Raw genomic sequence first — 72,089 nt, 5'->3', positions numbered from 1 at the left:
TTTGCCCTCCAGAATATTATATTCCGTGCCCTGTGGTCCCTTAATGTAGAAGCGGCTAAATTTTGTGTTACCCTGATTGTGTTTCCACAAGACTAGAATTGTTCCTTTCTGGCTTCTTGTAATATTTTCTTCTTGACCTGGGAACTCTGGAATTTAGCTACAATATTCCTAGTAGTTTTCCTTTGGGGATCTCTTTCAGGTGGTGATTGGTGGATTCTTTCAATTTCTATTTTGCCCTCTGGTTCTAAAATATCAGGGCAGTTTTCCTTGATCATTTCTTGAAAGATGAGGTCTAGGCTCTTTTTTTGATCATGGCTTTCAGATAGTCCAATAATTTTTAAATTCTATCTCCTGGATCTATTTTCCAGGTCAGTTGTTTTTCCAATGAGATATTTCACATTGTTTTCTATTTTTTCATTCTTTTGAATTTGTTTTACAGTGTCTTCATTTCTCATAAAGTCACTAGCTTCCAATTGCTCTACTCTAATTTTTAAGGAAGTATTTTCTTCAGTAGTCTTTTGGACTTCCTTTTCCATTTTGGGAAATTTGCTTTTTACGGCATTCTTCTCCTCATTGGCTTTTTGGACCTCTTTTGCCATTTGGGTTAGGCTATTTTTTAAGGTGTTATTTTCTTCAGCATTTTTTTGAGTCTCCTTTAGCAGGCTGTTGACTTGTTTTTCATGATTTTCTTGCATCACTCTCATTTCTCTTCCCAGTTTTTCCTCTACTTCTCTTACTTGCTTCTCAAAATCCCTTTTGAGCTTTTCCAAGGCCTGCGACTGATTCATATTCTTCTTGGAGGCTTTGGATTTAGGAGCTTTGGCTTCATTGTCTTCTTCTGGTTGTATATTTTGATCTTCTTTATCACCAAAGTAAGATAATATAGTCTGACTCTTTTTGGCTGCTTATTCATGATCCCTGACAATTACTTGAGTTTTAAACTCTTTGTTAAGGTAAAAGTCTGTTTCCAATGTGGAGAATGTACTGTCCCAAGCTTCGGGGGTCTGTACAGCTGTTTTCAGAGATACTTCTAGGGACCTGAAAGTTTTCAGTTCTTCCAAGGTGCTATGATAAGGGGCGAGGTGTTTCCTTACCACCACCACAACAAGCTCCACCACACCAGCGTTCCTCCTTGTCCCAGGACCGCCCCTCAGAACTGTGACCCAGATCCAAGCACTGGTAAAACAAGACATTCCTGCCTCAGCACTGGCAAAGAGATCGTTACAATCCCCCTCTGATCAGCCACTCGATTCCCCCTCAGTCTGTGGGCTGGAAGCTCAGGAAATAGCCGCGGCCCCAAGGGCGGCTGACACCTAGCTCCTTCTCTCACCACAGTCACAGACTTTTCCCACTGACCTTCTAAGTTGCCTTTGGCATTCATGGGTTGAGAAGACTGGAAACCACTGCAGCTGCCTGCGATTCAGTCCTCTGAGGCCTGCTCCAGGTTTGCTGCAGCCTGCGTGCCCACGCTGAACTGCGCTTCTCTCCCCACCCGGTGCAATATACCTTTCTGATCAACCATCCAGGCTGTCTTTAACTGGAAATTTGTTTCACTCTGTCTTTTTGTGGGTTCTGCTGCTTTAGAATTTGTTTAGAGTCATTTTTTATAGGTATTTGGAAGGGTTTGGGGGGAGAGCTCTAACAAGTCACTGCTTTCCCTCCGCCATCTTGGCTCCGCCCCCCGATCTTCAAACTTTCTAAAGGCACACTATAACTTCACCAAAGTCACTAATAAAAATGTTAAACAGTCCCCTGGGCATTCCACTGGGGAACCATCCCACAAAATGACATCAGCCCATTTGTCTGCTCATCCATCTAGTTTAGTGTCACCTGACTTTACCATGTGTTTCTGTCCCATCCATAAGAACAGCAAAAGAGAATTTGTCAAATGTTTTGCTGAAATTTAAGTAAATTTTAGCCACGGTGTTCCCTTAGTTTACTGGTTTAATAGCCCTATCAAAAAAGGAAATTGAGGTTATTCTAGCATCACATGCTGATTCCTGGTTCTGCCAATAACTAGTTGTGTGACCTTGGACAAATAATGTATCACCTTCAGCCTCCATTTCCTCATTTCTGAAGTAGAAAACAATGATATTTGCACTCTCTACCTCTTTGGATTTGGGGAGAAAAGTGTTTTGTAAACCATTCATGTAGAACACACCCATATATAGAGTTTCCAACAGCATCTACTTCTCTCAAAATCACCCAACTGACAATGTATCAACAGAGACCACACTTGTTGAGGTTAAGGGGTGCTGGGACCCTGAAACAGTGACACATGGGTCCTACCCAAATGAATTTGACCCAAGCAATCTTTCAGCCAAAGACAAGATTTATTAAAGATCCACCATACTGTCCAGGCTCTTTAAGGAATCTGAAGCAGGCTAGAATGAATCTCAGCCATTGGCTAGATTTTAAGAATCTGAGCACCTTAGTGGAGACAAGATGAATCTTGTATACAGAAAGACTGTGGGAGGGATCTAGGAGTGGTCAAGTAGTTTGGAGTGACTGGAGGAGGGGTCTGGGAGAAGGAGTCTAGGGAGGATCTTTATGGCAGTGACAGGGAGGTAGAATGGGGTCTAGATAGGATAAATGGTGAAAAATAGCCAGGGGCAAAATCAATTAATTAATTAATTAATTTTTAAATAAAAAGTTTTTTAAAAAATTTAAAAAAAAGAAAATAATCAGGGATGATAGGGAGGTAACAGACAATGAAGGTTAGGCTGAATCAGAGGTGACAGAATTGGGAGATTGGGCATAGCCATAATCAAAGTAGCCAGAATGAAAGGCCAGTTGAGAGCATTACTGGGATAATGCCTCAGAGAACACCAAAGACTTGGCCATGTGGGAAAAGGAGAAAACTCAAGCAGAGTTGGAGGTTGGCGGGTGAGGTTTCCCAGAGACCATACCCTCTCACACTCATTTGCCTATCTATGGCTTTTCCCTTCTTTCTTGGTTCACTTGAATCAATCTTACTTCCATTTCAAGAATGAGAGTGGATTTTTCTGTTTTGTTTTTGTTATATTTTGTTTTTACCATCAGCAATAAAGGTGATAGCATGTATAAAAGGAATAAAAGAGGATTTAACCAGGAGAGGAATAGCCCATGGAAGGAAGATTATAGAGGTGATAAAATAAATAATCATGCTCTGACTTCAACACTCCTCTCAGTTCTTCCTCATTTCTTTGAGATATCAGTTAGGAAACACTAAATAAAAGCCATCTTTAAGCAAGAAAAAAAAAAGTGTTGTGGCTATTGTTTTTTTTTTTTTTCAGTGAGTGAAAATGCCATTGGAAGAAAATTTTCTTAGACCTTTAAAATTTTGAGAATACTTTATCTTTTTTTAATATATATCACAAGTGATCTGAGATATATTTAGCCATAAGTCAATCTCCAAAAGCCAGGACATAGCGTTTAGAGCTGAAAATGTCCTTAGAGCTCATTGGGCCTTCTCCTTTTATTTTACAGATGAGAAAACTGAGGTCTGGAGAAGCAAATGTACTTGACTGAGGTTACAGAGATTATAAGTGGCAGATTTGTCATTACAACTCTGGTTGTTAGACTCCTGATCTAATATATTGTATTTTTTATGCTCTGAGGGTGATTGGTCAGCATATCATATGAACAGCATGAATTATTATTATGTCATACATACAATAAATGATGAAAATCAAAATATTATTTCTAACATATAATATTCTAATATTTCTAATAGATGTGTACACATGACATATCTAATACATGAGAATAATTCTAATATGTGTATATATGTATATGTGTATATATATGTAATATATGTTATTTGTTGTTGTTCAGTCATTTTTCACAATGTCTGACTCTTTGTGACCTCATTTGGGGTTTTCTTGGCAAAGATACTGGAATGGTTTTCTATTTCCTTCTCCAGCTTATTTTATAGCTGAGGAAATGGAGGTCAATGGGGTTAAGTGACTTACCTAGGGTCACACGAATAGGAAGTGTCTGAAGGTGGATTTGAACTCAGAAAGATGAGCCTTCTTGACTCTAGACCTAACACTTTATCCACTGTGTCACCTAGCTGCCTTAATATATATTTTATATAATTCTATATGTAATATTAATTGTAACTGCTACCCTAGACCTGCTTTTTGGAGTATACAGTGAATCTGTGTTCTGTGAATATAATAAAACAGTTGTTTTCTGTGTGTTAGTTATGATTGGCAATAGCACTTATCAACAAAGCCTTAGACATTTTCTGTCCCAATAGTATTACATTTATAGTAAGCCTCAGAGGTTAAAGGTTTTGATATTCGTGCAGAGTAGAGAAGAAACAAGTCTTTATTAAACACCTACTATGTGCCAGGCTCTGTGCTAAGTGTTTTAGAGACCACTGGCAATGTAAAAAATATAGTGCTGGGCCTAGAATAAAAAGGCCCTGTGTTCAGATACTTACTACAGATGTGACCCCTGAAAAGTTTCTTAACTTCTGTTTACCTCAGTTTCCTCAAATGTAAAATAGGGATAGTAATAGTACCTACCTGGAAGGGTTGTTATGAGGATCAAATGAAAAAGGACTTATTATAGTATAAAACCTTATTCCCTTTATAAATATTATCATGTATGTAAGTATGTGTGTGTATATATATATATATGTATATACATCGAAGAAGGAAAGGTGTGTATTATTTATGTGCATATGTGTATAGAAGAAGGGAATATACATAGGTGTGTATGTTATATGTGTGTACACACACATTTTTGAGTTTACAAAGTACTTTGCTCATAATAACTTTTTGAGGTGGGGAATGTAAATATGATTATTCCCATTTTACTGATGAGGCAACCATGTCACAACATAGTTTTGTTTAGTCCAAAGTCCCACTGCTAGTGTCAAAGCTAATATTCAATCCAACCTTGAACAAACTCTTGAGGGGAACCTACAATTGACTAGAGTAAAGCAATTGGACAGAATTTCATAATCTTGTTAGGGAACCAACTGGAGGATCCAGCAGTCTGGGTCCTTTTGTAGGGCAGTGTGATGACTATTGAAAGCTGAAATATAAGAGGAAACTCTCACATGTTGTCCAACTGCTATTTTAGTTCAAGGAAATGTTCCTTATCATGAAATTTTTAGTGCTAAAAAATTGAATCATAGAAACTAAATTCTACCATGCTATTGTCCAGATCTCTGTTTGTTCTGCCAACTTGGCACACAATATATATTTAAAATATAAAAAATAAAATAAATAAAAACCAGATTCTCAACAACTTGTCATAGTTTAGGGAAATGCTGTACCAACAAAAGCATATCGATTTAACGGAAGTGCTTATCATACTATGTCATGAAAAGCCTCATTAGTTTTTCTTTGATAATTAGCAATAAGTGCGTTAAAAATTATTAGCCATAATGAAGCAAAGGGACTTTTGAAGAAGGATCACCACGAATACTTATTGTGAGTAAATTAAATTGAAAAAGCCTTGATTAAGCAATATACACCTAATTTCACATAAAAATGCTGATTTCTCCCTGAAGATTAACTGTGGACTCCATTAATGTGAGGAAAGTTTGATATGAATATCAATTAGTCCAAAAATATATCCCTGCAGTTTCAGGGACTGGAATAAAAAGTATATGAACAGTGACACTCATACAAAAACAACTATACTTTTCTAAGGACACTATGTATTTAACACAACAATTAATCTCAAATATATATGTGAAAGATTTGGGACATAAAATATCCCTTTCTGAAGAACTGTGAATATTTGTATTTACTTAGAAATGGTTATATGTTAAGGCAGGAATTTCATCACAGATACCAAATTCCATGACTTTCCATGAATTCTATTTGCATGCATAGATATACATGTATATTGTACATGTAAAAGAAACTGCATATTTACCAAGTTGCTCTAACATATTGTGTGTGTACACACACACACACACACACACACACACACACACACACATTATAGACACAAATTGGGGACAGCTAGATTTCACAGTGGACAGAACACTGGGCCTGGAGTTGGGAAAACCTAAGTTCAAATCTAGCCCTAGACAATTATTGGCTGTGGGATCCTGGGCAAGTCACTTAACCCAGTTTCTCTCAATTTCCTCATCTGTAAAATTAGTAGGAGAAGGAAATGTCACACCACTCCTGTATCATTGTCAAGAAAACCCCATATGATGTCATAAAGTGTCAGATACGATGGAAAAATGACTGAACAATAACAAAAATTATATATTTACATCAGTCTATAATGTATACATATATGAGTAATACAGTGTATATACTGCATTACTATGTAGAGAGATGTATATATGAGATATATGAATATCATAGACATGTATGTATCATATGCATACACACATACATATATCATAGATATGGATATATCATATAACTGTCACATATATTAAAGAGTCATAGCAGCTTGGCAAATTGGTCCAGCCTCAGAATTAGAAAGACCTGGTTTCAAGGCGAAGCTCTGATCCATACTGTATGAGTCTGGCCAAGTCACTTAACTCCTTAATGACTTAGACTGCCATTTCTTCATTGATAGAAGGCAAGTTTCCTCCCTTGGTAGTATTCTACATCCAGGAAATCACAGATTTTAAAAAAAAGTCAGAGGAGCACATTTTGTGGTAGCAAAAAACCTTGAAACAAAGAGGGTGGTAGTGAATTGAAAAATGGCTGAACAAATTGTGGTTTGTATGAATGTAAATATGGAATAATTTGTGTCATTAAAACAACAAATATAAGGAATTGTGAGTATGAGAAAACTTGTATACCTGATATAGAATGAACAAAATATAACCTTGGGTGTAATATACACAATAGTTATAATAATGTAAATTACAAGACCCAAAATGGCAGGAACAATCTGATTAATTACAATGCTCAGTCTTGATTCAAGGTGACAGATAATGAAGCATACTTCCCTCCTCTCAAGAGAGAGGTGGAGGGATAGAGGTGTGGAATGTTGCATGAGTTGTTAAGGTGCTGTAGGTTTTTCCTTAATGGTTTTTTTTTGCTAGAAGGGAAATTTCAATGAGAGGGGAGGTGTTTAGAGAAATGAATCACATAAAAAACTGGAGGCATCAATAAATCTTTTTTTTAAAAGAATTATAGAGAAAAAGTAACTTTAACTTGAATATATGCTACCTACCATTTCTGCTCAACAGTCTAGTAAAATATACCCTTAATAAGAATTCCTAGCATACTTGCGTACATGCTATGATTCTGTATTAGCAACTGAATTCTTTGAGGACTGCATACCAGAGGAAGTATCTAATAGATGGAATCTTAGATCTAGGGGTGGAAGAGACCTAAAATGTCACTGAGTCCAAAACCAGAGGAGTTGAGGGCTGGATCCACTGTGGCTTACCTATGGTCACACAGGAGTAAATGGAGTAATCTGATTTGAAATCAGATCCCCTGATTTCAATTTCTAAATATCATACCTAGGCAGTCTCAATGTCTCCAGCCAACCACCACCCCACAGTGATAAGTTACACAAGAGTACAATGTGAGTGTAACAAGTACTGTATACCATAATCCTGTAAATAAATTTCCTTCCAAGGTCCCAAATCCAATGGCTGGAGTGATGATAACTCACTCGGCAAGCCTCCACTGCTAAGACAGTCTCCATGTCACTTCCCCTCAACAGTATTTTCTCTTCATTTTACATGACATTTTGATCTCCTGCCTCAATGCTTTTACAACGATCGTCCCCCATACTTGAAATGCTGTTGCTCATCACTGTCTTTTAGAATCAGTAGCTTGTTTGAAAACTTACCTCAAATACCACCTTCTAAAAAAAAAAAGCTTTCCTGAGCTTTCTTGTTGCTAGTGTCAACCCACCCTAATTACTTTATATTTACTTCTTAGATTTCAATTATGGCAGAACTTTACAGATCACCTAATCCAACTCTTTCATTTACATATAAGGACCTAGGAAGTTAAGTGACTCACCTGTTGTAACACATATAGTAAATTGTAGGATCATGATTTGAAACCAGGTCATCTGATTTAAAATGCAGTGCTGTTTCCATTGAACTGCATTGCTATCTTATTCTAATCTCTCCCTTCTCTAAATAACTTTGCATTAAATATATATATATTTTTTATTTAGTTATCTATTCATATATTTCCCCTCCAAATAGAATTTAAGCTCCTTGAAGGCAAAGACTCTTTTGTTCCCGTGCCTTTGTTACCAGTGACTGATACATAGTAGAAGAGTAAATATTTGATAAATTATTGTTGAATGAATAAATACTTCCAAATTGCTGGGATAAATTGATAACTCGCATTGGTTAAATTTTGTTGATTTAAAATATTTCTTAAGGAAGATTGTGTTTATACTATAGGTACCTAGCACAGTGCCTGGCATGTAGTAGGTGATTGATAAATGTTTATTGATGGTTGACTGACTTATTGATTTCACAATAAAGAGTGCAGTGGATTTGTCCCTTCCATTTGGATATGTTGAAAAGAAGTGGCAAAGAAAAGAAAACAACCTTTGTCCTATCAATTTGATTTCTTCTGGTCATGGGTCCAAATCTAACTGAAGCATTCTGTATCCCTTTGGTGCTTGGTCTGAGGGTTGATGATTAGTGTTCTTCTGATGAGGAATCACTTATCCAATTACCCAAACCTATAGTTTTAGTAGTAATGCTTCTTAAACAATACCTCATAAAAGTCACAACTAAAGTATACCCTTCTAAGGATACAATTCACTTTCTTTATTTTAATTATAATGCTTATTTTTAGTAACTAGAAATCTTTTCATAATGGCTTACATTTTGTGAATTGAATGGACAATCATTCCATGTAGCAGTTACTAAACACGGACATAATAATGCACAGTTATAGATGTGATAGAAATGATATGGTTTTGGTGACATATATTTCTTGACTTTACATTCCAAAAAATTAATCCTTCTCTGAATCCCTTTATTTTTGTGATCTGAAACACTCAAATTCACTCTTAATCAAAGAGTGATTCATATTATTTCACTGTTTCATGTGTGTAGATCTTATCTCCTCAACTAGACCAGAAGCTCCTTGAGATCACAATCCATGTCTTACTTTGCACAGTAAAACATTTATTGAACTTACCCTTCAGTGTTTTTGTGGATCCATAATCTCTCTGAGGCTCTTACTTGAATTGTGCAAGAGCATTTACATGTTCTCATCCTGTGCAATTCTTATATATGTCTTCCCATTAATCCTGATCAAGGTGACCACTCCAAATGATCGAGGTCTTCCTCTAATTTTCTTGAGATTGCATTGACAGTAAATGATACCAATCATACCTTGCTCTCATTACATGACTGGACTATCTCTTTTTTCTGATTATACATCCCTCTGATGATATTCTTTATGATGCTTCTGTAAAATTATTCACTGATTATATATTGCTGTCTACTCATTCTTACATTGTGTCTTTCCCTATTCAATTTTTATTGACTTGCTTCTTAAATTCACCAACAAGTATCATATTCCATGACTTATGTTCACATAGCATCAGGTATATCATAGTTTGGATAGCACACATTCTTTATCCATGATTTTTGCGTAGTGTGAAAAGTTATGGAACATTCTAAGTGATTGTAGATTTAATTTATAAATCTTTATAATCTTTTGGAGTTTGATACAATCAGCAAACAGGCTGATAGGCTTATAGTTCTAGGACTGAAACAGACCTCAGAGACCCTCTACACCAACCCCGCTGTTTTGCAGATGAGGAAACTGCGGCTCATGAAAGTTAAATCATTTATCCAGGATCATACAGGTAATAAAAGGCAAAGGAAGGATGTGAACCCAAATTCTTTGACTTTAGAGAAAATGGTCTTCCTGTTTTACCAAGAAGCATCCAGAGGACCTCATCATCTTTGAATAAACTGAATTGATGAAAACAATAACTGAACCTCTTAACAGCTACCGTCTTTTTTTTTTTTTGGCTAGGCAATGGGGTTAACTGACTTGCCCAGGGTCACACAGCTAGTAAGTGTAAAGTGTTTGGTCTGAAACCAGATTTGAACTCAGGTCCTCCTGACTTCAGGGCCGGTGCTTTATCCACTGCGCCATCTAGCTGCCCCTTAGCTACCATCTTTTAAGAGAGGATTTTAGGGGCATACCATGGGTGGATGGGCATCAGTTTCTTTTTGGGTTGCATTGAAATGATAGTAGTCAGTTATTATTGTCAATCAAACTTGGATCTCATACAGCAGACTTCTTCTATTTAGATATATGAGAAATAATCTCTGTTTTAAACCATTTTTCCCTATAAGCTGATTCATGTAAATGGAAAGTTTGATTTATAAATTGAACTACCCTTGTATTCAGGATTGACAGCAACATGGGAGAGGGTGTAAATAGGGAGTAAATTACCTTGCATAATGTCTCAATCATCTTCCTTTCAAATTTCCAGTCAAACTCCCTTTCCTTTAACTAACACTATAACCAGAAACATCCTGGCCTGAGCTCTTTAAATTATTTTATGTCCATTTGTCCCAAACCAACATCCTGGTTCCATTTAAGGAGGGTTCCTTGTAAAGGAAAGTTAACTCTATTTTCAAGTGTAAGAATTTCATTGGCATTCCCTACTCTAGAAGTTGTCACTTTTTTTCAGTTGTGTACAGTTTTCTGTGACCTCTTTTGGGTTTTTTTTTTGTTTGTTTGTTTTGTTTGTTTTTTGTAAAGATACTGGAATGGTTTGCCATTTCCTTCTCCAGCTCATTTTACAGTTGAGGAAACTGAGGCAAACAGGGTTAAGTGACTTGCCCAGAGTCACACAGCTAGTGTCTGAGGCCAGATTTGAAATCACAAAGATGAATCTTCCTGACTCTAGGCCTAGCACTCTATTCACAGAGCCACATCACTGACTATCCTGCACTTGAAACCTTACTTCAAAGTGACTGAGGTCTTTCTCAAGATTTTTAATTCATTATCATATCAGTTTCATAAGTTGGTACTGTAAAGAGGGCTGAGAAGATACTCCTTTCTGTCTTTGTTGGGAAGTCAAGGAGAGATTAATACATTTGGGGAAAAAAGACAAAACAAATTGAAATAAATACCTTTCATCAAAATTTCTCCACAAGGAAATGGGAATTTCTTTTCCTGCTATATAATGCAGTTCCATAGTGTCACCTACCTAAGCTATGTAGTCTGTAAAAACAAACAAACAAACAAATGAAAAAACAAACAAGTAAACACAAAGGAGAAATGGTAGACAGTTCTCTTCTCTTATAAGCCTCAAAAAGATTTCATTTTATACACAGATTGGGAATGCAATTGGGTATCTGGTGCAAGCTGACCAGTTATAGGAAGGACCCTCTACCTTCAAATATCTCCTGCAATAAATCAGATAATTAATTATTTATTGAGTACTTGCTATTTGTCAGGTTCAGTATTAGGAGCTGGGATACATAGTCAAAAATGAGTCAATCCCAGGCCTCCAGGAGTTTATATTGTATAGCTGAGGATAATGGGTACGTGTATAAGTAGATACAAAATGAATACAAGGTAATTGGGGAGGACAGTAATGGCTTTTGGCATCAAAAGAGGCTTCATTTAGGTGATATTTGAGCAGGATGTTGAAGGAAATTAAGGTTTGTGCCAGTTGCACCATGCACTCTCCTCCTATAAGGAGCAGGCTGCCAGGGTCATACTACTTACCAGTCTTCGGTGCCCACCAGGATAAACACAGAGATGAGCTGATCAGGAGGTGCAAACACTCGAGCTTTATTCAGAGGCCATCACAGCAAGGCCAAGCAGGAAAGCCAGAGCAAGAGAGCAGGAGCAAAAGAGAGCGAGCTCCGACCTCTACTGCCCCTATATACCTTCCTCGTCCCTCCTCCTCAGCCCACCCACTAGTGACTCGTTGTAGGATCAAATACCAGAAGGGGATGTCTGGGGTTAGTGCCTAGACAAAGGGAGAGTACGTGACACAGGAGGCTAGGCCTGGATACAGGAAGGAGACGTCTAGGGTTAACGCTGCACCTAGGGAGAGGACTAGACAAAGGGAACTCGTTCTCTGCCATCCCACTCCCACGTGGCACAGCCCCCTGCCTCAGGAGCACATGCTCCGGTTACTTCCCCGTATCCAGTTCCTATCCCACTTCACCACAACTCCACATGGCACAGCCCCCTGCCTCGGGAGCGTGAGCTCCAGTTACTTCCTAATATCTTGTTCCTACCCCATCTTGCCACAACTTTCACGTGGCAGTATCCAACATCAGACAATCCCTCACAAAGGTTTCTTAAATGCAGAGGAAGGGAGTACATTCCAGGCATTGAGGACAACCTAGAAGACACAAAACTAAGAGATGAAATCTATGAGAGCCAGAAGGTCAGTTTGACTGAACCAAAGAGTGCATAAAGGGGAGTAAAATATAATAAATCTGAAAACATAGGTTTAAGCCAGGTCATGCACTACAGTGTAAATATAGGACAATGGAGCTTGTCTTTAATTGTGGAAATAATAGGGAGCCACTGAATCTTATTGAGGTGGGGAGCAACATCATCAGGTCTGTGCTTTAGGAAAATAACTTTGGCAGCTGGATGGAGGATGTCAGAATGCCTGAAAATTACACCATTAGAGAATCATTCAATTTAGTTAAGCATTACTGTCTTAATATACTTTGTTGTAGTTTTTTTTTTCCCCTATGAAACTACTTCTGGAAGGTGTTGCACACTAGGTTATAAAGGATTCTGAACACCAAACAGGATTTTTATTTGATTTGATATTGGAGGTAATAGACAGCTATTGAAGTTTATTGAGTAGGAAGATAACATTGTTGGACCTGAACTTTAACAAAAAAAAAATTACTTTGGTAGCTAAATGGAGGATAGATTGGAGTGGGGAGAGACTGATGAGCAGGCTATTGTAATATTCCAAGCCTGCAGTGTGGAGGACCTCCACCATGGTGTTGTTGTTTGTTCTTCATTCTTGAAGAGGACCAATGACTCCAGAAGGATGATGTCTTGACTTGCAAGTGAATTGTATTTAAGTGAGGCAGAGCTGTGCAAAGTCATCAGCCTCACTCTCTTTTTCAGTCATCAGAGTCCAGTGGCAAGATATATGTCAAGAGGAGTGGTGATGGACCAGGATACAATGGGAGACTTGGCCTTGCACCAGGATGGTAGCAGTATTGAAGGAAAGGGAAGTGTTCAAGAGAATCCTTTGTGGCTATTCAAAGAATCCAACAGTTAGAATTTAACTTGTGGGAACAGTGTTCTCTTTTGCATATTACTAATTTTGGTGGCAGAAAAATAACTGAATCATCTTTATTCAGGAACACTAGAGGATATAGACATCAAGGTAATCTACAAAGAGACATGAAAACAAAGGTATCTGCCCCCACATTTATAATCTCAAACATGTATAAGCAATCCTTTCATTTTGGCTATTAAAAAATAGCCAAAGGGATCAGCTAGAATTATGAACTAACAAATTGTAAAATGGCATGATAAAAAATTACTTAAAGAAGCACCCCCCAAAAGAAAAAGAAAAAGATTAGGAGTTGGTTACATACTATTACTTTTTTCACTTTGGTAACATAAAAACACCAACATGGAATTTTTTAAATGCCTTAACAATGTTCCCTCTCAGGCTAAGACCTTGATTTCCAATTGGGAGCCTGGAGCAAATTTTTACAGTTGAATTATAAACCCCTGAAAATAGAGATTTATAATGGAAACACTGGAAAACCTTAGCTAATGGCCCTCCACTACCCAATGTTGCCTTAATGAAAGGAGGTTCTCTGAGACTTTATGTCAGGTAAAGTCACTAATAAGATGAAAGAAAAAAAGGGAAGGTTGAAGGTGGGAATTTAGATGAAACATGAGAAGGATCACTGTTTACCCCTTCCCACAGAATACTTCAGATCCTACATTTTGAGAGAAGTAAACAACTCCCTCCAAATGCATTTAAGCAGTGTATAAAAACGTAAGATAGGAACCATCCTTTGGGGAAATGATGGGTTATTAAGGTATGGACTTTAATATCATTGTCAATCTATAAAACTTTTACAACCTAGTCTTATTTGCACAGAGATTACATCCCCAAAGCTCAGTGCCAAAGACACATGTTAATAAGCTCACAACTTTTAATTAAGCAATATGTATAAGTAGATTCCCATTAAGCTGTGATTTGTGGGCTGGTTCATTATAGTGGGTTCCAGCCACCAGACACATATTCAATACAAATCAAGCAGTCTGCATATTATCCTGCTTAATGTGAGCCTACTTGGGATTTTTTATCGCCAGTTCAGATTAGTGGTTTGTAGAAACTATTTTTTTTCAAAGATTGGGGGCAGACACCAAAACCTAATGACCCCATGTTGCTTATTTAATGAAATGACTCATCTGCTTTGTTTATTTGCATTGCATCATGATTACTCATACAGCTAACTATCGTTCATTCTGCTTCTCTGGCCAAAGGGGCTGGAGCCAGGGAGGGCATAAGCCTAAAAAGGGCAGTCTTCTATGGGTTTGTACTTTGGGTAGGGGGAGGATGGAATTTCACCTCTCCATATAATTGTTCTGCCCACCTTTACTGAGGGATCTGTTATGGCTTTCTGCACCTTGTAACCAGAGCCAAGCCAGGACTCAAATGTCCCGAGGTAATGTTTGAAATTTGTATATCTCTCTTTTCCTACTGCCATGAAAGCATAAACATAACTTTGTCTCATGAATAAGCTGTTTATTTCAACTTACATCTATAACAACTTCAAAACAACAAAATAATAGTAAAATTAAATGTAAAAAAAATGTAAAATTAAAAAAATTAATTGTGATTGTAATATACTTCATTAATCATAAAATAAGTACCTATTTGTACTAGAAATCAGGATTTTAAAGCATTGAAATATGTACATTTATTAAAAAGTGCCCCTTGTTGTGCTCCTTGGCATGCTGTTCCTGAGGCAAATGCTTATGTTTTCTGTATCAACCCCTGTGATTCTTAGAGAATAAAGGAAGGTTCTTAGCTAACTCTCTCTCAGGTCAGACATTCCAGTCTGGAGCTAAGTATAAACTCAGCTCCAGGGCAGAATCTGGGCGGAGGTGTAAAGAAAAGTTCTTCTATGCTACATATGTAAAGAATGTGAGTCCTTCTTCTTCTCCTCCTCCTCCTTTTCCTTCTCCTTCTCCTTCTCCTTCTCCTCCTCCTCCTCCTCCTCCTCCTCCTCCTCCTCCTTCTTCTTCTTCTTCTTCTTCTTCTTCTTTCTTCTTCTTCTTCTTCTTCTTCTTCTTCTTCTTCTTCTTCTTCTTTGATATGTCTTGAGGAATGAGAATGTATAGCCCGATTATTTGGAGTATATTTCTTTCATCTAAATAAACCATGACAGTCAGCATGGAGTAGTGAAGAGGGATTTGTCCTCAGATTGGGAAGACCTGGTTCACATACTGCTTCTGCCACATACTAGCTGTATGACTCTTAGCAAAGTATTTAACCTCTTAATGACCCAAGGCAATGCTCTAAAACTATAAATTATGGAGATAGGGCTAATCTGTTATGGGTTGGGTTAATATGGAGATAGGGTTAATCCCTACCAAGAGCTTAATCAGTGATCTAATCATACGAATGAAGAGTGGGTGGGGGAATAAACAATATGAAATATGGAGGTAAGTATACACGTACCTAAACAAAATAGGTTAGAAAAACATATATTAATAAGAAAGCATAAGCTATATAATATTATATTTAATAAAATACCATGTTTCAGTCATTTAAAAAAGTTGATATTTATCTCACAGTGAACATTTTTAAAAAGTTGTATATAACAGGATTCTAAAGGTGAATGATTAACATGATTCAATGAAAATGCAAGACATATTTTAAAATTTAATCTGCATTATTAACGTTGTCCACTTTTTCCCTTAAATCTAGACAATCAAAAATAATAAAGCACATCTGGATATGTGGTGTTTGATGTTTTGGGAACCTGTAATGAGCTGGCTCCAGTTCACCCTGGGGGAAGTGGAGTGGCCTTAGTGATCATGATTTAGTTCTAAGCAAAAATAATCATAATACACCAAAGGCCTTTTCTTAGTCATTATTCCCTTTGTCTTTTTCTGGACTGTTTCCTACAGCCAATAATCCTTTACTTCTCAAAATTTTCTCAATTATTAGCTTTCATGACACATCATTATCCTGATTCCTGAGTCATTCACCCCAGTATCCTTACTGGCTTGATTTGGTGCTGTGAATGTGCACATACTCACATGAATCCATCCTCAGTGCTCTAATCTCCTCAATATTAATCTAATTTGGAGATGGTTGTTTCTGTCATGGCTTCAACCAGTCCTATTATGTTGAGGTGTCACAAGTTACATCTCTCTAAACTTTAGTTCCTCATTGTCAACTGCCTGGTGGACATATAATCTGAATATCCTGCTATCATTCAAACTCATAATGCCCCAAATTGAACTCATCTTTTCCTTCAAACAAGCTCCCTGTCCAGATTTCCGGACTTCTATAATTATTGATACTATAAGGGATGACTCAAAGAAAGACATTCCAAGATACTGAAAGAAATTGAAGATGTGAACACAGTCACTCTTCATGTTCTTTGAAATACTAGCAAGAATGGAGGAAATAGTAGAAAATTGAAATTGGAAAATGTCATAGTTTTCCCAAAGAGAAAATGGATTATAAAATACATATACTTGGCATTAATCTCTGGCAAAATTCTAGATTATTTTATTAAACAGACAGTTTGTGAGCAATCAGAGAAGTAGTGATTACTAGGAGCATGAATTGATTCACTAAGAAGTTGTGTCAGAGAAAACTCATTTGTTTGCTTGTTTTCTCAATACACTTACTAGGCTGATAGGTCAGTGAAATATTCCAGAAATAATATTTCAGTGAGAGTCAGCCTCAGAATCAGAAAGATCAAAATTCAAGTCCTACCTCTAATATATACCAGCTGTGTGATCCTGCACAATTCACTTAAACTCTCAGTACTCTTGGCAACTCTCTGAGACTACAAGTAGGAGAAGACGTGTTGACTCATTTTAGTAGAATAACTTCCTCACTGGGATCCCTAATGAAATCATGTTTCTGTTCCCCCAAAAAATATAAATTGATTTGTTCCTATAAGTAAATGCACACATAAATACACAATTGCATATCCAAACATATGCAGGAGGCAGTTGGTCTCTGACTAATTGATTTTCTGATGCATTTATATATAGGCAAATTGTCAAGCTGTAAAAATACAGCTACTTTATGATCCATTTATGAAGTGTGAACAAGTTCACTCCTTAGAAATGAAGCCTAAATGCTAAAGATATACTTGACTAAAATAGAAACCTAACTCTCAGAACTTCCAATTTGAGTGGACTAAACAATCCAATAAAAGGAAAAAGTAATAGATTAAACAAAAAAAAAACAGACCCCTTAATTATCTGTTGTTCACAAGAAACATATCTAAAGGACAAAGGGATATCTAGAATCAGAATGAGAAACTAGAAAAAAATTAACTATGCATATGATGAATCTAAGAAAAACAATCATACTGTCAGATAAAAATAACATAAAATTCACAATATTAACAGAGATAAATTTTAAAAATTGCCTTATCTTTAAAAGAGCCACATACTAGGAACCAATATCAATGTTAAGTATGGATGTACCAACTAGTATAGTACATATATTTACAACGGAATTTTTAAATTACAAAGAGGCATAGAGTAATAAAATAATGGCAGGAGAAAATCTTTTTTTCTCAGAACTAGACAAATCTAACAGAAACAAAAACAAAATACAGAGCTGAGCAAACTTTTAGAAGATTTAAATCTAAAAGATTTATGTCATATTCTGAATGGCAACCTTAAAGAGTATGTATATTTCTCAGTAACATCTCACCCTTAAAAAAGTTGAAACTATATTAGGACACAGAGAACTTGAAAATAAATGTAGCAAAGCAAACATTAAAATATCCTCACCAACTATAACACAATAAAAACAGTCATCAGTATAAAGAGTACAAAATGGAGAGTTAATAAATACATCCTTAAAAACACTAACAAAAAATAAAACAAAAACAATAATCATGAAAAATAATAATGAAAAGACAACATACACAAATGTCTAATATTCAGCTAAAGCAATCCTCAGAGGAAGAATAGTTTCATAAAATATACATTCAACAAAATATAAAAGAGAATTAATAAACTGAATATACAACTTAAAAATAGAAAAGCAATGAATAATGTAACCCAAAATAAACACAAAAAACCTTTATTATACAAATTATTCTCAAAAAATGATAAAGAAAAACCTGATCCAAAATTTCTTTGATGACAATTTTAGACCTCGTACCTAAATCATGGAAAGACAAAGTGAATAAAGGGAATTATAATCCAAATATCATTATGGAATACCAATTCAAAATCTTGAAATGAAAACCTAACATAAACTATATCAACTTATTGAACAAATTAATATGATCCAGTTCTATTCATACTGTTTGCATGAATGCTTCAACTTTACAAAATATAATCTTATTAAAAACAAAACATCTCAAGCCACATGATTATATCAAAAGATGCAGAAAAGACTTTTGACCAAATAAAGCACTCATTTATGCTAAAAATCCTATACAGTATAGACAGAAAAGGCTATTGAATACAATAAAATGTTTCTATCCAAATCCAAAGGTTAACATTATAAGCAATGAAGAAACCCCAGAAGTTCCCCCAATAGATACAAGAGTAAAGAAAGGATGCCCATAGGTCTTGGGATGCTGGTAATAACATAAAGACAAGGGGGATGGGGTGAGGAGGGGGGAGACCAAGCTAAGCAAAGAGGTGACAAAACTATGCAAAGGTGCTGCTAACCAGGATCATTTTTCTTAGAAATCCTGGAGAATTTGAAAAGTAACTGAATATAGAACTTAATAGCTTCAGTAAAGTTACAAGCAGTAATATAAATCCACAAAAATCAAAAGCATTTCTGTGAATACAGTGGGATATTACTTTATGGAATTTGAACTGATGCCAAGTGAACTAAACAAAACCAAGAAAACAATATTTACAATGGTTACAGGAATATAAGTAGAAAGTACAATAATAAAACAATCAGAATTTAATGCTTGGCTCCCAGGAAGAGATATAAGAAGGCATTGATGGGGTTGGAATCTGAGCTCCAGAAAGGAAAAACTTTGGCCCTGATGGTGTTGGAATCTGAGCCCCAGAAAGGAAAAACTCTGGCCCCAGAACATTTCCCACCCTTGGTGATTCTATTACCTCATGGACTCTGTACTTTCCCACATGGCCAAATCTCTGGTGGCTATGGTCTCATCAACTGGTCTTTCATTGTGGCTAGACCCAATCTCCCCTGTATTGTCTTGCCTCCCTATGGCCCCAGGCCATTTCCCACCCTTGGTCCCACCTAGGCTCCATTTCCCACCCTTGGCCATTCTCCCAGGGTCTTTCTGTATATAAGGTCCATCTTGTCTCCATTAAGATGCTCAGATTCTTAAAATCTAGCCAAGACTTAGATTCTTACAATCTAGTCACTGCTTACCCATTTCCAGACTCCTTAAGATTCTGCCCAAAATGATGGATGTTCTAATAAACCTTGTCTTTGACTGAAAGAAGACTTGGGTCGAATTCTTTCAGGCAGGACCCGCGTGTTGTGATTTTGGGGTCCCAACACCCCTGAACCCCTAAACCGCATCATTTTGTTGGCCCATATGGGGTAACTGCCTAACCCCAAGTTCTTCTCCAGCCAAGACTGGAAGGTATGTAAGCCTCTTCCCTCCCCTCCCTTTCTTGCTCTGCAGTTGGGGTTGCTCTCCAAGCACCAAGGTTTGGAGGTGCTTTTCTGGCAGACTGTTATGAGGCTGTCTTGCACTCGGCCTGATGCTCTCAGGCTCTCGGTCCACTGGGTTGTATCAAGACCATGGACCTGGATACACCTTCAACAGCATAGAGGACAAGGACAGACGCCCTATCTAGAAGTGTATCTGTTAATTCCCTCGGCCTAGGGAAGTGGGAAAAACTGCAGTTGCTTTTTGGTTCCCTGAGGCTTACTTACTCCCTTCCCTCTGCACCTCTGAATCCTCCTTCAAGGAGGTTACAGGGAAAGTTAGAACAGCTAAAAATATCTTGGCATATTCTGGAGTTTTTGTGATTGATCATTAAGGAGTTTAGAACTCCTCCTTACAACCCTGGTCACTCTTTTCTCCCACTCCCTTCCCTTGCGTACTTTTGATTTCTCCCTCCCCTACCTGGGGAAGGAAGGAGGGGGAAGGGGCAGCAGTTACAGCATGGGCCCCACTGACAATGGTCTTGGGCCCTATGGCAACCTTTGCCTGGAAGCATCACCCAGGTTCAGCACATCCTGCTCAAGGTAATGAAGCTAGCCTCCAAACTTGGGTAAGCATGCTCTTTTAAATTTTTAGTTTTAACTGTTAAGGATGAGATGTTGATTCTCTGTGTAAAGTAATTTGGAAGTGCATTTAACAAAACTGAAGTCACCTGATTGGTAATGGGTTTGTTTCATGTTTCAAATTGGTGAACTTTCTGTATCATAATTTGATTACCACTAAAATAATTTAGCTATTGTTGGTTATTTTAATGTGTAAATTAGCCAAAAAGTTTGTTTGGGTTATGTATGGCTTGCTGAGAATTTGCAAGTGTATGGAAATCTCTAATGATTGGCTTTTTACACCATGACAAATTTAAGTTTGAGATGTAAATCTTGGAAAAGTTTTTCCTAAGCTGTGATTAAGTAAAACTTGTTGTTTGAGGTAAAAACTCATAGGATTTTATTTTGATTTGTCTGATGGGTCATAATCCATTGATAATCAATAATCCACCATCTGAGAGAAATGCTCCAAGCTACTCAGAGAAGGTGATACTGGTGGGAAGTCAGCATTGGGAAAAGCTGAGAGGACAATTTTAGCCTCAGTCTAAGATGGGATCCTCCTGGCTCAGTTTCCCCATTGTGTTCCTTTAAAAGGGAATGTTACCCACCTGGCTATTTCTGAGTCTGGCTATGAGGTGGGTTTGATACTGCATGGTCGGAAAATTGAATTATCTGAATCCAAACAGAGCTAAGGATGTTTTATCCTCTCAAATTGGGCCTTAAATCTAGTATCTGGGCCCTGCAGTCTTTTTTGTTAGATTTGTGTCTTCCATTCTTACAGGCCATTCACCTACAGTTGGTAGCAAACAGCAAGTACCAGCCAATGTCCCCACATCGTTCCCTGGATGCAGCCTGTGCTCATTTCCAGTCAACCTCCTCTTTGGGACCCCCTTGAGGCAGGGACAGCTCTACACCCCTTGCCAGCAGGAAGCAGTTTCAGAAGCCGAGATCTTCGCCCCTTACCCCAAAAGAATTTGGGTTCCTATTTGTTTGAGGGGGGAATGATGGGGTTGGAATCTGAGCCCCAGAAAGGAAAAACTCTGGCCCCGGAACATTTCCCACCCTTGGTAATTCTATTACCTCATGGACTCTGTACTTTCCCACAAGGCCATATGGTCCCATCAACTGGTCTTTCATTGTGGCTACACCCAATCTCCCCTCTATTGTCTTGCCTCCCTATGTCCCCAGACCATTTCCCACCCTTGGTCCCACCTAGGCTCCATTTCCCACCCTTGGAAATTCTATTATCTCATGGACTATTTGGCCACTCTCCCAGGGTCTTTCTGTATATAAGGTCCATCTTGTCTCCATTAAGATGCTCAGATTCTTAAAATCTAGCCAAGGCTTAGATTCTCATAATCTAGTCACTGCTTATCCATTTTCAAACTCCTTAAGAGTCTGCCCAAAATAATGGATGTTCTAATAAACCTTGTCTTTGGCTGAAAGAAGGCTTGGGTCAAATTCTTTTGGACAGGACCTGCGTGTTGTGATTTTGGGGTCCCAACACCCCTGAACCCCTAAACCACATCAGCATCACCCCTCATACTTCAATTCACACACATATACACACCAACACACACACACACACACACACACACACACACACACACACACCTCTTTGCAGAAGTGGGGAGCTATAAATGTGAGATATTGCACAGATTTTTCAGATTTTTTTTACATGTTTTTGAAGGTTGGTTCATTTTACAGAATATTTCTCTCTTTTTTTTCTTTATTATAAGGATGCTTCTCTGACAGAGGAATGAAGATGGGATATATTGGGAAATACAGATAATTGATATCAATAAAAAGTATTAGGAAATATTCTCATATTCCAAGGATAATATGTGTGTCATCTTGTTCCCACATGGCTTTAATTTCTTCAGCCAGGTCTTTAGTAAGGTTGGAGCTTTAGTTGTGCAAAATGTTCTAGCCAGGATATTTTTGTCAAGTGAGAAAACCTCTGCTCAATCAAGAGAGAACGATTAATTTAATCAAGTTGGGAAAGAGCAGAATCCTCGTAGCTCTGGAAAGAACTGAAATGATGCTAGGTTAAAAAATGTATTGCAATTGGCTGAAGATAGTCATGACTGGTGATGTTTTTATAAACAGAAAACCAATTAAGACCCTAGCATTCACATTTACAACCAGCTCAGCAAGGGAAGCAGTCAAGCATTTAAAACGGGATTGTTTTGAGGAGGTGGAGAAGAGAAGACTAAGTTGGCACAATTGAGGGAGCAGAAATGCGGACTGTCCAGGTAGACACATATACGATGAGGCAGTAACTCAAGGCTGGAAACTGCTTTGAGGATTTGATTTGATTGAGGGGCTCAATAACACAAAATACCTCAGAATGAAAAGTTACCTCAGGGAACCCAGCACAGCAACCCTCCCAGAAGAGCCCAGGGTGAAGGAGTGGGGAGATGTTTCTGAGGATTTCACTGAGAGAAAAAGACACTCCCAAATATGTGGGAAATGAGTATATTTATTTGTAGGAGAGTGTATTTCAGATTTATGTGGGGAAGGGATGCTTTGTAGAGGCAGCTAGGTAGTATGGTGGAAAGAGGATTGTAGTTTGAGTCAAGAAGACCTGAATTCCAATTCTACCACAAGTGCAACTAGCTGTATGACCCTGCGCAAGTCATTTAATTATCAATCAATAAACATTTATTAAGCTCCTACTAAGTGCAGGTCATTGTGTTAAACACTCTAAATTCCCCTTAACCTCAAATTCCTCAGAGGTCAAATGAAATAATAATAACATCTACCTCACAGAATTATTGTCAGGATCAAATGTGATAACATATGTTAAGCAATTTTCAAATTTTAAAGTAGTATATAATGCTTGCTATTAGCTATTATTAGCTAATGTTCTTTCTGTATCATTTTAGTGAATGTCTTTACTTTGAGTTAATTGTGACTGCTGACTGACTGACTAGAAAGTGTGGTGAGGACTCCTGAGTTGTAGTAGCAGTACTAGACCCAAGGTTATTCCTAGAACCTGGGAGAAGCAGCTTCAGACCACTGAGGGCAAGAAGTCCACAGGCAGGCCACATATCTAGTTAGCTAGCTAGCTCTACTTGTATTTCAGCAAAGCTTTCTTATATTTTTCTCTTAAACTAATAATCTAATTAGTATTACCATTCCTTCAGGAAAAGGCATGAAACTGCTGCCCTAAGGCCATATTCACATTTCTTATGACGGCCTAGACCAAAAATCCTTTCCCCAGCCATCATTCCCTGTATTGTTTTATCTGCTGAGATGGCATGTGTAGTGGGCTGACAAACCAAGCACTCTCTGCACACCAACTTTGTTAGAATGTAAGCTCTTTGAAAACAGTGACAGACTTTCTTTTTTAATTGTAACCTCCATCCCTGGTACAGAGCATATAACACAATAGGTATAAAATAAATATTTATAAATTGATGGTATCTCTGTGGACAAAGGAAGTGAAAAATGGGCTGGTTGGTGGATTTCTATTAGGTGAATAACCGTACTCAGAGGGATGATTAATGGATAAATATAATTTTTGGAGAATGGTCTCTAGGGGTGTGCTGGAAGAATGGAGTAGAGCAGATGATTTCAACTATCCTGCTACTGTTTGTCCTTTATTCTAGAAGAGGACCATGACGTCAGGGAGGTGAAGATACGACATACAAGTGAATTGGATTTGAGTGAGGGAGTGCTGTGCAGTCACCAGCCTCACTTTCTCCTCCAGAGCCATCTGGATCCAGTGGCCAGATATGGATCAAGATGACTGGAAATGGCCCTGGATACTGTGGGGAGACTTTGGCCTTTTCAAGCTAGAGGTAGAGCCCGTTCAGTGATTAATGCCTAATAAGAAGTGAGGCAAAGAATGGCCTCTTAAAAGAAAAAAAAAGATCTGGGACGGGAAGACCCTCAGAGTTTCTGGTCAAAACAGAAACAATTGTTATTTCAATCTCCAACTGCTTATATTACTGTGAATCACTTCTCTGGATTTCCCCTCCCAGCTAACGCATTCTACTCATTTTTTCCACTAATATGACATGTGTGCTACTATGTATATGTCTTTTTTCAGTTAATTCCCGCTGCCTGAAATGCCCTTTCCATTGTTGTCTATAAGTTAAGGGAATAGTCATAGATTCTGTGTATACAAAAAGTCGTGATACCTACTGAATCCAATACTACCTTCACATGAATTCCAACTCCTAATTCTTCAGTGGAGTCTTTTCAGGTCACCTCAGGTTTCACTGATCACTCCTAAATATCTATACAACTAACTGCCTCTGTGGCTCATTTAACAATTAACATATGTTTCCTTGTATTATAGTTTAACGGTTTTATGTGCACATCTTGTTTCCCCAACTAGACTGGGTGTGGCTTGAAGGCAGGGACCATGATTTACATTTCATTGAATTCTCAGAGCCAAGTACAATGTTTTTACTTAATTGGCACTTAGTACTGATGGCTGCTAATGGTGATTAGTATCCTACTGATGTTTAATAAAGATCCTACCTAGGCTGCATATGCTCATAATTGCTACCAAGCAGCTGAATATTATGTCATTTGTTTCTATTTTTACCTAAATAGCAATCTTTAAAAATAAGAATGAAATATAATATCACCTTAAAACTGAAGACTTAGGTTCAGAAAACTTAATAGCTCTAAGCTGGGGATGGATAGAGGAGGTAGAAAAAGGTAAACATCCTTTTTTTTTTCCTTCTTATGGACAGACAAGAGATGTTTTTTGCTTTTTTTTTTTTAACCCATATATTGAGCCAGACTGGAAGACTCAATCTAGTTATCAAGATGGTTGCAGGGGCAACAAGGTGGCGCAGTGGATAGAGCACCAGCCCTGGAGTCAGGTTCAAATCTGGTCTCAAACACGTAACACTCACTAGCTGTGTGACCCTGGGTAAGTCACTTAACCCCATTGCCTAGCCAACAAAAACAAAAAACAAAACAAAAACAAAAAAAAGATGGTTGCAAAGAATGCCAACTAGTTGATTTTTGTATTTTCCCCAAAAGCTTTGAAGAGTTTTTAAACATAGTAGATCTATAATAAATGTTTATCAACTAAGCAAATTCATGAATGATGTACTTATATAAAGTGATAAACTTGAGAAATATGTATGCATACAAAAATGCCTTTCACTGATGAAAGATGAGAAATTACTCTTCCTTTATATTCTTGGGTGAAAGTATTCACTCACTCCCAAAATATTCCTAGTACACTGTCTAGAGCTTCTTTTGTTGATATTACTACCTACTTTGTGTTATATACATTTGTTTATATGCCAAAATTTCCACCCACTAAACTGTAAATTTTATAAGGACAGAAAATATGTCATTTAAATGTGTGTTTGTGTGTATATACATGTATGTATGTATGTGTGCATACATGTATTCTCAGGTCCCAGAATTGTCTTTTAAATATGTAATTAAATTCATGTAATTTAATATATATTTGTTAAATTAAACTGAATTAAATCTAAAATGGAGGCAGATAAAAGTCTAATAATGTCAAATAAAATAAGCTCTCAAATCAAATAATGTTACAGGACCTCAGATACACCAATTAATTTTTAAGCTTGGTACCTTTTTTTTTTTACATTTGTGGAGAAAAAATAGGATATGCGCCTTAAAATACAGAGAAATCCTAGATCATGTCTACCTAAGAATTTAAATTCTGAAAATATCCATTGTTTTATAGAATAGAGGAAACAAACAATATAAAAAAAGACTATCTGAGACTAAAAGTCTCACACAGTTCTAATATCTAACAGGTAATCCTTCTGTGTAATTTCTTTTCTTTGTAAATATCTAAGTCTTTCAACATTAACCTCTCCACCTATAACTCACCTTGGGCATCTCTCTCAGGCCTCTTCTTCACCAGCTGATAGTCAAGGTCAAGGTCAATACCCAAACCTCAAATTGTATTGTAGCCCTGGAAATACTCAAAGCAGCAATGGTCTTCACCCTTACTCTAAGCTTCACCTTTGTATAAGGAGATGCTAAAGTAGTTAGATGTGTTTATCTTATAAGATGAATATTGTGATAACTTCCCAGTGGAAGGATAGCAAAAGGATTATAAAACAAATGAAAGCAATTCAAACTTAATGGGAATGGGGAGCGGCTTCACAGGTAATCTGGGGAAGGGAATAGAAGGTGGACTCTTTCTTCGTTCTGAAGGACTTCCTCCAGGGAAGACTGGTCCTTGACAAAACTGTGAAGTCAGAAACACGTGTTTAGCATGTCTCCTTTGTCTTACCCTTCCCTTTCCCCAAATCCCAGGCTGTTTCTCTCATATTTGGTCATTAAAAGTAATTATTTTTAGTATTAATTTTTAGTATTGGAAGGATGGCAGGAGGATATGAAAAATGTACCTTTCATTAGCGGAGAGTCAGGAATGTGGCAACTTGTTTGCCAGGATGGACACTTTGAACATATGGAAATGTAGGGGGCCTTTAAACTTCTTTAATACGTACCTAGCAAAGAAATCGCCAGCTAGGGTCTTTGCGCTATTTCTCTGAGTATTATGGGTTGATTTATTTAATAAAACTGAGGCCTGAGAATCACTGGAAACTCAGCTTCCAATGGAACACTCCCATGCTGTGATTGGTGATGTGATAAGTAATTTGCTTTTAATGCCAGCACATCCCACTTAGCACCATATTTAACTGAATGATGAAAATCACTCATTTTTCATCCACTTGCTTAACTGGCTCCCACTGTAATCGATCTAGTGTAGCCAGAGCGTAATGCTAGATACATTTTAATAGACCTCACTTTTAAATTTACAACAAGCATTTAAATGTTTAATTCTTTCATATTTATATCTTTATTCTTTAATAACATTGGACTATAGATGAATAGGCTGTTAAGATAACAAGAGCACAGTGGGTACCTAGAGAAAGTGAACAACTGAAAGGAGTCTTTTATTTACAATTTGCAGTAATGAGCATATTACATGGATATATATATATATTATATATATATAATCCACAAAATAAAATAAATCAACATACAATCAATGGAAATGAAAATTGACAGCCAACTAAAGCTTCATTGTGTTAATTGATATGAAGTTGCCAATAGGATCATAGCAGAAAACTATCAATACAGATCAAGTATACAGATAGATAAACAAAGCTTATTTTCAATAAAATTGACATTTTTAGCACAACTTCTTTTATATCAGGTAGAAGGCATCTCTTCTATTTTTAATGAATTTTTTTAAATGAGCAATGTCATTTAAATATAATCACTTCCACTTTGCATTTTGAAATAATACTTCCCTTCCTGAGATTGTAACCCCAAAATGGCTGTGCTTATTCCTGTCTCTGCTTGATGGGGCACTCTTCTGGCAAGAACCAGCTCTAGGCTCCTGATATATACATTATTCTGCTCTCCAAAGGGTAAAGGGAGTGAAAGGAGGAGATAGAATAGAAACTTCTAGGGAGTAAGGAATATTTCATTCTTGTTTTGGGTGTCCTTGGTGCCTTACACAGTGTCTAGCACAGAGTTGACCTTTAACAAATGCTTGTTGAATAGAATTCATCTGTTAAAAAACAATCAATTTCTTATCCTTCCTTATTGGATATAAATATAGCTACCCATTTCTGGATAGAAAAATGTCTCCACAGGTTTTAGATTATTAGCTCAAGTTATCATGCATGTAGCAAACAAAATTAGTGATGAGAGGTCAGCATCTTAAGCAGGTGATTGTTATATGCAAGCAGGATCTCAAATAAATTGTACTGCTATTCTGAGTCATGGGAGGAGCCCAATAGATGTCAAAAAAATAGAGGAGGAAAAAAAAACTTTTTTTAATTTAATTTTGCTCTTTTTCAATTACCTTGCATTTTTTTTCTCTTCCTTGCTCTTCCCCTTCTTCTGCACCGGTTTGGGGAGGACAAGGGTGAGGGGACAAAGAAAAACAAAACCTTTGTAACAAATACACACAACCAAGCAAAACAAACCCCTACATTGGTCATATCTAAGCAAATGTGTCTTATTCTCCATCTTGAGTCCACCACTCCTCTCGCAGGAGGTGGTTTGGATTCTTCGTTTTCAGTTTTCTGGAATTTTGGCTTCTCATTGCATTGATAAGTGTTCTTAAATCTTTAAAAACTGTTTTCTGTATGATGTTATTGTATAAAGTATTCTTCTGATTCTGCTTATTTTCTTCTGCATCAATTCATGCAAATCTGCCAATGGAAGAGAAAACTTGCAAAATATGTCATAAGATCTCTACTCTATATATGTACATAAAAACAAAATGCTTCACCAATGCCAATGTGCACCTAGTAGGAACAATTTTAATAACTTAGAGAAAACAAAGATGAAAGAAACAATATTTCAGTATATGTTTCAAAATTATAAAATAACACAGATGCTTTACAATAGCACCTTTAGTAGACTGGTTAAATTAGGAAATAATTTGTGGCTGAACATCTTTTGATATTCAAGCGATAATGTAAATCTATGGTTCTCTTTATGCACTATTCCTGGAAGAAGCAAACTTATTTTTTCTAAAGGTAATAAGAAATCAGAAAGTAATTATTTGATCAATTAATCTGCTTCCTATTTCTCTATAAATAACCAACATATTAAATACAAGATGGAGAGGAATGTGGCCCACAAATAGTCTTTTATGTAAGAAAGTTTGGGAAATGCTACTCAGAACACTACAAACAAATATTTTTTTATATGAAAGTAGAAGCAAAGATACAAAAAAGGTGAAATTAATTAAGACAAATGGCAAGTCACTGAAAAGATTGGCCAAACTGGTTGTTTGACTTCATCTTTCACAAACATTATTTAAATTCCTACTATATGCACAACAATGTCCTCAATTAAATGAGACACTGCCATTGCTCTCTCTAGCTTATGCTGTACTGTAGTAGATGAATTTCATTTCTCAATTCAGTCAAGACAGGAGATTAATCTACCTAATGTAAATTCAAGTTAAGAGATAGAAGCTCACATTCCAATGAAAGAGTTGTTTTTTTTTCCCCCATCCTATCAAAATGTCAGTTTCGTCTCATAGACACAGGCATAAAATTGTTAGTATATCTCACAGGTTTTGATCATTTCTCCTTCAACATTTTAAATTCACTGTGTGATAATTTAAACAGAATAAGGAATAGAATCTCAGAGCACAATTAGAGGGCAATAAGACTTAAGTTACTTAACCCCAGTGCCATAACAGATGAAATATCTTTAAATTTATTTTATAGAAGCTATTAGAACTCTTCTTTATTACTATCTGTAATAAACTTTGAGACCTTAGGAAATATCCAGTAGAATGTAAGTTTTGTGAGGCCAGGGGCTTTTTTTGCGGGGGTGGTCTTTCTTTTCTCAATTCTGCCAATAGAATCATATACATAGTAATCATTTAATAAATGCTTGTTTAATTGAATTGTTGAATAGACGTACTAAAAGGCACAGAGGAATTAACCCATTTTGGGCAACTTTCAGTTGCAACATGGATGTATAAAAATACAGATATCATTCTCTACCATGGAAAGCTCATCAGCTAAGACTGTCTCACTTTCAATACTTGTATCCTCACTACTTAGCAGAGTGTCCATCATATAGTAAATGCCTAATAAATATTTAAATTTATCCATCTATTCATGCATGTCTACATATATTCTTCTTTTAATACACTTCAGAGATTTTGACAGACAGTACTTAAAGTGGGATTAAAAGAATGTCCCAGGACAGTTTGGGCTCTCCATTTCCTCAATAGAAACACCATCTACATTGTTCTTTCCTCTAACTAGAAATAGGCTTTTATCTTGGCAGATGTAACCATCAATCACTGACAAGCATTTATTAGGTGCTTACTATATATCCAGTCAAGTCCTCTTGACCAGAAAAGAGAGCAGGCCATGTTGACATGTTTTGTTTCTTCCCAACTCATTTCTGCTCAGTTCTTGATTCCTGCCCTTAATGTTTAGTTTTGTAAGCTTACATTTTCTGAGACTACTATAAGAATGACAATTCAAGATGGTAATTAAAATGGTCTAATTGATAGAAATGATAGGTAGATAGACATATTCACGTATATAGATAAAAATTTATTGATCTAGATCAAAACTCATGTGTAAAACTCAAATGTAAGTATATATATATGTATATATACACATTCACACACACAAATATAGATGTAGATATAGAGGTGGAAAATGAGACAGAGACAGAGCTAAAGATAGAGCTAGAGCTAGAGATACATGGTATTTTTAAGGTCTTAGTGAAATTTTAAGCTATTAAAGGTTAAACAGGGAGAGGATTCTGGGAAGATGTCAGAGTAGTTCAGAAAAATCTCAAACTCTCCAGATTTCCCCCATAAATAAAATAAAACAGCACCTCAGTAGAAACATAGAGCTGTTAAAAATAAACAAGAACCCAGGCAGAATAGTGGTCCTTTTGGGACAATCAGAGAAGAGATGAAGAAAAATCTCAGGATGATGTTTGGTCCCCATGAGGAATAAATACCTCCAGATTAGTTATGCTTAAACAACAAGCAGTGAGCCCTGGGGTTAGCTGGGTGGGAGGCAGCCTCGGCCCCAGCCACAGGACCTTTTACCCCAGGGACAGTGAGTGGAGTTGGGCAGCTAAGCTGAGGAAGATCAGGGAAGATCAAGGGAACCTCTGCTGACAAGGAACACCAGCCTCAAGTGTGCTGTGGAGACTTGGCCCTGTACGAGAAGGAACTGGCACATTCCCAGTGAGTGCAGAAGCAGTGAGGTGGGGATGCCACTGGCTTGGACACTTACAGGAAGATGGAGGTCTTGTTTTCATAGAAGAACAAGAGAAAGATTGAAGGAAAACTAAAAAAAATAATAAGAACAATCTAAGCTAAACCAGACAATTATGAAAAGAAAGTCAACAATTTAGAAAAGGAGATCCAGAATCTTAAGGAAGAAAACAACTCCTTGAAAATCAAAATGGGGCAAAAGAAAGCCAGCAAAGTTATCAGAGATCAAGAAATAATAAAGCAAAATATAAAGAATGAAAAAAGAAGATACTGTGAAACATCTCATAAGAAAAGCAGCTGATTTAAAAAACAGACCAAGAAGATAAAACGTAAGAATAAATGGACTACCTGAAAGCTATGATCAAAAAAAGAATCTTGATACAATAATAAAATAAATAATTAAAGAAAATTATCTTGAAGCATTAGAACAAGAGGGAAAAGTAGAAATAGAAAAAAAAATCCATCAATCACCACCTGAAAGAGATACTATGAAGAAAACTCACAGAAGTATCAGTCAAATTCTGAAACCCCCAACTCAAGGATAAAATATTACTAGCAACAAGAAAAAAAATAAGTATGGCGGTGCCACAATTAGAATCACATGAGACCTAGCTTCAGTGACACCAAAAGACTGTAGGTCTTGGAACAGAATATTTCATAGAGGAAAAGAACTGAGGTTCTGACCAAAAATAGTATACCCATAAAAGATTATCATTCATAATCCTGAATGAAAAAAATGGACATTTAATGAATAGTCAGATTTTCAGGATTTTATTTTAAAAACCTGAACTTAATAGAAAATTTTACATACAGTAGCCAAGAAAAATATAAAGTGTATATCAAAGGATAATTACAGGGGAATCAACAAGGACAAACTATTTATCTTTTATAGGAAGAATTGTAAAGTGTCTAAGATTGTTATTAGTAATTGGGTAGTTCATAAGAAAGATTGGGGTAGTCCTGAGTATGATATAATTCTAAAAAGTAAAACCATTTAGGAACAGCTAAAACCAGTAATTATTTATACAAATGAGGTGCAAGAGAAAGAACTGACACAGAGGAATTAGATGAGGGAGGAGGGTTGTTAGTTTTTATGAGGAATGGGTTCAAGAATGAACAATACATAGATCTCTAGAAGAGTATAAAAGTCTTCTAAATTCAGAAAGAAAACACTAAGTGGATGGGGGGGATAGTATGAGGGAGGGATCTTTAGATGGGAGGGTGAGGGAATAAATTAAAGGGAGATGTAGAAACATGTTTAGATTAATGGGAATTGGAGGATAAGGGAGGAATTCTTGGAAGGGGATAGTTTAAGTAGTATAAGGGCAAGGTAGCAGGTGGAAGTAAAATAGAGGAGTTGAGATGGATAGGAAATAATAGATATACACAAATAAAAAATAAAAAATAGGAGCAAAATTTGTCAGGTAAAAAGGAGCAGAGGTGATAATCATGATCTTGGACAAAGTCAAGGTTAAAATAGATGCAATTAAAAGAGAAAAATAGGGAAATAGTACTATGTGTCAGCCATATCCATTAACATTGTTTTGAACTATTTAAAATAACTAGACAATATAAGGTCAGAATATTGTTTTGGTGTAGGAAACAATGAGTTGGTGAACTTGAAAAAATATGGAAAGTGTGTGTAAGGGCAAGTGCATGTATACATGTATATGTATGTATATGTCTATATATTCATTTATATGTGTGTATGTGCTTAATTGTAGCCTTCTGTCGGGGGAGAGAGAAAAAGAACAAAGTAAAAAGTGTACATCAGACAACAAAAGAAAACTTATAAGGAAGCAAAGAAAAGATGGACAGCTCTCAACACAATGCGTAGTATTTATTATATAGGCTTTCTTGAAATGGAAATTTATTGTTGTATATTTTGAGTTACCTCTTACATTCTGCTGTGCACATAACAATGCTTTTTTTTTTCTTTTCTTATTTTGTATTTAAGTAAAAAAAATGTTAAATGGTCCTAAGACTTTTTTTATCTCACTTTAAGATATTATAATATCTTAAAACTATTAAACTTTAAAACTGCACTGAGATTTTGAGAATACTTGGTATAACCATAAAGGTATATAAAAAAACACACATATATCTCTATATATCTCTGTATCTATCCCTGTATCTATCTCTGTCTCTGTCTCTCTCTCTCTCTCCATCTATCTATAGCTAAGATTCTATCTTGTCTTACTACATAGATTGTATTATGCTGAATTTTTTAAAAAATCTTTTCACTTGGGATGATTAACTTTATACTTCATAATCTATATCCCCTTTACCTTCCCATCCTCCTACCAAAATTGTTTCCTGTTGCTGTTGTTTTTGTTATGGTTCAGGGGTGAGGAACCTGCAGCCATAAGACCATGTGACTCCCCACCCTTGTAGAATAGCAGAGGCCATTTCAACATGACTGAAATAGCAATCGGATTCACCAGGATCCACATACATGGAGGGGCTTATGTGGGAATAAGAGTTTATCTAAGTTTGGTTGCTCATGGAATACCAGGATTACTTGGGACCAACCACATTTTAGGTGCCCATAACTATCTGGATGACCTAAGTCAATTTTAATCAGAAACAAATACATACTTTCTTACTTTGATGCAATCTTTTCTCCTTTTTTGATCTCAAGTTCAGAGGACTCTCTCAGTACACTGTCCATTTCACATATATGGTTCTGAATAGCTGCAGTCACTTCACTGTGTAGAAAACTTATTCCAGTAATGTCACCAAATACCTGGGGGGGGGGGAATAATAATATAATCCAAAAATGTTAAAGGCAGTGGAAAGAATAGAGGATTTGCAATAAGAAGACTTTGGTTCTTGTCCTGTCTCTGCCCTTTAATGTGAGTGTTACCTGGGGTGCATCACCTAAAATCTGTAGATTTCAATTTCCTCTTCTGTAAAAAGGGAGGGGGAGTGAATTGAAGTAGATGGCCTCTAAGTCTCATTCTAGCTCTAAATCTATTTTCCTGAGCATGAACATTACTTTTCTTTTCAGCTTTTTTTTGGTTGTAAATATCATTACTTGAAAGTTTCCTCTTCTATGACATTTTGTGCTGTCATATAAGAATGTAATCCACATTCTGCAGCTCCACAGCAGCTTACAATTCGGGTTTCATGGTTCAGTTCCATTCCCAGACTTTGCGACATTTTTATAACAGCTCTGCCAGAATATTATCAAGACAGAGTTGTGTAAATATGGCCACTAACACAAAACACCATGTCATGATTAGCTATTTAAACATACGTGAAATGTAAGTTCCTCTAATTCTGCTTAAACCATAAAATGTTAGCATTCGCCTATGTGACTGGCAGTTCTTTGTTGTCTTTCATGATTCAGGATATGATCTGTCTGAGGTGCATGGAAAACAAAAAACTGGGGAGAAAACAACAGCAGCAGCAAAACATTCCTTTGAGTAAGATATCATTGTCTCCAGGGATACGCTCTGTATACGCAGGACTGATTACCTTAGAATATAACTAGCTTTCACGCCAACATCATGTTTTATTTGTCACACAAATTTGGGTTTATGCCTTAGTTGTTTGTAGTAAGCACCAATTTCACTCACTTTCCGTGTCTTTTCTACATCTTGAAGGCATCTAATCTTTAAGAGTAGCTCTACAGAATTTCTCCCTCAACATTCATACACTGGAAATAACAGCTGTTGGGGAGGTGATTTTTTATCAATTTATTTATTTTTTCTTATTTTTTCCCTTTACTTTTACACATCTATTAAGATGGTGCTTTATACTTAGTTCAAAATGAATAGATCAACAACTTATCTGTAGCTACACACACACACACACACACACACACACACACACACACACACTTTTAGTTCATAAGACTCAGGCCAAGAGTAACCAGAAACAACCTTAAAAACAAGTCTCCTAAACACACATTCCTCTGGACGTATTATCCATAAGGTCCATTTGGGGTTCTGTTTAAAGAGAAACTCGAGCCAAAACAATAAAACTTGACAAAAACATGGCCAAAATTCTGTGAGAAACTTTAATTTCACTCAAATTATTTTATTTCCTTATACATCCAGTCTTACTTTATTGTCAGACCCCAGAGCTTTGTTCACAACAATTCTCTTTTTAAGGCTTTTCATAGAACAACATCCTACAATTTTGGAGGCTAGAAAGAACTTAGTGCCCTTGTGTATCCAAGCATATCTCCATGAGTATGGTGTGAGAGTGGACTCCTCACTCCTCTTTCTGTTGCTTCTGTAACTCGATCTCCTTTTCAATAACTGGCATGATCCCTATTTGAAGTGATCTCTCTCTTCTCTAAATTCATATTGTCTGTACTCTCATGTGAAAACTATTATCACTTCCCTTTATGAATTCTACAGGACCACCACTACCAATTATTTCTCAGACATTATGATATTCCATCTCCCACCTTGTTCCTTTTCATGGGATTCTCTTGATTCTAGAAATATCCTCCTTTCTGATATTTCTGACCCTTGGGGTCATGTTCCAATCAAGGCTCAGCTCACATCTCCTTCCATATAAGACCTTTCCTGTTGCTTCTGCAGATCTTAATTCTTTCTCCACCAATCTCAATAACTTTGTATTAATTTTGTGTATGTAATATATTTATTTATTTGTATACGTTGTGTTCTCCCAATGACATGTAAATACTTTGAGGGGAGGGTTATTTTTTCTTTTTATTATTTCCAATACCTAGTCCAGTAATCCAGGGATTTAATTAAGTCTTATTAATGATTAAATTGAATTAATAATGCTTTGCATTATATTTAGATATACACATATGGCCCAGTAGAAAGAACACTGACTTTGGAATCAGAAGACCTGACCTCAAATCCTACCTCTCTCACCTGTTGACACTGAGTAAATTCCCTAACTTCTCTGAGCTTCGGTTTGTTTGCATATGAAATAAATGCATATGTTAGACTAGATGGCTTCTAAGGTCCCTTCCAGCTTTAGTTTAATGATCCTATGATATTCTCCTGTCTGTCTATCCAACAGAATATTAGAAAAAGTAGACGTGATAGATAAAACTATATTTGTGATTCTGTAGATGATGGTGATTCTATTTTATATTTTATTATATTTTATTATTGTATTATATTATATTATAGTATTGTATTGTATATAATTGTATTATATTATAAAATATTATATTTTATATTGTATTATATGTTTTTATTCATAAGTATGTAGATTATCATAATAAATTACTGATAATTAGATGGGAATTTTAAAAGGAATACTTATTTTTCCACATCAAGGACAGTTTTACCAAAACTGGTTGTGTGCTAGCATATAAAAATCATAAATATTAACTATATTATTTATATATAATTCAGATTAAAATTTTAGTCAATAAAGGAAATGGAAAATGGAATAATATATGGGTCAAAATACATAGTAGAAACAATAATAACACTTATGTAAATAAAATAGCACACCAAAATTTGTGTGATAGAACTGAAAATGGCTTATAAAAATGTGTATATCTAAACAGTAGTTTTAACAAAAGAGAGAAATGTGAGTGAAGTAAAATAAAAACCTAGAAAAATAAAAAACCTGTTATCCCAAAATAAGCAGAAAAATATAAATCTTAAAAATCAGAGAAAAAGTAACATTGAAAAAATGAGACTATTTAATTACTTTATAAAACTAAGTTTGCTTTTGTGAAAAGATCAATAAATAGATAAACTACAAGCTAACTAGACCCTCCAAAAGAAATAGGAAAATGAAATTACCAAATCAAATGAAGATGAAATCAATTTATTGGAATTAATTATATATCAGTATAAAAGGAGTTGGATGTAGCTCTTTAATTGCTTTTCCTACTGCATTTCCTCCTCTATCTTTCTGAAATGAAATTTGTTGAACTTAAATATATGACTAAATATTCACAAATGCATCCATCAAAAAATTACTGGAAAATAAACTAATGCAAATTTCACTTAAATTTCACAGCTATGCTCCAAATCCTAGATGTTTTTCCCCCTCAATGTGCTAAATAGTAGCATGTACATACTTGAGTTAAAATAACATTTTGTTCAGTTTATCTTCAATTCAAGATTCATGCAGATATTGAGGTATCATACAGATACAAGGTTCTGGTAACAACTTCCCCCATTGTCTCTATAGAGTTTAGGGCATCTGTGCACAGGCATTCATTTTCCAATCACTATAATTTAATTATAAAGTTGTCCAAAAATAGAAATCATTTGTTTTATCAGCTGGTATAGCTGCAAGGTATTTTTTCAAAGGTTATTTTTTATTCAGGTGAAATAAGTTAATACAGTTGTTACAGCACTTATCATTTGACTTTGTGGATTTTGCTGCTGATTACAGGAGGAAAAAAGTTTGTTTGCCAATAAAAGATTACCTTCACTTAAGGTCACACAACACATTTTTACATCAATGAGATTGTTTCAAGAGCAGCAAGGTAGGAGCACATTTTGGTGTTCTATTGCCCAGATGAGGAAGTTAAGTAACAGCAGGTGGAAAAAAAATAGATATTGCTCCCAGATAGGATTACACTTTTAAACATAGGCCTACACAGGAACTGAAAGGTGAAAAGCTATTCTGTCTTTAAAGACTGTCCTCAAGTGTTTATGAAAACCATCTGGTTGGGAACAGGCTATTACAATTCGTGGGAGTGAGCAGACACAAGAATGAATGAAGTGATCAGCACCTCCTGTGTCCAGAATTGTATGCAGGGGGAAAAAGTTGTGATTCCTTTAACAGAGAAATAAAACAATACACACAAAGAGTCACATGTCCTTGTTTTTACATGTATCAAGTGAAGCAGCTTGGTACACAGGAGCCAGTCTTGTCTAGGATGAAACGTAGTTGCTTCTAATTGTCCTATTTGCATTTATCTCCTCTTTCCCCAGAGACATGATTCTCCAATGCAAGCAGTACATGAGGACCCAGTCTTTGAAACTTCATGCTAAAGCATGAAGTTCTCCTAAGGGGAACTCTGCTTCTGGGGTATTATTTTTTAACCAATGCTTCTCAGTTTCTATGTTGGAATTTCCTATCTTTTATCTAATGAGGAAGCAAAGTGCTGTCTCTTGTTTAGACTTCTAATCAATATCTTGGGATTTCTGGGTGCTATGATTGGTTTAGGGAATAATATTAGAATGTGGGCTGTGCAGTATGAAATTACCATTATAAATTTATCATGTAAAGAATACGTATTAGGTTGATCTTATAGATGTCTGTTATTTCATAACTGTATGTGGTAGAAAATTTGATAAAATTATTCAGTCTAAGAAGTGCAATGATTAAACAATGATTTTCTGTTCAAGTCAAACTTTCTGTCTTAATTTTAATTCCCCTCTAAGTGGGCAATGTTTGTACAGAAACATTACATATCGGAACTTATAATTGATTTAAGTCTTTCACTTAGGCTGTGGTCTCTGCTCCCTCGCTATCTCTCACTTCATACAACATTCCAGTGCAAAAACAAGACATTTCTAGAACATTCTTTGCATTTGTCTGAATTCATTGTTGAATCTTATTTCTTTTGATAAGCCCTTATCCTTTTCCTCCTCAATATCAGTAAACTTCAATAAATTTCCTTTTAGTTCTTATTTTTAAATCTCTTGATCCTATGTTGTATTCTTCTCTTTTTGATCTTTGTGGAGAACTAAAATCAAAAATAGAATTAACTTGATTTGAATTGCCTTCACATACACTGTCTTCTGAATCTATGAATTAAAATAGAAGTGGTGATAAGTGGTAACGTTTGGGATCGTTCAAGTCAATGTGCATGTGCGCATGCATGGACACACAGAGATACACACATATATACCTTAACACATCTTCACTTCAATCATTTTGATATTTCATGTACCCATTACAAGTACTCAAGATAAGGCCTATGATTTTTATTGGTACAGAAAATGCCTTCCATCAGTTCTGGTCAGTAACTCATCTACAACTCGTCATCCTAGAGAATTGACCTGGGGGCACTGAGAGGTGTCCAGACCTGACCAGGGTCACATAGCAAACATAGGTAAGAGGTTAAATGTCAATGCAAATCTTCTTAACCATGAATCAGCCTTCCTATCCACTATGCCATCTTGATTCTCATTCATATTCATACAAATATACTTAGATAGTTGTATCTATAGGTGTGCCCTACAATTTTTAAAATGGCCAACTAAAACAGCCAGATTTGTGACCAACATTTGGGTCAGTGTAGTAATGGAATTAACCTAAGGGACTGAAATATCTACTATGTTGCAGATACAAATGAAGCTGAAGATTACATTTGAATCCCTTGGAGCATTTTTGTATGTACTGGTAATGTCCAACTGGTAAGCTAACAATTTCTAACTTTCTTAGAAGGTCTCCTGCAGAGTGCATTATATACGTTACTGGCAATTGATATTTTCTCCATAGAAAAAGGGCGAACAAAAATGTAATTTATAAACTTTAATATCATTGGGAAGTGAAAACACTTCTCGTCAGTTGTGTAGACTTTTGTTTCAAGTTTCATCAAAATCTTTGGATGGTATGGAAATGAAATGATCTCTGACTCTCCCTTCTCCTTCAATCACCACAACCAAAAATCTCAAATCCTACTAATGTCAATATCACCTATCATGGCAATATTGCCCCTATCATTCCAGCACTTGCTTCTCTCCTCCCATACCAAGTACTCTGGTTCAGTATCTCATTACTTATAACCTGCATTTTCTAATTGCTTTCTCTTTGCTCATCCAGCCACTTATCTCTGTCGCTCCAATCCACACTCTATGTATCTGACAGAACAACCTTCCTAATATCCACAGATGCTCATGCCATCACCCTACCCTTACTGCATTTTTTTGAGAAAAAATGCCAATTCCTCAGATAGGCATTTAAGGTCTTTTTCAATCTGTTTCATTTTATATTTCTAGCCTCACTTCATATTTCCTATAGACTATCTCCCATGCCTGTGACACACACTCTGCTTTTTCCTGAAATCATCTCTCTTCAGTGCCTAAGTAAAGCACCAAAATGAAGAAGAAAAGAAGCTAACATTTAATGAGCTTTAAGAATTGCAATACACTTATTTAGGAGTCTACCTCCTGAAACAAACCCAGGAACTATAAGAACACAATTACAAAACACTTTTCACACAAATAAAGTCAGATCTAAATAATTGGAAAAACAAGAGTTGCTCATGGGTAGGCTGAGCTAATATAATAAAAATGACAGTTCTACCTAAGCTAATTTACATATTCAGTGCCATAACAATCGAACTACCAAAAATTATTTTATAGAGTTAGAAAAAATAATAACGATTCATTTGGAACAACAAAAGGTCCAGAATATCAAGGGAACTAATGAAAAGAAATGCAGGGGAAGGTGGCCTAGCAATTCCATATCTTAAATTGTATTATAAAGCAGCAATCATCAAAACTGCTTGGTACTGGCTAAGAAATAGAGTGGTGGATCAGTTGGAATATGTTAAGTATGCAAGACACAGTAGTCAAGTACTATAGTAATCTATTATTTGATAAACACAAAGACCCCAACTTCTGGGATAAGAACCTGCTCTTTGACAAAAACTGCTGGGAAAACTGGAAAAGAATATAGCAGTAACTAGGCATTGATCAAAATCTCACACCACATACCAAAATAAAGTCAAAATGGGTTCATGATCTAGATATAAAGGCTGATACTATAAGCAAACAGGGAGAGCAAGGAATAGTTTACCTATCAGATTTATGAAGTACAGAAGAACTCATGACCAAAAAGGAGATAGAGAACATTATAAAAAGCAAAGTGGATAACTTTGATTATATTGAATTGGAAAGTTTTTGCACAAACAAAGCCAATGCAATCAAGTTCAGAAGGAAAGTAGAAAATTCAGAAATAAGTTTTACAACTACTCTCTCTGATAAGGGCCTCATTTCTAAAACATATAGAGAATTAAATCAAATTTATAAGGATACAAGTCATTCTTCAATTGAGGAATGGACAAAGGATATGAACAGGAAGTTCTCAGATGAAAAAATTAAAGCTATCTATAGTCATATGAAAAAATGCTCTAAATCACTATTGATTAGAGAAATGCAAATCAAAACAACTCAGAGGTACCACATCACACCTATCAGATTGGCCAACATGACAAAACAGGAAAATGATAAATGTTGGAGAAGATGAGGGAAAATTGGAACACTAATGCGTTGTTGGTGGAGTTGTGAAATGATCCAACCATTTTGGAGAGCAATTTGGAAAAATTCCCAAAGGGCTATAAAAATGTACATGCCCCTTGACCCAGCAATAGCACTTCTAGGGCTATATCCTAAAGAGATCATACAAATGGGAAAAGGACCCACATGTACAAAAATATTCATAGCAACTCTTTTTGTGGTGGCAAAGAATTGGAAACTGAGAGGATGCCCATCAATTGGGGAATGGCTGAAGAAGTTGTGGTATATGAATGTAATGGTATGCTATTGTGCTATAAAAAATAATGAACAGAGGCGGAGCCAAGATGGCAGAGTAAAAACAGTGACTTGCTTGAACTCTCTCCCAAACCCCTCCAAATACTTATTAAAAATGGCTCTAAACAAATTCTAAAGCAGCAGAACCCACAAAAAGACAGAGTAAAACAAATTTCCAGCCCAAGATAACCTGGATGGTTGGCAGAAAGGTATATTGCACCAAGCTGGGGGAAGAGCACAGTTCAGCATAGGCACACAGGCCACAGTGAACCTGGAGCAGACCTCAGAGGACTGAATCACTGGCAGCTATGGCAGTTTCCAGACTTCTCAACCCACGAATGCCAAAGACAACTTAGCAGGTCAGTGCGATAAGTCTGTTTCTGCGGTGGTGAGAGAGAAGCACAATGGGGTTCCAGCTCCATTCCCTGAGCTTGGCCCTGGGATGGTGGCTGCCTCCTGAGCTTCTGATCCACAGACTGAGGGAGAATCAAGAGGCTGATCAGAGGGGGATTGCAAGGATCTCTCTGCTGGTGCAGGATTGTCTTGTGTTGCCCATGCTTGGATCTGGGTCACAGTTCTGGGTGGCGGTCCTGGGGCGAGAAGGAGCACTGGCATGGTGGAACTTGTAGTGGATATGGAGAAGAAATCCTCTTCACAGTTCCAAGACAGAAAAGAGTGCTCATAGACCAGAGCACAGGCCAGGAAATGAGTAAACACCTCACCCTTGATCATAAAACCTTGGAAAAACTGAAAATTTACAGATACCTAGAAGTATCTCTGAAAACAACTGCACAAAACCCCTGAAGTTTCAGACAGTACATTTTCCACACTGGAAACACAGCCCTACCTTAACAAAGAGATTATAACTCAAGTAATTGGCCAGGATCATGAGCAAGCAGCACAAAAAGAGTCAGACTATATTATCTTATTTTGGTGACAAAGAAGATCAAAATACACAAACAGAAGAAGACAACAAAGCCAAAGCTCCTACATCCAAAGCCTCCAAGAAAAATATGAATCAGTCCCAGGCCTTGGAAGAGCTCAACAAGGATTTTGAGAAACAAGTAAAAGAAGCAGAGGAAAAACTGAGATTGATGCTAAAAGAGACCCAAAAAATACTGAAGAAAATAACATCTTAAAAAATAGCCTAACCCAAATAGCAAAAGAGGTACAAAAAGCCATGAGGAGAAGAATGCCCTAAAAAGAAAAATTGGCCAAATGGAAAAGGAAATCCAAAAGCTTATTGAAGAAAATACTTCCTTAAAAATTAGAATGGAGCAATTGGAAGCTAGTAATAATTTGAGAAATCAAGGCACTGTAATACTAATCCAAAAGAATGAAAAAATAGAAGAGAATGTGAAATATCTCATTGGAAAAACAACTGACCTGGAAAATAGATCCAGGAGAGAGAGCTTAAAAATTATTGGACTATCTGAAAGCCATGATCAAAAAACGAGTCTAGACATTATCTTTCAAGAAATTGTCAAGGAAAACCATCCTGATATTTTAGAACCAGAGGGCAAAATAGAAATTGAAAGAATCCACCAATCACTTCCTGAAAGAGATCCCCAAAGGAAAACTCCTAGGAATATTGTAGCCAAATTCCAGAATTCCCAGATCAAGGAGAAAATATTGTAAGCAGCAGAAAGTAACAATTCAAGTATTGTGGAAACACAATCAGGATAACACAAGATTTAGCAACTTCTACATTAAGGGACCAGAAGGCATGGAGTATGATATTCCGGAGGGCAGAGGAGATAGGACTACAACCAAGAATCACCTACCCAGCAAAACTGAGTATAATCCTTCAGGGCAAAAAATGGTCATTCAATGAAGTAGGGGACTTTCAAGCATTCCTGAGGAAAAGACTAGAGCAGAATAGAAAATTTGACTTTCAAATATAAGACTCAAGTGAAACATGGAAGATGTAAATGGGAAAGAGAAATCACACAAGACTTATTAAGGTTGAACTGTTTACATTCCTACAGGGAAATATGATATTTGTAATTCATGAGTCCTTTGTCAGTACTAGGGTAATGGGAGGGAAAAAAATTATATGTATGTACAGATAGATAGATAGATAGATAGATAGACAGATTGAGGGCACAGGTTGAGTTGAAGATGAAGGGGTGATATCTGAAAAATAAAATTAAAGAGTGAGAGAGGATTATACTGGGAGAAGGAGAAAGGGAGAAGTAGAATGGGGTAAATTATCTCACATGAAACAGGCAAGAAAAGGCTTTTACAGTGGAGGGGAAATGGGGGAAGGTAGGAGGGAATGAATGAATCTTATTCTTATAGGATTTGTCTTAAGGAGGGAATAATATACACAATGGGGTATGGAAATCTATCTCACCCTACAGGAAAATCTATCTTGTCCCTACAGGGGACAAGAGAACAGGGGGTTGATAGAGGGAAGGGCAGATTGGGGGAGGGGATAATCAAAAGCAAACACTTCTGAAGAGGGACAGGGTCAAAAGAGAGAATAGAATAAATGGGGGGTAGGATAGGATGAAGGGAAATATACTTAGTTTTTCACAATATGACTACTATGGAAGTGTTTTGCACGACTACACATATATAACCTGTATCAAGATGTTTGCCTTTTCAATGAGGGTGGGTGGGGAGGGAGGAAGGGAGAAAATTTGTAGCCCAAAGTTTTAAAAACACATGTTAAAAATAAAAATTAAAAAATAAATAAAATGCATTAAGTAAAAATAAAAAAATAAAGAAATGAACAGGCTGACTTCAGAAAAACCTGGAAAGACTTGTATGGTCTGATGCTGAGTGAAGTGTGCTGAACCAGGAGAATGCTGCACACAATAACAGCCATGTTGTGAGATGACTAATACTGATAAACTTCACCCTTCTCAGCAATACAAAGATCTAAGACATCTCCAAACTCCTCGTGATAGAAAATACTATCCACAAAGAAGAAAGAACTATGGAGTTTAAATGCGGATCAAAGGATACTATTTGCTATTCTTTTGTCTTCCAATGTGTTTTGTTTCCTCTTTCTGGTGGTTCCTCTTATTGGTTCTAATTCTTCCTTACAACATGACTAATGTGAAAATATGTTTAATAGGAATGTATATGTATAGCCTATATCAGATTGCACACTATCTTGGGAAGGGAGGTGGGGAGGGAGGGGGAGAAAAATTTAAAACTCAAAAGCTTTTGGAAGTGATTGCTAATAATTCAAAATAAATTAATAAAAAATTAATAAAAAATAAGAATTACATTACACTTTATATACATTTGAGCCTCATATTGACCCTGTGAAGTAGATGTCTCTTCTATCCTAATTTTACAGATGAAGAAACTGAGGCTGAGAGGGTTACCTGACTTGTCCAGGGTCAGCCAGCTAGTACATATCTGGGGTAAGATTAAAATGCATCTCTTCTTAATTCCAAGTCCAGCAAGCACTCTATCCACTATACAACTGTTTTCTCCTTTGTATACGCTCAGCCTAAAAAAATCTCCCCCCTTCTCAAATTTCTTACAGGAGTTTGGATAGATCTCTCTGTTGCACTAAATAAAAAACTATACTGTGCCAGAAGTACTTCTGTGAATTTCTTCTATCTCAATAATATCATGAGCTCCTTCTCAGCAATGCAAGGATCTGAGACAACACCAAAAGACTCATGATGGAAAATGCTGTCCACATCCGGAAAAAGAACTATGAAGTCTGAAAGCAGATTGAAGCATATTATTTGCTCTTTCTCTCTCTCTCTTTTTTTTTGTTTTTCTTTGTTCTTTCTCGTGGTTCCTCCCATTGGTTCGCAAGTTCTTTTTTTTTTTAATAAGCAATTGGGGTTAAGTGACTTGCCCAGGGTCATACAGCTAGTAAGTGTTAAGTGTTTGGTCTGAGGACAGATTTGAACTCAGGTCCTCCTGACTTCAGGGCCAGTGCTCTATCCACTGTGCCATCTAGCTGCCCCCCATTGGTTCTAATTCTTCTTTACAACATGACTAATGTGAAAATATGTTTAATATGAATGTTTATGTACAGCTTATATCAGACTTCACGCACTGTTGAGGAGGAGGAAGGGAGGGAAGGGGAGAAAATTTAGAACTCAATATCTTATGAAAGTGAACATTGAAAACTAAAAATAAATTAATTCATTAATAAAAAATAGTATCATGAGCTCTTTGAAGCTTGAGATTGTGTCACTGACATATTTTGTTGTTAATCTTGAAGAATTATAAAAATAGCCCAAATATATTAAGATAATTAAAATAGGGATAAATGTAGGGCCCTAAAAGTGGGTAACAAAAATCTGCTTCACAGATACAAGATTGGAGAGGCATTGCTACACAGTATTTTGTGTGCAAAACATATCTAGTAGATTTAGTGAATTTCAAAGTCAATGATTCACCTGTGTGACATGACAGCATTCCCCCCCCAAAAAAATCTAGATCTTTTGCTGCATTAACAGGCATAATGTTCAAGATGAAATAACATGCATTTTTCATTATACTCTGATCTGGTTAAATCACAAATGGAATAGTGGGGTTCAGTTCTAGGCAGCACATAGGAGACAAAAGATATCAAAAAGCTGCAGCACATTGAAAGGAAGACAAATAGAATGGTTAGGGATTGAAACCTTGAGATATAAGAATATCTTGAAGATATAGGGACATGTTCAATATAGCATCATACTGAAGAAGGTGATGTCATATAAAAGTGTTAGATACTACTTGAGTTTTTCCACTAAAACTGTGAAAAATCAACATTCTCTTTTACTAAGTGTCTTTAACGATAACAGAGAAAAGGAAATTTAGTTGGCTGAATCCTAAATGGACAACTTTGTTAGGGAGAGGAAGAAATAAATTTAACAAAGGTTAGTGACCAGGTGAACTTTAAAAGGATATTCTTACTCAGCATAACATGAAAAGCTAATAACATTACTTTTCACTACTTTTAAATAATGTAGAAGCCAATGTAGGATGAGGGATGGCTATCTCAGGGAATGACTGAGTCAGTACTCAAAATGTTGGAGCTAGTTGAACCAGTGAGACAAGACAAATAAGATAAAATGCAAAACAAATAGATGTAACATCTTGTTCAAGTTAAAAAAATCTTAGGTTGACTAATATAAGATAGGAAAATTTGTCTAGTTTTCAATTTTAAAAAAGGTGAGGGGGCAGTCTTATTTTACTGTAGGATCAGTATGAGTCAAGAGTGTGAAGTAGCAACAAGAAAGCTCATGAAATTTTTGGCAATTTTCAGGTCTTAGTATACAAGATTAGAGTCTTGGTGGTGATGGTTCAGCTATACTCTTCTGTAGACATGGAATTAACTGTACTATGTTCAGGTCTGGGCACAACAATTTAAGAAAAAAACATAAATTGAGGGAACGCTATGTGAGACTCACTTGAAGGAACTAATGCCATTTATTCGGAAGACAGCAAGATGATTCTTTCAGTTCAATTTTTCAACCAGTTCCAAATTCACTTACATTTATTACCATTGGCCCCATATCTTTACATCTTGTCTGTAAGGCTAGTATAGAAGATTTTAGGAAAGTATTTACTGAATTCTAGGTTTGCTGTATCAGCACTTCTCTCACCTACTAGTCAAGTAGTTAAAAGTTCCATAATTTAACTTATATGGGGCTTCTTCCACCCATGCTGATCATCACCCCTCTATAATGTCAAAGATTGTCTTGAAGGATAGCAGTGGCCAAAAAAGTAATTATCCTACCGATGAGTCTTTTAAAACATTGCTATGCAAGTCTCAGCACAATAAAAACAGTTCATCATGAGATCTGTATTGAATGAATGAATAAAGCATTTATTAAGTGCTTATTATGTTAAAAAACACTGTGCTAAGTGTTAATGACACAAACAGAAAAGTAATGCAATCCCTCCTCCTAAGAAACTCATATTATAATGTGAACATGTAGAGGTATTGTTATTCCCAAGGCTCTTGGGCTTAGGGTCCTGAGCTATCCCCATCAGAGTCTAAGGGGAGATGGTGTTCAAGATCATAGTGGTGGTTTGGCCTGGTTGACACAGGCTGACTCCTGTCTCTTCCTCAAGTGCCATGCATCTTCAGATGGGTTGGTGTTTATCTATGTATTTGAATGCTGTCTCACCATGAATTCAAAACCTATCTAGTTCTGATACTGCCAGACCTTGCCCTGTGATCATATACTGACTAGGCAAGCCTACTAATCCTACCAAAAAGTGAAATTTGGTTAGTCTGGCATGATTTGTTGCTGGCTTTTTATGATCAATATCCCATTGAAAATATTCACAAACCCTATGTTTAAAATGACTTGTAGAATTTTGCAGAGATTTATGTCAAATTCACTGCACTACAGTTTGAAAACTCTAATTCTTTACTAGGTTTTGGAAAATTCAAACAAAATTTACCTTACTAATAAACTGCAACACCTATCCCATTCTCCACAGTCTTTCAAATACATTGACAATGATTCAGCAATAAAATCAACCAGTTTTTTTCAGTACTCTGGGATCTAGTTCATTTAAGTCTGCTAAGGAATTAATTTATTACAATGACAAGGTAGCACTCATCATTTATTTTGAGTTTCAACTTCTCATTAGTGATTATTGTTCTATCCTGCCCAGTTTGAAGATAATCCTCCTTGGCAGAAAACAAATGAACAACCAAACAAACAAACAATAGAATTTTTTAAAAAATAGTTTAGTAGTTTGGTCTTCTATCACTCATTATCAGCTTTCCATTTACTTTGAGCCCTAGATCTTAGCCCATCTCTGGTCCTCCTCTGGCTACAAACATAGTTAAGAAATTTCTATGTGGCACAGTGGCTAAGGCATTGTCGCTGGAGTCAGGAAGACCTCAGTTCAAATCTAGGCAAATATATTCTTTCTTTTATTAGATACACTATACAATTAGTCAAGGATGTCCCTTTCCTGTATTTCAGACATATTATCTTTGCAAGCTTGATTTCTACTAGTGAATGAGGATCCTCACTCATCTTAGTCCTTTGGATTGCCGTAGTCCAGAGAATTTAAGGTTTCTTGCCTGGCCTCACCTTTGGTCTATAGTTGCTTGGATGCTTGGACTCCACTCCAAATTCCCAAGATTTGCCTACCTCCTAACCACAGTGATCTATTTACTCTCATATGTGGATCATCTGTGAGAGTGGTCACTTTTTTTTCTGTTCATGCCTTAAATCATACATTCAATAAGCTACACTAACATTTTTCTGGAGTTTAACACGAAATTCTGCAGATTATATTATTTAGAATCCATCTTTTCCCTACTTCACCAAAAATGGAACAATGTTTTTATATATTAAATTTCTGATAATTCTGCTATTCTTCATGATACCTCAAATATTAGAAACACTAGGTCAGTGATTTCCTCTACAATTTATTTCAGTATTTTAGGGGAAATTAGGGATAATCCTGAGAAGATGGTAGCATATGAAGGGCACTAGGGCATAGCTCTTTCCTCATCATCTCAAATAAACGAAGTGCCCCCCATACATAAAGTCACCTATGACAAAATTAAAAGAACCTACCACAAGGTCATTTTCATTTTATGGGGGAAAAAAACCTGAATATCAATTCATCAAGCCATCATTCCTGGGATTCCCAACCCCCACTGGCCCCGCAACAGAGCAGCTGTCCCTGCCTAGAGCAGCCCTGAATCCCTCATATTTGTTGCAGTTTTAGGTGAGAATGTCTGGGGAGCTTAACTCCCAAAAAAAGGGGGGAGTGCTGGTGTTTAAAATTTATAAATTATAATAGGTACAAAGTATTAGAAGAAAGAAAGAGTTCTGTGGAGGAGTGTGGAACTCAATGCCACTATGGGAAAAAAAATTGTCAGATATGAATAAAAAATTTAAAAATGTACCGAGCATTCCATTTTAATGGCTGTAATATAAATAAACTAACAATTAAAAAATATAGAATAAATCTTTTAAAATAGAGAAATCAAGAAACTTAAAAGAAAAAAAGAACTACACTGGGGCAGCTAGGTGGCACAGTGGACAGAGCACTGACCCTGGAGTCAGGGGAACCTGAATTCAAATTCAGCCTCAGACACTTGACACTTACTAACAGTGTGACTCTGGGCAAGTCACTTAACCCCAGTTGCCCTGCAAAATAAACAATTTGCCTTGCAAGACAAACAAAAACTGATAAATTAAAAACTTTTTTTTTTACAACCAGGAAAAAATTTACAAACCACTGACTAATCTGCTAAAGAAAAAAAGGGAAAAAATAAAGTAATTTATCTGGTTTTATAGGTTTGAAATGATTTAAAGCATGTAAATGTTTCTTTATTTTCTCTTCCTCTACATGACCATTGGATCATCTCTAATTTTTCCTGAATTCTTTGATATTATTTTTTTCTAGAGCCCTACACTCAGAACTCCATAATTACTTGATCACTTTCTTTTATGATTCCCATTTTCCTCAGTGCTACAACAGTTTGTGCTTTTTAGTGAAATTATCTACAAGTAGTGGTTCCTATTATTTCCTTTGCCTTTTTAAAAGATGAAATTGCAGGATGTCAAGAATTTATCATATGCACTGCTTCTAGGGCAATAGTGGTTAAGAAATAAATGACTAGGTATTGGTTAATATTGTTGATATTGTCATTTTAGGAAGAATAAGCTCAGAATCATACTTAGAGGACATTGGGCTAAAGTATAGCCTGCCCTGACAAGTGTATTAGGAATATTACCCTGAGAACTCTCTCATGTATATTTGGACTAGTTAGCCACTGAGGCCTTTTCTGGTTCTCAAAATCTGTGTTTCTGTGAATTTCCAATCACTCTTCAAGAAATGGTATCATGGAGTCACTGAGGACTGCCCACGTTCTGCTGTAGCTAAAAAATTGAGCAATGTTGAGACTCCTCAATATTTAATTCAACACTGTATCTTCTAGAAAAAATAGGAAAATTAAAAATATTCATAAATATATTTTTGCTGCTATTTTTAACAGAAGTTTTCAATCTGAAAAAATAAAGATTGAGAAGGAAAATGATAGTTATATATAACCATGCAGAGTGTAAATGAATAAATATTTGAGTCAAATCAACAAACATGTAATTGCTATGTGCAAGGCATTGTGCTAAACACTGAAGATACAAAGAAAGGGGAAAAAAAACAGGCCTTCCTTCCTTCCAAAAGTTCACATTTTAATTGGGGGGACAATATACAAACAACTACATATATACAAGATACATGCAGGATAAATTGGAGATAATCTTAGAGGAAAAACACTAACGTTTGTGGAGGGCAGTAAAGGACTTTTGAAGAAGGTAGGATTTAAAGTTTGTCTTGAACATCAAATTCTTGGTTGAATAACTTGGATGAAGACTAAAGCCAACAGGTAGGGTAGGAAAAGTGTCTGTTTTCTGAAAATCTGAAATAACTCAGAAAACAGTAAAGAATAGTGGAAAAAGCATGGGACTTGAAGTCATGGGATTTGAATACAAGGTTCAAATCTTAGTTATGCCAGTTACTGTCTACAACTAGGTGGCACAGTGGATAGAACTTTGGGCCTTGAGTTAGGAAGCCCTGAGTTCAAATCCATCTTCAAACACTTATTAGCATTGGCCCTGAAGTCAGGAGGACCTGAATTCAAATCCCTCAGACCAAACACTTGACACTTACTAGCTGTGTGACCCTGGGCAAGTCACTTAACCCCAAATGCCTAAAAAAACAAACCAAAAAAAACCCACTTACTGGCTGTGTGGCTTTGAGCAACTCCATTTCCTCAAGGGTCAAATGGGGAGAATAATAGCCTTTATCTCCCAGTATTATTGTGAGGATTATATGAGGTAATATTTGTAAAGTAATTAGCACATAGTAGGTGCTATATAAATGCTAGCTATTTTGTTGTTGTTGTCATTTAATCTGAGCTACAGTTTGCTCAGCTGTAAACTGAAGTTGTTGGAATAAATAACATGTAAGTTCTCTTCCATGCCCCATTGTCTCATTATCATCCAAATGAAAACAGCTCAAAACATTTTAGAGAAGAAAGAGTAACAAAATTATTGCTATGTGAATAAGGACTTCCGTGGGTAATCCTAAAATAAATTTGGAAACTCGCTTCCATATTTTTAACTCGTAATAATTTGGTGAAGTCCTTTCATGCCCTAAAATATATGATTCCAAGAGGTAAATGTATTTTAAGAGGAATGCTTGCACACACACAAAAACACACACACATGCAAAATGAATAGAATTGGAATAATGGTTTTCTTTATTTGTGATGATTCAAAGGAACTTTTACTGTACAATTAACTAAAAACATTCATACTCTGACATATATTTTTCTCTGTATGTATACATATGTTATATACTTATACACCTAGTAAATAAATCTCACTAGATGCTCTTTAAAAAAACAAAAACCAAATGCTCTTTACTCCCTGAAAAATGTAATAGTGAGCTCCTGTTTATATATCTAGTCACCATGAATATGTAAGATTATTAAACTTTCTATAAGAAAATACTATAAATATACATATAAAATCTACATATATTTTATATGTATAAACATGAAAAATAAACAAGTAAACAAACAAACAAATAAATAAATAAATGCTATTAAAATGATGGAAGAAGAACAGACATTTCTGGGAGCCAGTGTGCTTTAAGCTGCTTATGTAAAATATGTGGGAATCATACACATAGCACTCATACATTGAATTCAGTAAAGAAGACAATACCTGGATAAATTTAGGATCATAGGTGGAGAATTGGCAGAGACTTTATAGATAATAAGCATCAGAGGTATACTTTGAATTTAGGTTCTTGAATCCATATTTAGTGCTTTTTTTTCACCCCACCGTGCTAATATATTGTCATGCCAATTATGTTACAGAAACCAAATGAAAAAAATAATAATAATGAACCCCTACCTGAATCAGATTCCTCAATGAGTATAGATATCTAAATTTCAAAATCTATGAGGACTGAACATCTACCTAAATAAACAAGAATTCAAATAGGTTGGCCAGTTAATTACAGTGACAAAGTTTACGTGAATGAGTTCATCCAAACTAGAAATAAAAATAGCCTATGTAATATATGTAGTATATGAAAAAAATTAATAGGAAAAATATCTCTTCGTTTAAAAATGTTAACAACTTTTTGGTTAAAGGCAAGGAAAAAACAAAGTAGTGTGTGTGTGTGTGTGTGTGTGTGTTTGTGTCTGTGTCTGTGTCTCTGTGTGTGTGTGTGCACATGTACATGCATGTGCACATGTATATGGGGGGAGGGATGTATACAGGTTGAGAAGGAGGGTTTATGATCTCCAACTGACAAAAGCACACACCAAGACACATAGACCTTTCATTTTTACAAAACTATAGTTTGCTCAGTCATAAAATATTCAATGTTCTTAAGATTAAATATCTGAATATTGCTTCTGAAAGAACAGCTGTCAACTTAAATCTAAAATCTAGTTTGTTTACCAGCTGTATTTTATATCCTTTAGAAAATGACACCAAATGGCAATAAAATCATTGTAAGTATTCTACTGGGGAATATAAATGCCCTTTGGTTATACTGTACATATATTTATACATAATTCCAGTTTATTTTCCCTGGAATTATGTTAAATATGTAAAAAAGCCTTTTCTTATAAAGGTAAAAATGTTAGATGTTTCCAAGTTGTAATTTACCATTAGTGTCAAAATTGCTTCAGAAAATAAGATCCTCTCACTGTTTCATTCTTTTTAAGTGTCACTCAGAATACATTCTCGGATACTGCATTCAAAATAAACTTGTATGATTTTATTAACTTTTCCATAAAAATAAATAAAAGTATAACATATGGGTATATACACACATATCTGTTTATATACATTCATACATACTTATATACATACATACAAAAAGTAAGTGAAGTGGGACAAATTCACCCAACAAGTAAAAATTAGACAGAATTGTTGCCTTTTTTGACTTCTGGGAGAAAGATACAAAGCATGTGCATGCATATGTGAGTCTATATGTATACATGCACATATGAGTCTGTATGCATATATATATTGCTTATAATATTATGGTTTCTGAGGATCATGATAGGAATTTTTTTTGCTTATTTCTTTCAGGAGTTAGTGACTTATCTTTGCCCTTTTAACAAGAAATCAATGCTAGTCAGCCCTGTCAGCAGAACTCATGATAAAAATCACTGACTAGTGTTATCACACCATGTTCTGAAAATACTTATCTTCAGCATTAACCACTGGATGCATGGATTTCAAATACATTTATAATGTTAAAATCCAGTAATTTCCCATATATGACAATAATGTAAGATTAATGAATAAAGGCATGAAAAATGATTTAGCATTTTGAAGGTCATTCTGGGGAAAACGAGCTTCCAAAATTCAGTGCAATAAAAATATATATGAGAGGTAAAAATGAAAATGTGTTTTTATTGAAGGTGAACTCTCCAATCTTTACGGGCTTAGTGATAAAGATTTCTCTAGTAAGCTTCACCTCTATTTTTTATGCTAGACACTTAAAAATTCTTTTTCGTTAACATTTCAAGGCAATTTATTTATGTCACACTATACTTAATGTACCTTTTAAAACATTTCTTGTATCCTACAGTTCTGGAAAATGTTTACCAAATTTTAAGAGTTTATGTTTTTAGTAATAACATTGTCTTATTTTAGGAAAATCACCGAAATAATTTCTCTCAACCTTTCAAAAAATTAAGAGATGATGGGCAACAAAGAACATCTAAAATCTTTCAAAAAACATTGAAAAATGTTATTTAAATGCTAAATGTTCATTTTAGTATAAGATCTTTTTAATATAATTGTTCTTTCCTGCTTATTGAACTTAAGCTTTTGCTAATATTTTAAAAAATCAAGTAAAGACTACTAAAAAAGTTTCTCAAATGTCAAAGTCGGGGGTTCAGTAACCTATTTGGATGTCCTGGATGCATTTGGTGGTTGGTGAAGTCTGTGGAACCTTTCTCAGAATAATGTTCTTAAATACATAAAATAAAGCATAGGATTAAAAAGAAAGCTGTTTTATGGAAATATAGTTATCAAACTATTTAAAAAATAAAAACAAGTCCACAGATCTCATGTAAAGAACTCCTACTCTACATAATTTGCAATTGTGAATGTATAGTATATTCAAAATACAATATTTTATAATAATGGAACCTAATACTTCTTATGTAAATGTTTTCAAAAGCTAAAAAAACTAAAAATATAAGTTATCTTACTGCAAGTTGTAGTAGACCAGAAAAAAATCTTTGTTTCTAGAGAAACTAAAGCAGAACTTCATTATATTCCACTAATAAGGAATGTGAAAATAATACAGCTCCTTCAAAAAAGAAAAGAAGCCACTACTAACAGTAGCAGCACTTAAAATATACTGAAAAATATATGGTTAATAGCATTTGTTTGGGTTAATTCCATACCTGGCATTCATGGTTGCCCACTGCCAGTTTATTGTCTTTATTCAAAGAAACATTAATAATTTCAAAGAATGTCTCCCTTCAAAAAAGTCTAGCAATTTGTATTAAATTGTAAAAAAATACACCAGAAATTGATCTGAAGAGAACCAATTTTTAAGCAAACAACTCTTGCAGCAAAATCCCATCATAGGGCACCAACCCTCCTTGGAGAAAACAATTGAAAAAAATAGTATGGTCAGTTCTGAAGATTATTTACAGAATTCCAACTCAATTCACTAATTGATTTTTTTAATATTAAATTTCAATATAACTCAAATGAGTCTTTTCTATATACTTAGATTGTCTAGCTCATGCAGCAGATATATATTAATGTGTATTTTTGGATGTTTTCTAAGGGATTATGTGAACTGTTAAAATCTGTTCATTAAACATTCTTAAAGTTTGGGATGAAATGATCACTTTAGATATTTTAGCTGGCAATAGTTAATTATTGTTAGTGAAGGAAAGAAGCAAAGAAACAATGAAATAATGAGAGGAAAAGAAAGAGAATTATTAGAACATACCTGTAAAACCAGAAGTTAAATGTAACTCTCAGAGACGGTAAAAACTTGGTTAAAACCAGCAAGACAAAAGAAGTGCATTATTCATCTTTTATTGTACTTTCCCCAATAGCCATTTCAGATGACATTTCTGCTTCTGTGCTGTTTAATGTGTATATATATATATATATATATATATATATATTTATAATATGTGAACCAACAAGTAGAACAAATGCAGTAAAAGGATGCCACTTCATGGAAATGCTGTGCAGAAAACATAAATTGTTCTAAGTTTGAGAATGAAAATGTAGCCATTGGGATTTTTTTTCCTTTCCCTTTCATTCTCAAGGATGAACTAATTTATCAATATGAGCTAAAAAAATCTATACAAAAAACAATAGCCACAAGAATAACTGAGCTCTCAATTAATATTACAGGTATTTTCAAAAGAGGAAATTGACAGATAAGAATGTTAAGTGCCTTTACAAAGATATGCTAATTAATCATGTGGGAAGACAAAGTTTATCAAAAGACTATTTGAGAAAGAATCAATGAGTTTCCTTCTTGAAATTATGAAGAATCAGCATGATATTTGTACTAGAAAGTATAGGTAGATATCCTTGAGAAATACTTATTTTTAATTATATTTTCTTATTGCCTACAATTATAGCTGACTTTCCTACTATTATGCACAAATACATGTGAATACATTCTTCGTTGTAAATGTGTACGGAATTTACTACTCATGCAAGAAGATAGCATTGCCTGATTAATAAGAAATGGTCAAATTAAAGATCTATCTATCTATCCATATACCTATACACACATATACATACATAGTGTATATATATAAATACATATGTATATATTAGGATTCACCTTTCATCATTATAATAGGAACTTATAGGACAAGAAATATATATATATATATATATACACATAGATATAATTTTCCCATTACATCTTTGCAAACTAGTTTGAAATCAATTTTCTAACTCATCAATGAAGATTTCAAGAATCCCAGGGTCCTAGTTATCTCTGCCCTTTCCCCCTTAAACTGCCACTATTCAGAGAGCAAGCTTCATGGACAACGGAGGAGAAAGTTATAACCATATTACATCTTGACACTAGATTATACTTCAGACATTCATTTTCTTTTTTTCTTCTCCCGCTGCTTCATATTAACAGAGCACTTAACAATCATTAATTGGTTAAACTGTTATTTAGGTAAGTATTAATATTCTCATTTTGCAGACAAGGAAGCAGACATCCCGCTGTGTATCTCCTGGCCACGGGTAAGGATATCTTCAGATGGGAGATACAAAGTAGGTGAACCTAGCCCCTAGAGACCAAGTGACTTGCCTACAGCCACAAAGCAAGTAAGTAGCAGCGCCTAGATTAGATCGCAAAGTTCCTGACTCCCAGTTCTGTGCCCAGACCACCAGGCAAACCTGCCTCTAATGACAGAAACTTGTTTTCCCATTCCACTCCAATTAAAGCTCCAAGGACTTTCTTAATTGGGAGTGATGCACTGGGATAAGAGAGCTTATTTATGACTTTATGAAGCTGAGCCAATACTGCCTGTGTTTCTGGGTTTTGTGATATAGAGAAAACTTTAAAGAGAAACTTCTGTTCAGAGGAAATGCATCATGACAGCTGTGCCCTCTGAACAAAGAAAGGAGTTATATATCTATATAGCTCCACAGAATGCCAGAGCCCAAAGAGATGGAAGAAAAGGTAAACTGGGAAAGAAATCCACTGTTTGGCAGACCATTCACCATACCCAACATACCAGAAGACTTTTTTTTGAATCAAAAATCTCTGAAAGAGAATGGAATTCTTGCAGTTTGATTTATACTCACAAAATCCTCAGCTTAGAAAGTTAACCACTAGATCACGGGAAAACTTAGTGACTTGGTTCCTAACATTGCTATTATTTCAAATGCCATTGTCTAGAAATGTTATCCTTCAAGTTCAGCAACTATTTTCTTCATGTTTTCCCCAAATATGGCTTTATGCAAAATCAAGGTGAATAAGGAGCACTCATCAAAATTAAAGCTGGAAAAAGAACCCTCCCTAAATTTCTAATCAGGATTGTTGAAGTTTTGCTAAAGAAGAAAAAAAAAATGACCCAGAATATGTCTTTTCAGTATTCAAGAGAGACCCACTGCCCTTATAGCCTGAAGGAGATATAGTAAATGGAAAAGTAGGTTAAGGACAAAAGTGCCCAATATATACCAGGTACTATGCAAATTTCTGGATGAGAGCTTCAGGTTGAAGTGTCATCTAGGTGGTGATTATCTATACCATAGTGTAATATATGTCTGTGATCTCACGTATAGTTGGCACATATCTTTACCCAATGTTTAGTTCAGGAAAGTCATGTCTAATCCTGTATAGGTGTAGCTAGGTGGTATGATGGAGGGAGTACTGGGCCTGAAGTCAGGAAGACTCATCTTCTTAAGTTCAAATCTGGCCTCAGTCATGTTCAAGCTATACAAGTCACTTAACCCTGTTTGCCTCAGTTTCCTCCTCTATAAAATGACCTGGAGAAGAAAATGAGAAACCACTCAAGTGTCTTTGCCAAGAAAACCCCAAACTGGGTCACAGTCAGACATAGTTGAAAATGATTGAGCAACAACAATATCATTTTTATCATAAGCACGTTGACATACTATCTCTGGTGTAGATGAGAGAGCATAAAGGCACAAAGTACCTGAGAGCCAGGGAGGAGAAAGGATGCTGTGGAATCCGGTAGAGAGTTTTTTGGGTTTTGTTTTTTTTGTTTTTTTTTTTTTTTTAAAGAGAAAGCTTGGGCATATCAAAGGCAGATTTTACCTCTTTCACAACCTAATGGAAAATTGGTTGACCCTTGCCTTCCAGAAGGACAGATTTTCATTTATTTTCTTTCTTTCCTATAACACATGTTTTTATTATTTTATTTTGTTTTTCCACTTAATAGTATTTTTCCAATTACCTATAAAGATAGTTTGAACATTCACTTTTATAAGATTTTGAGCTTCAAATTTTCTCCCTCCCTCTTTTCCTTCCCCCCTCCCAAATACAGCAAGCAATCTGATATAGGTTATACATGTACAATCATATTAGAATATTTCCAAATTAGTCATATTGTAAAAGAAGAATCAGAACAAAAGGGGAAAACCATAAGAAAGAAAAAAAACAAAAAAAAGTAGAAATTGTATGCTTCAATCTGCATTCAGACTTCATAGTTCTTTCTCTGAATGTGGATAGCATTTTCTATCATGAATCTTTTGGAATTGTCTTGGATCATTGTATTGATGAGAAGAGCTAAGTCTATCACAGTTGATCATCTCACAATGTCATTATTACTGTGTACAATGTTCTCCTGATTCTGTCCACTTCACTCAGCATCAGTTCATGTAAGTCTTTTCAGGTTTTTCTGAAGTCTGCCTGCTCATCATTTCTTATAGCATAATAATATCCCATTACATGCATACACCACAGCTTGTTCAGTCATTCCTCAACTGATGTGCATCCCTTCAATTTCCAACTCCTGGACACCACAAAAAGAGCTGCTATAAATATTTTTATACATGTGGGTCCTTTTCCCTTTTTTATAATCTCTTTGGGATACAGACCTAGTAGAGGTGTTGCTAGATCAAAGGGTATGCAGTTTTATAACCCTTTGGGCGTAGTTCCAAACTGTTCTCCAGAATGGTTGGATCAGTTCACAACTCTGCCAATAATTTTCCTTTTCTGTCATATTAGCCAATCTGATAGCTGTGAGGCAGTACCTCAGAGTTGTTTTAATTTGCATTTCTCTAGTCAATAGGGTTTTAGAGCATTTTTTCATATGACTATAGAAAACTTTAATTTCTTCATCTGAAAACTGCCTGTTCATATCCTTTGATCATTTATCAATTGGTGAATGACATATTCTTATAGGTCCAACTTCCAGGAACCTAGTTGTGGAGTAAGCAGTAGATTGCTGAAGCTCTCCAATACTTACCTCCAAAAAAACATAAAATAGAGCTCCAAAACAAATCCTAGAATAGCAGAACCAGCAAAGGGATAAGGTGAAACAATTGTTTTGCCCAAGAAACTTGGTGGATAATCAGGAAAAACCCATCTCACTCTGGCGAAAGTGGAGCACTGTCCAAGACAGGAAGTGTCTCAGTAAGTCCGCAGCAAGCCCCACCTCAGCAAACAGTGGGAGACCCTGAGCCCTAGTTTGGTGGAGCAGGCAACTGTCAAAAACCAGGACCCCTCACATGCATTAGCATAGCCAGGGGAACAGGCAGATTCCAGCTCCTCAAACCACTAGCTCCAAGAAACACCACATGCTTCAGTGTAACCCCAGGCAAATAGGAAGTGTCCAGAAGCCAGACATTCATGTTCTCAGTGTAGCAATGGGGGAATACAAAAAAGGCCCACCGGACCTCAAGCCAGGCCAGACACTAACACTAGGACCCCAGCTCAGCACCAGTAACCTGCCAGACTCCTATGGCCTCCAGCAGTGTCAGTCACCCTTCCGCACCCTTTCAGCCCAGCACCAGACATGAGGGTCCCCTGTGGGCATCAGGGCAACATTAGCACATCACCAGGAAAATAGTCAGGGCCTGTAGCCACTAGCAAAAGAAACCAGAGACAGTGTCCTTTCCATACTGGAGGCAGAACTCAAATTTAAAAGAATGTAAAAAGGTCAAAAAATAAATGGGCAAAAAACAACAAAAAAATAATCTGACCATAGAAAGTTATTATGGTGACAAGGAAGACCAAGACACAAATTCGGAAGAGGACAACAATATCAAAACAGCTATGGGCAAAACCCTCCAAAAAAATGGGAAGTGGTCTCAAGCCTAGAAAGAACTCATGGAAGAGCTCAAAAAAGGAGCTTTAAAATCATATAAGGGAGGTAGAAGAAAAATTGGGAAAAGAAATTAGTGATGCAAGAGAATTATCAAAAAAGAGTCAACAGCTTGGAAAATTGCTTAAAAAGTAGAATTGGCCAAATGAAAAAAGGAAATACAAAAATCCATTGAAACAACTCCTTAAAGAGTACAATTGGACAAATGGAAAAGAAAGTATAAAAGCTAACCAAGGAAAACAACTCCTTAAAAGCCAGAAATGGGCAAGTGGAAGCTACCGACTCTATGAGACATCATGAGTCAATCAAATAAGTTCAAAAGAATTTTTTAAAATGGAAGAAAATGTAAAATACATCATGGGAAAAACAACTGGCCTGGAAAATAGATCTAGGAGAGACAATGTCAGAATCACTGGACTAACTGAAAGCCATAATCAAAAGAAGGACCTGGACAGCATCCTTCAAGAAATTATCAAGCAAAACTGCCCTGATATCCTAGAAGCAGAGGGCAAGATAGGCATTGAAAGAATCTACCAATCACCTCAGGAAAGAGATCCCAAAATAAAAACCTCAAGGAACATTATAGTCAAATTTAAGAACTATCATGTCAAGGAAAAAATACTACAAGTGCTCAGAGAGAAACAATTCAAATATCAGGGAGTCACAATCAGGATGACACAGGACTTGGTAGCTGCAACATTAAAGGACTGAGGGTCATGGAACATAATATTCTGGAGGGCAAAGGAGCTAGACATACAACCAATAATCACTTACCAGCAAAATTAAGCATAATACATCAAGGGAAAAAATGGTAATTCAAGAAAATAGAAGAATTTCAAGCCTTCAAAAGAATAAAACCAGAACTAAAACAAAAATTTGACCTCCAATATCAAGACCTAAGAGAAGCATAAACAGATAAAAAGGGAAAAGAAAACATAAGGGATTCAATGGAGCTAAACTATTTATATCCCTACAAGGGAAGATGATACTTGTAATTCTTTATATATATATATATATGTCACTAATAGTACAGCTAGAAGGACTATACATAGAGAGAGGGTATAAAGTGAATTTGAGGAAATGACAAGAAAAATTAAAGGATGAGAAAGAGTACACTGGGTGTAGAAGGAAGGGAGAGGTAGAATGAGATAAATTTCTCACATGAAGAGGTTGGAAAATCCTATTACAATGGAGACGAACATGGGAAGGTGGGCAGTAGGCATCACTTGAACTTTAATCTCATCAGTATTTGCTCAAAGAGGGAAAAATATACAAAATTAGATGAATATAGAAATTGATATTACCCAACAGGGAAGTAGGATGGGAGGAGATTAAGTCAAGGGCAGTGGGGACTGACAGAAGGAGGGCAGATCAGGGAAGTGGTAGACAGAAGCAAAAGACTAGTGAGGTGGGAAAGGGTGAAAGGAGAGAGAGGGCTTGTATTCTTACAAACTTGACTCAGTTCCCTATATATTTTAGAAATGACCTTTATCGCAAACACTGACTGTAAAAATTGCTTCTCAGCTTTCTGCTTTCCTTCTAATCTTGGTTGCATTGTCTCTGTGCAAAAAAAAAAAAAATTAATGTGATGTAATCAAAATTATCCATTTTGTATTTCATAATGCTCTGTGCCTCTTGTTTGGTCATAAAGTCTTCCCCTCTCTAAATAGATCTGACAGGCACACTATTTCTGGCTCTCCTAATTTGCTTATGGTATCACTCTGTATGTCTAAATCATATACGCATTTTGACCTTATCTTGGTATGTGGTATGAGATGTTGGTCTGTATCTAATTTCTGCCATATTATTTTCCAGTTTTCCCAGCAGTTTTTGTTAAATAGTAAATTCTTATCTTAGAAGGTGGAATCTTTGGGTGTATCAAATAGTAGATTACTATAGTCATTTGCTACTGTGTCTTGTGTACCTGATCTATTCCACTAATCCACTAAGCCAGTACCAAATAGTTTTGATGATTGCTGCTTTATAATATAGTTTTCGATGTGGTAGGGCCAGGCCACATTCATGTGCATTTTGTTTTCATTAATTCCCTTGATATTCTTGACCTTTATTTCTTCCATATGAATTTTATTGTTATTTTCTCTAGCACTATAAAATAAATTTTTGGTAGTTTGATTAGTATGGCACTGAATAAGTAAATTAATTCAGGTAGAATTGTCATTTTTATTATATTAGCTAGGCCTACCCATGAGAAATTGATATTTTTTCCAATTATTTAGATCAAACTTTATTTGTGTGAAAAATGTTCTGTAATTGTGTTCATATAGCTCCTAATTTTGTCTTGGCAGATATAATCCCAAATATTTTATATTGTCTACAGTTATTATAAAACAGAATTTCTTTTTCTGTCTCTTGCTGCTGGGCTTTGTTGGTAACATATAGACATGTTGATGATTTATGCGGGTTTATTGTATATCCTGTAACTTCACTAAAGTTGTTAATTATTTCAGATAATTTTTTAGTTGACTCTCTAGGATTTTCTAACTATGCCATCATCTCATCAGTAAAGAACGGTAGTTTTGTTTCCTCATTGCCTATTTTTATTCCTTCAATTTCTTTTCCTTCTCTTATTATGAAAGCTAATATTTCTAGTACAATATTGAATAATAGTGGTGAAAATGGGCATTCTTGTTTCACCTCTGATCTTATTGGGAATGCTTTTAGTTTATTCCCATTAAATATAATGCTTGCTGATGGTTTTAGATAGAGGTTATCATTTAAAGGAAGACTGCATTTATTCCTATACTCTCTAGTGTTTTTAATAGGGATGGGTGTTGTATTTTGTCAAAAGCTTTTTATGCACCTATTGAGATAATCATATGATTACTGCTAGTTTTGTTATTGATATGGTCAATTATGCTAATAGTTTTCATAATATTGAACCAGTCCTGCATTTCTGGTATAAATCCCACATGCCTATAGTGTGTTATCCTGGTGATCAATAGTTTAATCTCTTTGCTGATACATTATTTAAAATGTTTGCATCAATATTCATTAGGAAAATTGGTCTATAATTTTCTTTCTCTGTTTTGGCTCTTCCTGGTTTAGGTATCAGCTCTCTATGTATGTCACAGAAAGAGGTAGGCCTCGTTCTTTGCCTATTTTTCCTAATAATTTACATAGTGACAGAATTACTTGTTCTTTAAATGTTTGGAAAAATGCACTTGTAAATCCATCTGACCCTGGAGATTTTTCTTAGGAAATTCATTAATGTCTTGTTAATTTTTTTTTCTAAAATGGGTTATTTAAGTATTTTATTTCCTCTTTTGTTAATCTGGGCAATATATATTTTTTGTAAATATTCATCCATTTCACTTGTCAGATTTATTGACATACAGTTGGGTAAAATAGTTCCTTATTAATTGCTTTAGTTTCCTCTTCATTGGTGATGAATTTACCCTTTTCATTTTTGATACTGGTAATTTGCTTTTCTTCTTTATTTTTTTAAATCAATTAAACCAAAGGTTTAGCCATTTACATGTATTTTTCTTAAAACTATCTCTTAGTTTTATTTATTAGTTCAATAGTTTTCTTATTTTCAATTTTATCAGTCTCTCTAATTTTAGAATTTCTAATTTGGTGTTTAATTGGGGATTTTTAATTTGTTCTTTTTCTAGCTTTTTTAAATGCATACCCAATTCGCTGATCTGTTCTTTCTCTACTTTATTCATGTAAACATTTAGAAATATAAAATTTCCCCTATGTACTGCTTTGGCTGCATGCCACAATTTTTATTATGTTTTCTCATTATTGACATTCTCTTTGGTGAAGTTACTGATTATTTCTATGATTTGTTGTTTGACTCATTCTTTAGGATTAGATTATTTAGGTTCCAATTAATTTTAATCTATCTTTCAATGGCCTTTATTACACATATTTTTATTGCATCATGATCTGAAAAGGATGCATTTAATATGTCTGTCTTTCTGCATTGTATTGTGAGGGTTTTATGCCCTAAAACATGGTCAATTTTTATGTAGGTTCCATATACCTCTAAGAAAAAGGTATATTCCTTTCTATCCCCATTAAATTTTCTCTAGAAGTCTATTATCTCTAACTTTTCTAAAATTCTATTCACCTCCTTAACTTCTTTCTTGTTTATTTTGTGGTTATATTGATCTAATTCTGAGGCGGGAAGTTGACATCCCCCACTAGCATAGTTTTGCTCTCAATTTCTTCCTGTAACTCACTTAACTTTTCCTCCAAGAATCTGGATGCTGCACTACTTGGTGCATGTATGTTTAGTATTGGTATTACTTCATTGTCTATGGTACATTTTAGCAAGATATAGTTTCCTTCCTTATCTCTTTTAATTAGATTTATTTTTGCTTTTACTTTATCTGTGACTAGGATTGCTCCCCCTGATTTTTTTTTTTTTACTTCGGATGAAGCATAATATATTTTGTTCCAGATTTTTACCTTTACTCTGTGTGTATCTCTCTGCTTCAAATGTGTTTCTTGAAAACAACATATTGTAGGATTCTGGTTTTTAATCCACTTTGCTCTTCACTTTTGTTTTATGGGAAATTTCATTCCATTCACATTCACAGTTATGAGTCCTAACTATGTACTTCCTTCCTTCCTATTTTCCCCCATTTAGACTTTTCTCTCCCCTTTCACCCATCCCTCCTCACTAGTGTTTTGCTTCTATCACCTCTCTCAATCTGTCCTCCATTCTATCTACCTATCCTACCTTTTCTTTCCCCTTTCTTCTCCTAATTCCCTATAGGGTAAGATAAATTTCTATATCCAACTGAGTGTGTATGTTATTCCCTCTTCAAGCATAATCTGATAAGAGTAAAATTTAAACAATGCCCACCCCTTTCCTTCTTTTCCTCTATGGTAATAGGTCTTTCATGCCTCTTCATGTGATATAATTTACTCTATTCTGCCTCCCCCTTTCCTTTTCTCCCAGTACAATTCCCTTTTTTCACCCCTTAATTTTTTATATGATCGTATCAAAGTCAACTTATACCCACACCCTCTGTCTATGTATACCCCTTCTAATTGCCCTAATAGAGATAAAGTTCTTAAGAGTTACAAGCATCATCATCCCCTTTAGGGACATAATCAGTTTAATCTTATTGAATAACATGTTGTTGTTGTTTTCTTTCCAGTTAACCCTTTTAGACTTTGCTTCAGTCTTCTATTTAAGATTGAATAGGATCAAATTTTCTGTTCAACTCTGGCATTTTCATCATGAAAGTTTGAAAGTACCTTATTTTGGGGGCCAGAGCCAAGATGGCGGAGTAAAAGCAGGGACTTGCTTGAGCTCTCCCCAAACCCTTCCAAATACCTGTAAAAATGGCTCTAAATAAATTGTAAAGCAGCAGAACCCACAAAAAGACAGAGTGAAAAAAATTTATAGCCCAAGATAGCCCAGATGGTTGATCAGAAAGGTATATTGCACTGGGCAAGGAGAAGAACACAGTTCGGCAAGGGCACACAGACAAAACAGGCCTCAGTGAACCTGGAGCAGGTCTCAGAGGAACGAATCATGGGCAGCTGTGGCAGTTTCCAGACTTCTCAACCCACAAACACCAAAGACAACTTAGAAGATCAGTGAGAAAAGTCTGTGACTGTGGTAAGAGAGAAGCACAGTCCCAGCTCCAGTCTGCAAGGTTGGCCCTGGGGCGGTGGCTGCTTCTGGAACTTCAGGCCCACAGACTGAGGGGAATTTGAGTGGCTGATCAGAGGGGAATTGCAGGGATCTCTCTGGTGGTACAGGATTCTCTTGCTTTGCCCTTGCTTGGATCTGGGTCACAGTTCTGGGAGGTGGTCCTGGGGTGAGGAGGAATGTGAGCTTGGTGGAGTTTGTAGTGGTGGTGGAGAGAAAATACTCCTCACAGTTCCAAGACAGAAAAGAATGCTTGTGGTCACTCATAGACCAGAGCACAGGCCAAGAAAAGAGTAAACACCTTGCCTTTGATCATACCACCTTGGAAGAACTGAAAATTTACAGTTCCCTAGAAGTATCAACTGCACAAAACCCCCGAAGCTTGGAACAGTACATTCTCCACACTGGAAGCAGACCCCTACCTTAACAAAGAGTTTAAAACTCAATTAATTTGCTGGAATAATGAACAAACAAAGGCACAAAAAAAGTCAGACCATAGAATCTTTCTTTGGTAACAAGGAAGATCAAAACATACAACCAGAAGAAGACAACAAAGTCAAAGCTCCTACATCCAAAGCCTCCAAGAAAAATATGAATCAGTCCCAGGCCATGGAAGAGGTCAAAAATGAGTTTGAGAAACAAATAAGAGAAGTAGAGGAAAAACTGGGAAGAGAAATGAAAGTGATGCAAGAAAATCATGAAAAACAAGTCAACACTTGCTAAAAGAGACCCAAAAAATACTGAAGAAAATAACACCTTAAAAATAGCCTAAACCAAATGGCAAAAGAGGTCCAAAAAGCCAATGAGGAGAAGAATGCCCTAAAAAGCAAATTGGCCAAAGGGAAAAGGAAGTCCAAAAGATTACTGAAGAAAATACTTCCTTAAAAATTAGAATAGAGCAATTTGAAGCTAGTGACTTTATGAGAAATCAAGACACTGTAAAGCAAATCCGAAATGAAAAAAATAGAAAACAATGTGAAATATCTCATTGGAAAAACAACTGACCTGGAAAATAGATCCAGGAGATAGAATTTAAAAATTCTTGGGCAATCTGAAAGCCATGATCAAAAAAAATATCCTAGACATCATCTTTTAAGAAATCACCAAAGAAAACTGTCCTGATGTTTTGGAACCAGAGGGCTAAATAGAAATGGAAAGAATCCACCAATCACCACCTGAAAGAGATCCTCAAAGGAAAACTCCTAGGAATATTGTAACCAAATTCCAGAGCTCCCAGGTCAAGGAGAAAATTTGCAAGTAGCCAGAAAGAAACAATTCAAGTATTGTGGAAACATAATTAGGATAACACAAGATTTAGCAGTTTCCATATTAAGAGACCACAGGGCATGGAATATAATATTCCGGAAGGCAAAGGAGATAGGATTACAACCAAGAATCACCTATCCAGCAAAACTGAGTATAATCCTTCAAGGGAAAAAAATAGTCATTCAGTGAAATAGAGGACTTTCAAGCATTCTTGATGGAAAGACCAGAGCTGAATAGAAAATTTGATTTTCAAATACAAGACTCAATTGGAACATGAAGAGGTAAACAGGAAAGAGAAATCATAAGAGACTTATTCAGGTTGAACTGTTTACATTCCTGCATGGAAAGATGATATTTGTAACTCATGAGACCTTTGCCAATATTAGGGGAGTTGGAAGGAAAAAATTATAAGTATGTATATGTATAGATAGATACATAGATAGATAGAGGGCATAGGGTGAGTTGAAGATGAAGGGGTCATATCTGGAGAATAAAATTAAGGGGTGAGATAGGATTATACTAGGAGAAGGAGAAAGGAAGATGTAGAATGGGGTAAATTATCTCACATAAAACAGAAAAGAAAAGGCATTTACAGTGGAGGGGGAACTGGGGAAGGTGAGAGGGAATGAGTGAATCTTATTCCCATAGAACTTGGCTTAAGAAGGGAATACCATACACACTCAATTGTATATGGAAATCTATCTTACCCTACAGGAAAATAGAGGGGGGAAGGGGACAAGAGAGCAGGGAAATGATAGAGGGGAGGGCAGATTGGGGAAAGGGGTAATCAGAAGCAAATACTTCTGAGGAGGGATAGGGTTAAAAGAGAGGATAGAATAAATGGGGAGCCGGATGCAATGAAAGGAAATATACTTAGTTTTTCACAACATGACTACTATGGAAGTGTTTTGCATGACTACACATATATAGCCATATGTTTAACCTGTATTGAGTTGCTTGCCTTTTCAATGAGGGTAAGTGGGGAGGGAGGAAGGGAGAAAATTTGGAACCCAAAGTTTTAAAAACACATGTTAAAAATTATTTCTACATACAACTGGGAAATAAGTAATACAGGAAATGAGGTATAGAAATCTATCCTTCCCTACAGTAAAATAGAAGGGGAAAGGGATAAGAGAAGGGGAGGAGAGATAGAAGGGAGGGCAGATTAGGGGCAGGGGTATTCAGAATGTATGCCATGCTGGGGTGGGGGGGGAGGGATGAGATGGGGAGAAAATTTGGAACTCAAAATCTTGTGGAAATGAATGTTGAAAACTAAAAATAAATAAATTAAAAAATATTAAAAAGTACCCTATTTCATTGAATATCTATCTTTTCCCTTGAAAGATTATGCTCTCTGTTTCTGGGTAGTTGATTCTTTGTTGTAATCCAAGGGTCATTGCCTTCCAGATTATCATATTCCAAGCCCTCTGATCTTTCAATGTAGAAACTGCTAAGTTCTGTGTAAATCCTGACTATGACTCTTTGATATTTGAATTATTTCTTTTTGGTTGCTTGCATTATTTTCTCCTTGACCTGATAATTCTGAAATTTGGCTATAATACTCCTTGGAATTTTCATCTGGGGATCTCTTTCAGGAGGTGATTGGTGGATTGTTTCAATGTCTATTTTTCCTGGTTCTAGGCTACCTCAGGGCAGTTTTCTTTGATAATTTCTTCAAATATGCTCTCTAGGCTCTTTTTTTTTATCATGGCTTTCATTTAGTCTAATAATTCTTAAATTATCTCTCCTGGATCCATTTTCCAGGTCAGCAATTTTTCCAGTGAGGAATTTTATATTTTCTTCTATTTATTTTCATTCTTTTGATTATGTTTGATTGATGTCTCACAGAATCATTAGCTTCCCCTTGTCCAATTCTAATTGTTAAGGAATTATTTTCTTTAGTTATCTGTTTTTTAAAGAATTGTTTTCTTTAGTCAATTTTCAGTCCTTCCTTTTCCAAGCTGTTGACTTTCTCTTGCATACCTCTCATTTACTTTTCTCAATTTTTCTTCTACCTCTCTTATTTGATTTTTAATTTTTTTGAGCTCTTCCAAGATGGCTTTTTGAGTTTGAGACTAATTCATATTGCCCTTTGAGGTTTCACATGTAGGAATTTTAAGATTGATGCCCTCTTTTGAGTTCATGTTTTGATCTTCCCTGTTGTCCTAGTAGCTTTCTATAGTCAAGGCTCTTTTCTGTTGTTTTTTGTTTGTTTGTTTGTTTGCTTGTTTGTTTGTTTTTGCTCATTTTCTAGCCTATTTCATAGCTTTTAAAATTGAATTCTGCTGCTAGGACACAGGGAGTATTGTTCCAAGCTTCTCATGCTGTGGGCCAGGGCCTGGTCACTGGCTTTCCACACTGAGGCCTGAGGTGCTAGCAGTTCACCTACTTCACTGGGGTGGCCTGGGTTCAAGGGCTGGCAGTTTACCTTCTGCACTTTGGCTGTAGACCTCATAACAGGACCAAGGGGCCTCAGTTGATGATCTTTGCTATGGCTAAAAGCCTCCTACTGGCTTGCCCAGATACCATCTGTGCTGGGACGTACTCCCCTTTGACCCAAGTGAGACAGACCTTTCCTGAAGTCTTTCTAAGTTATCTTAAGCTGGAAATTTTTTTTGTAGGTTTTATCACTCCAGAATCCATTTAGAGGCTTGATTTAACATTGTTTCTGAGAGAAAATGTATTGGGCTCAGGCAACTTCCTGTCTTTTCTCCACCATCTTGGCCCAGATTTTCATTTGTGAAGCAAAGAATAGAATATAATCAAGTGACCAATGTGTAATAGTGAAAGACAAAAAAGGGGGGGGACGAGTGTGGTTCAAGGAATGCTTCAAGGAGTAGGCAGGGTTAGAATGGTGGGTAGAGCATAACTTTTGATGTTTTGAGTATGTGGTATTAAGGTTGCATGTACTGCTGAGTTTGCAAAAGATTAAAACCCCAATCTGATATTTACTCAACTTTCAACTTGGCACAAGACCTTTAAATGCCCGTGTACCTTTGCGCAGGTTCAGTTTCTCCACATCTGTTGCTCAGGGTAATAACATGGAAAGAGTAGGTACTGAAACTCTCAGATAACACAAAAGAACTCTTACCTCCCACCTCACTAATCTGACCAGAGATGGATGTAATTTACTTTAGATGTAATGTTAATGTCAGCTTTCTCTTTTATAAAAAAAAAATGTTTATAAGTTAAGATAATTCAATTGAGCATGATACAGGTCATGCAATTTTTATAACACCTTTCTCTTAAAGAGTTCAAAATTCTTTACTGATGTTATCTCATTCATATGAAGGAAATTCCAATGAGGCAAGTATTTTAAGTATTCAGATGAAATTTTACATATGAGGAAATCAGCAGAATGGGAGAAATGACTGAAATAAGGTAACTGAACAAATAAATGGTGATTTTGGAAACCTAAGCAATTGCACTACCTGTGAGACCACATTGTCATTTGCTCAAGCTTCTTATTGAGGCTCTAGGGACATGTTGGTTAGAGTTTTTGTTGTTTTTTTCTGAAGATATTTGTGTGGTTATTTTAGGGGAATTGTACATGCTCCTGGCACACTTTCCAATGTAATTTCAGCACATGCCATGCTGAACATATTTGAACAAGAACTTATCTAAATCAAACAATAAAATTAGTTGGTTTGATTATTTTCTTTATAGAAGTCTTTAAAGAAAGCTTTTCCCAAAAGATCTAAAGGTAACAGTTCAAAAATAAATGGTTGATGCTAACTCTAAAGTGTTATTCTTGCATTGACTTTGGAGAGACTCTCTGCCTGTCCATCACTCTGTTAGAGATACCTGCAATTTCCTTTGGCAGGGAACTATTTTCTAACATGACCAAGCAGCCAACAACCATTAGTTTGTGGTGCAAAGGAGAGATTTTTATTTGCATTCATTTTCCTTAGGTTGTGCAAACTGTGTGTTTAGAAATGCATACTATGTAATGTGGGGGATTGGTTAATTAAAAAAAATGGAAAAACACATACCTATAAGGCTGAGTTCAAGTTAATCCATTATTTCCTCAAGTATGATATTTGGAAGGTAATGGTAGAATGTATAGAGTGATCAATTTTCCTTATCCCTGCAATACCTTGTGCATTTGTGATCTCACAGACCACACAGTGATCACTGGTCACTGACATAATCTCACTCCCTTCGATAGTATCACAAACCATCACAAACCATCCATGTCTTCTCATCCTGTACAACTTCTGTCTATGTTCTACCACAAGTACTCCAAGGGGGTTAGAGGGGCTCTATCCACTGTGCTAGGGATTTTCCTATAAATTTCTTGAGATTACATGGAATGTATATCAATGGTATAGAAGAGCTATCCAACAGTTATCCCTTTCTTTCTCTACATAACTGTCTCAGCTCCTTTTCCTGGCATACACTGCTACCTCCCCCTCCCAATAATGTCTTGAACATAGAAGAGTGGAGAAACAACAAACCTTGGAGTCAGGAAAACCTGGATTTAAGTCTCAACTCTAACATATGGTTTGTGAACTTAAGAAAATCACTCAAGCTCTCAGAGCACTAGGACAATACTTATCTATACTGGTAGAAGAATTCCCTCTTATGAACTCTTTACACCAATGAGCTCTAGTAAAAACAATAACTTTAACAACAACAACAACAAAAACAAAACAAAACAAAACATGAACAATATTCATCCAGAGCATTCCAATCTATTGCGATGGCGTGTTGCATTAGAAAGATGGAAGGGAATGGGAATTCTGATCCTTGAATGTTCTACCATATGTCTGGTATATAGGATGTCCTTAAGAAAGGCTTATTTTTTTTGTTTTATTATATAGGTATATTTTTATTATA

The sequence above is a fragment of the Vombatus ursinus genome, unplaced genomic scaffold (assembly GCF_900497805.2).
Source record: "Vombatus ursinus unplaced genomic scaffold, bare-nosed wombat genome assembly UNPS02000577.1, whole genome shotgun sequence".
NCBI classification, from domain to species: Eukaryota; Metazoa; Chordata; class Mammalia; order Diprotodontia; family Vombatidae; genus Vombatus; species Vombatus ursinus.
The sequence above is the reverse complement of the archived record's forward strand: the minus strand, read 5'-3'. Positions refer to the sequence as shown.